We start from the raw sequence: 72,089 nt of genomic DNA on the forward strand, positions 1-72,089 counted from the left end.
TTGCCCAATAAACTGCATTATGCTCCTAGAACCGCCCAAAAAATCGCCCAACCAGGTGCCCTGACTACGGCCAATCCTAATAGTCCGCTCAAAAATAGCCTAATAGTCCGCTCAGAAATCCTTCAAAAAACGTACAAACCGCACAATAAATTCCCTAAAGCCTCAAAGATGCTCAATAAACCGCACTGTTGTTGAGAGGAAAAAAACAAGTTTTCAAGCAAGATATGTACGAAAAGGATGACGTGATATCTTTCTATATACCTACGTGAAGACCACGCACCCAAAAGGGAGCAGCATGGTGCAGCTCTAAGGAACAATATTGTGCAAAATATTCGGCGGCCAGAAGAAGAATAGTGTGAAAATGGGTCATGTTTTAAGCAATAAGTACATTTGAAGGTGACTATGCCCAAAAGAATACATGTCCACTATATTGGGAAGTTTATTACGCTACCAACACAAAAAAAATATATATATATATATTGTTTTTTTTATATATTTGCAAAACAGAAACAAGTGCTCACAAAAGACGGGCGGCGATATGAAAAACACTATGAGCTGCAGCGACACTATAGGCAACACATTAAACGGCAAGCTTGGAAATGTATAAGTACCTCGACGACGAGCAACAACCGAAGAAGAGAGCAAGTTCGGTAATCCTTTGGGCGGTCTGTTGTGCGGCCTGTTGTGTGGCTTTCTGTTGCAAACAAAAAAAAGGTATATGCATTAACGAAAACAAAAGGCTAAAAAAAAATCACTCATCGAAGATAAGAGAAGAATACAACAACAAATATTGCGGCGATTTTGGTAGATGAAGGAAGTAAAGTGGACAAATGGAAGTCAAAGTAAAAATGCAAAGAGATGGAGGTGGGTGGTGGCTACCAAAGAGAAAAAGAGAGGGAACACAACATACTTCAAAGCTAGGAAACCCTAACTTTGATGTGGGGGCTTAATGTTGGAGGAATTAAAGAACGGGACTTGGCAGCCCCTGAACTGGTAAAGGAGTTTGGCCCAAAAGGGCCCAACTCATTGAAGAAGAAACTAGCGCACTTTATGCGCTGGTTGCACAATGCTTGGCAGCGGCACCTCCCTCCCAGCCGCACAATAAAAGGTTGGGAGGGGGAAGTTGGGTGGGCCCGCCGCCTTATGGTGGTGGGCCCCGATGTTGTGTGGTCCATTGGGTCGCACCACCCTTTTCAACCACTTTCTTTGACCACCGCCAATGAAACTGTCACCATAGTGCAGATATTGGATGCAAGGGACCCACCGACGCTTTTGTGCATCTATTGGTCTCATTATAGAGCGACAATTGACTTTTCCAACGTTTGTTCACACTGTCACCAAAACCTATAAATAGATGGGAGGTATGTGATTCTCTCTCAAGCAATTCACTCAAGATTTGCTCATTTCCTCTCTTCCCCGCATAAAACTCATCAATTGGCTTAAGCATCGGAGTGTGGTCGACCGACACCACATCGGTGTTTATTCTCTTATTTTCTTACTTATTGCAGATCCAAGCTTCTCCAAGTTTCCAAATCAAATCTTTATCCAAAAATTCGACAGTTGATTCCCCGGGTTAATTGGTTTGCTTGACCCAACCCGAGTTCCCAAAATCTGCATCAACAGAAAAGTAAGAAGGGTCAATGTGTAATCTCGCACAAAAATGACATATACCAACGCTTAGAAAACTTATGTTTTAAAAAAGGTGAGTAGAAAATAATATTGCATTTTTAAAATGCCTATTTAGTCCAAAAACCCAAGAAGAGATAATGACTTAGATTTTTTTTTAATTTTTTATTAAAGTTAATTTTAGGATTTAATTTTTTCATTTACGGAAGTTTGAAGGTTAAAGTTTCACAATTGAAAGTTAAAAGGTTGAATTGTAACAACTACGATACTAGAGGGAGTTTTTGCAATTTACCCAACAAATTATAAACAAAAATAAAAAATGATTATGAAGTGAGAACTAGATCTTTTTTTTAGTACACGTGGGGTGGAGGATCGAACTCATAATTTCTTGGTTTGAGATATATGCCAATTACCAATTTATGCTCGCTTTGAAAGTGAGAACTAGTTCCTTACTCAATGTTTGAGCACTCTATAAATAAGCTAATCAAACTTAATTGAACGTTCAAGCATGCATTACTAAGACTCCATTTGATAACAAATTTATTTGTGAATATCATGTTTATTTGCACACAATTTCTTTAGTATGTTTAAATAGAAACACATTTTAACCCTTATCAAAATTTCAAAAATCAAAATACTTAGAAAACTTTATTTATTTATTTATTTTTTTTGGTTTGGAAGTTAGCTTAGATTTTGAAAATGTTATTAAAAAGTAGAGGTAAAATAAAGAAATATATAGGTGAAAGTAGTGTTTACTAGCTTAATTTTTTAAAAATAGAATATAAAAAAACAAAGGGATTTTGTAATGGGCAGCTAAATTTTCTTGTCATATTTAACCTGTTCGAATTTCCAAATATGAAAAATTATTTGAATTCTTATTTTCTTATTTTTTATTATTTCAGTTTTACCTCCCTCGGTTATAACTATAAATCTTGTTGTACCCTCACTAATTTGTCTTATATAAAAGCATATCACTTGTAGAAAGTAAATGAGTTATAGTTTAATGATATATTTAGTTATAGTTCAAGATATAACATTTATAACTGAATTACCATATACGAAGTATTATGTCATACAAGTTTTTCATAAACTAATTTTAATATTTCCGTGGTTAGGAACTAAATTAAAAATGTTAAAATATAAAGAATTAAATGGATTTTTCTAAAACAATACAGACTAAATTGAATATCCAAATATTAGAGACTAAAAAATATTTAGCCGTTTTAGACTCTTTTTTTTTCATCTCTATAGACACTTTCAAAAGAATTATTCATTTAAAGGGTGTCTATAGTGTGTTTGGAATGACTTTGTAAAAGAGTGTTTTTTAAATAAAATCATTTTTCTACAAGCACAGTCGAAAAAATTACTAAGGTAGAGTGTTTAGTATAATTTCATAAGTATTTTTAAACAATGTTTTAAATGTTTATGTCGATGGAAATGTCGAGATTTTAATTTTATGGAAAATTCTATGTTGATGGATGTTTTCAGAGAAATTATAAAAATAAAAAATTCATAAAAAATATTTAAATTAACAAAATAAGCATTTTAGTGCTTCCAAAAAATTGTTAATATTAATACTACGATATTTTGTTGATATTTTTTATATTTGTCAATTTTTTTGTTTAATATTTTATTGATATTAAACTAAAGGGATTACTACATTATAGGTTACTTAGAGACTATAATTACATTTTTGTCATGAAAACCAAATTTAGGATGGTATCCATCACCCAATTTACTAATATATCTTTTTTTATCTCACCTCAATATTAATTAATTTATTTTAAATTAGACTTTCCAAAAGTAAAAAATATATCAAATCTCCAAAATCCTCAATTATTGAAAAAATTCGATAACCTCATTCGTCCGACTTTTCTTCTTCTTCTATCGTTATGTTTCCGTCCATTCCTTCGTCTCCGGCCGCCGTTTGCGTTCCTTCGTCTCCGACCGTCATCTTCGTTCTTCTTTGTCGCCGGAACAATCCGTCTAGCTTCTCCTTCGTCTCCGGTCGCCCGTCCATTGTTTCCGTTCGTTTATCCCGAGGTTTCTTTTTTGTTGTCGGCCGTCCGTCGATCATTCCAGCCCTCTGTTTATCCCGACCATTGTCTAGTCGCCGATCGGAAAGTTTGTAGGTTATTTGCTTTGTTTGTTAATTGTAGAGAGATATAGTCGTATATACTTTATAGCCAGATATAGGTTATATCTCCATATAAGTGTATGTTATAATGACTATAGTTTATATCACCATTGTTAAGTGTATGTTGCTTAAGCTTATAGTCGGATATAGTTTATATTTCCATATAACTGAAAAGGTAGTCAGATTAGTTTATATCTCTACACAAATATATATATATATATATATATATTTCTATATAAGTGTATATTATAACAGCTACATTATTGAAATTTGGCAAAAAATTGTAATAAAATGAAAAAATATTTGTAATAAATTTCAATATTTAGTAGAATATATTAAGGAATAAATTTGGGGATTATGATAATAATTGAATATTTTGTAATAAATTTCATTGTTTAGTAGAATATATTAAGGAATAAATTATGGAATTACGAGAATGATTGATTTAGGTCCCACAACCGTCTAATGTTTACAAAATCAAATTTGAAATATTAATCTTTTGCATTTAAATAAAAGACGAATTATAATAAATATAAATGTCATAAATAAGGACAAATTTGGTATTTGAAAAAAGTTTTAAATCCATAAATTTAAGACTTGGACATTTGTAAAAATAAGTTTGCAAAATAGCTTGTCCAAAGACATTATGTCTAAACTAAACGACCATTATTTTGTTTTTAACAAATAGATAATGTAGGTTTTAAGTATGTGTTTTAACCTCTTTCTTTTAAGTCATAAATTAAGTCACGTGAGCCTTGAGTGAATACTAGAATTTAGGCAGCAAAACAATAATGACCAATATGATGGTTACTTTTTTTTTTAAATCAAAACTAAAATAAACACTTTTATTTATATATATAAATAAAGTAACATGTTAAAAATTTAGAGAATTTTCTAAAAAAGAATCCAAATATTAAAAAATAACAATGTTGATGTTTAGACGAAAATGAGCACTTATATAGATAAAGTAACATGTTAAAAATTTAGACACCGGAATAGTTATTTTCTAAAAAAAATCCAAATATTAAAAATAACAAATGTTGATGTTTGGTAGGTTGAATTTTTGAAGAAACATGTCTATAATCACTAGTGGATTCGTTGAATTGAAAATAAATAAATAATTATAGCAATCTTATGATTATAAATTCTTGTGTCGTTTACTGAGTTCCTCTTATTATTGTGGTTGGATTGTATTTTCACTGAAGAATTGTGTAAGGAGAAAAATCTCTTGGTAAGTAATTTTCGCAATAGTAGGCTTTTCTTAAGAATTAAAGGGTCTACCACCTTGACCTTTCTACTTCATTGGCAAGGCACGACAATGTGACAAGCGAGAAGGCGGCCATGTTGATAAGGTGGGGCGACAAGTACCTGCAAAAAAATGAGATTAATATAAAATTAATAAAGGTTAGTATAATATAATCTTTCTGTTAGTCAATCGATGATCAAATAAGATCAAAGACCACTTATAATTATTTTTTTCATAATTAACTATATTTTTTAGGTTCTAAATGTAAAAGAGATTCTTCACACTAGATTTTCCGAGAAATTTGATTAGTGAACTAAATATATTTTGTATTGATATTTGAGTTCCGTATAAGCTCTAATATTTATCATTTGATTTTTTTCTTTTGATTTTTTGGATGATCACATCGCCCTCTGACTTGTTGATGTTGGTCGGCTTTTTGGCTGCTTTTTTTATCTTGAATCAGCCCTCTAAACTTGTGGATCTGATCAACCCTCTAGCTTGTCAATCTTGATAAGTCTTTTGGACGTTGATTGGCCATTTAATTATAATTATTAATGATTAAAATTTAAAAATTTTAGAATTTTAATAGTTGTATAACCTCCCTCAACTTCTAATACTATATTAAAATCCGTCTCATAGATTTAAAAGAATAAAATTACAATGTGCAAGACACCTGTTAAGATACTAGTTGGTTCAAAACTTTAAATGCGCATTTGAACTTTTAATTTAAAATAATTGAATTACTAAAAATGAAAAATAAAAATTCATAGAAGTTAATATTTTAAACAACTAACCTATATAAGTTTATTTAATTTAAAATTAAATGTTTAATGAATGAGAAGAAAGACTTATTTGAGTGAGTTATTATGAGCTGCTACTCAATCCATGTATTAATAAGAAAGTTAAATAGTTAACATGAGCTTAGCTCAGCAGTAATTGATCAATAAGGTCATGAGTTCGAATTCCTCACTCCACTTGTTGTACTAAAATAACAAATAAAAAAGATGATTTATAAAGGGAGAAGAGCGTGACAGTGGGTGTAAGATGATTTTAGGTAAAAAAATAATAATTTAATAACAACAATTTAAACAATATTTTTAGAACTAAGAACAACACAGTCCAAAAAATAGTTGATTCCACAATTGTAAATTTTATATCTATCATAGATATAGATACTTGTTTTTCCCATTTGATTAACGAATCATATTCCACCATCATATCTAGTCAAATAAATCTCATCTTGTTGGGCGCTCCAAATACAGACCGAGACGTCGCTTGACTCGTTGTCTGGGTCGTCACCACAATAGTTGAGCACGAAGCTAGTATCATCATAAAAACGCATCAAAATCTATAAACCCTCTTTCCCACTCCAATTTACGATGGAAATCTGTTGTTCCATCCCAATTTCCTTTGAACGACCAATTTTGTTGCTCGTCCAGGAACAACACGTGCAACCCTAAATTGTCATCTTTCGAGTAGCATTTGCTATCCAACAAATACATATGCAACTCATTGTGAATCTCCACACGAAACTTTTTGAAGGCGACAAGGGGTTTGCCTGGTCCGGTATATGAGCCTTCGCTGATTTTTTCCTTGTCTTGCTTTCAACCATTGATATGTCGGAGAAGGCAACGAGTAAGAGCGCTGGCAATAATATACGCTGATTCATCCCCATTGTTATAATATATCATCCAGTGTAATATGGAAGTACTTATGGATGAACAAGTCGATTTTATGCCTACAAAGGGTTCATGTTTGATTATTTATATTGTATGTTTGTTTTTATTTCGTTAGGTGTTTTGAAATAGCTGGGGTTTTGGATTAGTATTAACTGTTTGAGAAATATGAGATTGTTGGAGAAATCCCAAAAATGGTAGTGTTTGGATTTATCAAAGTTTTCGGTGTTTTTTGTAGGTAGGATATTGCACGTTGTTTTCAGAGAGAATCATGAATTAATTTTTTATGATAGGTTTTGGTACCCATTGTTGGTCATATATCATAATGTGTTGATTTGTAACTAACTAGTACTAAAAATTTTCACATGTTTTGAAGGCTTTCTTTTTATATAGACTACTGGTCGACCATTATTAAATCATTGTTCTTTTAGAATATTATTTATTTGGTTATTTTAGTCTTAATGTATTCACTTAAAAAATATAAATTAAAAAAATTGTGTGTTTGCGTATCTATTTAGTCCGCTATACTTTTAAAAAGTTCCAAATAGGTTTTTGTTGAAAATGTAATAAAAGTCTCTTATTGACTAGGTAAGGGGATCAAAAGATCATATCAAGATTCTTGTTTAACCTTTATCAAGGGGAGCAAATAAAATAACCCACTTTTAACAAGTTAATTAGGGAGAAAATACTTTTTGTTTTAAAAAAGAAAAAACATCAAAAAACCATGAAATTTTTGTAGTTTATGATATAAATTTATGTATGGATGCACCTATTACCATATCTTAAAGTTATTATTATTTTTAAACGAAAATAATAGCTGGATTTTCAAATATTCGCGCTCTTTTTTATTGCGCTGGATCATGTAATATTGAATTCAATTTGTTGTTTGTTTTTGTTATAGCTAAAAGTATATTATTCTTGCTGGAAGATGAAGAAAGATATCTAAAAATAGATGTTTCAATTGATAATGGACAACAAAAATTATTCATACAAAATATGATGAAGGAAGATATCTCATAGAAAATGTGAATAACAATGAGACATGTATACATAGACTCGCTCAATTCAAAAAAGACGAGAAAATACCTATGAGTTTATATGGATGAGGAAGAAAATTGTGTTTTCCACCACTGTCTGGGCGACAAGTGAGTGAAAAACGAATGAAGCATGGCAAGAGAGCGAGTTCGACTCGCGACTAACTAGAGAAACAATACCTAGCGTTGGGACTTGGGATTATGAATCATATGAAAATTACTAATTCCTAAAGTAGATGACTATCATGGATTTGAATTCATTCTCTTAATTAACCCTAGTTCCTTTAGACCAATGGATGAGCCACCTGGTTTGGAGAACATCTAATTGATATTTTTTTTTCTTTTGATGAATTAATTTTTTTTTCTTTTGTTGAATTTCTTTGACTTCTCTTTCTGTTTTTGATTTATAGTTTAGTTGAGTTGTTATTTTATCGGTTAGAGATTGAGATGTTGGTTAAAATATTGTGCAAAAATTGAAAAGCAGTTTATTATTAATTAATTATTGGTCCTTCATAAATTTACAATTAAACAAGACAATTTAGAATTCGGTAAAATAATTCTTAGCTAACTAATTAGTCAAGGGACTTGAACCACACAATTTAGAATTTATAAAGTCCTACCAATAACTTATTAGATTTTCAATCTTTGCACAACATTTAACAAACACCTCAATCTATTAATTGAAAAATAACAACTTAACTAAACTATATATATTTTTATATGTATGTATATAAATAAAATAATATGTTAAAAATTAAGGGACCAAAATTAGTTATTTTTGTAAAAAATATCCAAATATTAAAAATATCAATGTTGATGTTGGATAGGTTGAATTTTTTAAGAAACATGTCTACCATCAATAGTGGATTCATTGAATTGAAAATAAATAAATAATTTGAAAAAGTGGTCTACGTGTTCCAATATATTAATAAAATAATTTAATTATCCGTCGAGTTTTTTTTTTGTTAATAAATTTTAATAAATTTTTTTGTGAAGGATCTAGTTATGGATAATTTTGAAAGATTAAATATAAAATTGAAAATTGGTGTAGAAGTTGAAACAAAGGAAGATTCACTTTGATTTTGGGTTTTGAGTGTGCTGGGGCGACCGAGTGGACAGTCACAGAGTAAGAAGTAGAAGCCAACTTACTTTTTCACTTTAATTCTCTACCATCGCTATTTGGTAATCAAAGTTCCCCTTTAATGGCTGCCTTTTTCCCTTCCTAAAGAAGACGAAGAACACATGTAATGGGAGAATCTCTCTTCTCTTGGACTACCACCTCCAAACAAAAACCCATTTCCTGCCACTTCTACTGATACCCGTAAGTCTCTCTCTCTCTCTCTCTCTCTCTCTCTCATTTTCTGTTCTGTGATATGGAAGCATAATCTCGTAGATGGTTGCTTTTTAGAGCTTTCTCTCCCATTTAGGCAGATGGGTTTTGGATTTCAATCTGTGTAGTTATCGAATTCGCGTGCTGTTGATTTGGGGTTTTTGGGAAATTGGTTCGATTGTCGGTGATGGGCAAGAAATGGAAATGGGTTTTCGATTGGCATGCTCTGTTTGTGTTGTTCTTGTTGATTCTCTGCTTAAACCCTTCCCAATCAGTGGAGCTTCACCCGGAAGACAGAGCCTCTCTTTTGATGTTTAAATCATGGCTCCAAGACCCTAATCAGAATTTGTCAAGCTGGGTGGGTTCTAACTGTTCAGATTGGGCTGGAATTTCTTGTGAAAACAAGACTGGGAGAGTGGTTTCCATTCAACTGGTTGATATGAACTTGTCTGGTCAAATTAGCCCTGGATTCTGTAACCTCTCATTTCTTGAGCACCTGGTTTTGTCCCAGAATAACTTTTCTTGCTCGATTCCGCTGTGTTTGGGCAGTTTGATCCGCCTTCGGACCGTGGATTTGAGTCGGAATCGGTTCCAGGGCGCCGTGCCTGAGACATTGATGAAGCTTGAGATCTTGGAGGAGCTTGTTTTGGTTGGGAACCTAGACTTGGGGGGTCCTGTTCCTTCTTGGATTGGGAACTTCTCAACAAAGCTGCAGAAACTTGATCTGGGTTTCAACTCATTTAGTGGTGAACTGCCTGAGAGTTTGTTGAACTCGACATCGCTGAGGTTTTTGGATCTTCGAAACAACTACTTGAGGGGCAGTGTGTTTGATTTCCATCAGCCTTTGGTTTCGCTCAATCTCATGTCGAATCGGTTTTCTGGGACTTTGCCTTGTTTTTCAGCTTCTGCTCAGTCTCTCACTGTTCTGAATCTGGCTAACAATTCTATTTTTGGAGGAGTACCGACGTGCATTGCGTCGCTTCGTGCTTTGGTTCAGTTGAATCTATCGTCCAATCATTTAACTTACAAGATGTCGCCTCGACTCCTCTTTTCGGAGCAGCTACTTGTGCTGGACTTGAGTAACAATGATCTATCTGGCCCTCTACCGAACAAGATTGTGGAGACGATAGAGAAATCGGGGCTTGTTCTTCTTGACTTGTCTCACAATCGATTTTCAGGTGGAATTCCATCAAAGATCACAGAACTGAGGAGTTTGCAGGCTTTGTTTCTGTCACACAATGTCCTTGTGGGGGAAATTCCTGCAAGGATTGGGAATCTTACTTATCTCCAAGTCATTGATCTCTCACATAACTACTTATCGGGCTCGATTCCGTTGAACATTGTCGGATGCTTTCAACTACTTGCTTTGATACTTAACAACAATAATCTTTCTGGAGAGATTCAACCCGAGCTCGATGCATTGGATAGTCTGAAGATCTTGGACATCAGCAACAACATGATTTCTGGTGAAGTCCCATTGACTCTGGCAGGATGTAAATCATTGGAGATTGTCGATTTAAGCTCCAACAATCTCTCGGGAAATTTGAACGATGCAGTAACGAAATGGTCGAACCTGAGATATCTCTCCCTCGCTCGCAACAAATTCATTGGAAACCTACCTAGTTGGCTGTTTGCATTTGAAGTCATTCAGCTGATGGACTTCTCAAACAACAAATTCTCCGGCTCCATACCGGACGTCAACTTCAACATTAGCTCAAATTTTAACAGTGGCAACATCAGTAGACCGTCGAAAGAAGCGTTTGCGGGAAAGAAGGTTGTGGACTTCAAAGTTTCTACAGTTGTGGATGTTGGGAGCGAGTTACGATTCAACTATGATCTGTTATCAGCTGTTGGAATCGACTTGTCGAATAATGTACTACGCGGGTCGATCCCAGACGGTCTATTTTCACTAGAGGGTGTGCAATACTTGAACTTATCACACAATTCTCTTGAAGGTGAGCTTGGTGGGGTAGAGAAAATGCAGAGAGTGAGAGCCTTAGATTTGTCCCACAATTATCTGTCTGGTGAGATCCCAGGAAACATATCCAGCCTTGAGGATTTAACTCTCCTCGATCTGTCGTATAACTGCTTCTCGGGTTTGGTTTCGGAGAAACAGGGATTCGAGCGGTTTCCAGGAGCATTTGCTGGGAATCCAGACTTGTGTGTGGAGTCTTCGGGCGAAGGGTGTCGCTCGACCGGTATTCCAACTGTTCCGGGGAAGATATTAGATAACGAAATGGAGGGACCGATATCGGTTTGGGTTTTCTGTTTGAGTGCCTTTGTAAGTTTCTACTTTGGTACTGCTTCCCTTTTGTGTTCTGCTAGAGCAAGAAACTACTTCCTCCACACCAAACCTTAATCACATCTGTGGAACCAACTCATTATCAAATATCTGTATATTCCTTTTACATCTTTAGTCTATTCTATTACTTGAGGCCTTTTTTTCCTTTTAATACTTTCCTTTTGTAATAGAATGAAGGGAAATCTTCCAATGACACAACTACTCTAGACCTTTGTGCCTTTTTTCTTTAATATATTTTCAAAGCTAGTGTTGATAGAGACTAAGGTGTTAAATTTCCGTCCACGTGTTTGATATTTCCATATGTTCATGGTTCAACATTGACATGAGGGGTGAATCGACATTTTTGTACTATTGTAAAGAAATCAACAAAATAAAAAAGAAACCGATGAAATATCATTGGTATGAACATAATATTAATGTTAATAATTTTTAGCTTATTTTAAAAAGGGTAAAATTTAAATATTTATTTTGAATTTTTTAATATTTATAATTTTTTTTAGAAGTATCCATTGACATCGAACATGAACATATGTCAATTGGTTAAGACATTGTTTTGGACCAAAAGTCATGCGGTACTAATCTAGTTTAATATTTATTTTGTTTTATTAAATAACTCTAACAAACATGGAAAGTATAAATATGATTAAAATAGGGGGAAAATTATTTTTTACTCTTAAGCTCGATAAGTTGTATCGATTTTCAATTTTTTTATATCCGTGAGTGTTCGGACCAACTTACGCGCATTTTAGCTAATCTCATGGGACAACCGCCTAACCTTACTACATTTGGTTGCCAAGATAACTCGTTGGATATTAAATCCAGGTAGGTGACCGCTATGGTTTGAACCCATTCCCACGTCAATTTTCATCCTAAACTTTTAATTTTATCAAATTGAACTTGAACCCTAGACAAGTGGTGCAATTTTAATCATATTAAATTTTTGCTAATTCACTCGATAATTAAACAAAAAAAAAAGAAGTAAAACAACTCTCAAAATTCACTAATTTAATGAAAATAAAACTCGACACGAAATTAAGCTTTATTACTGTACAAAATCGACCACTAAAAAACTACATCAAACTTACAAATTTTCAACCAAAAAAAAACAAATTCTAATCTCATTTTTGTTTGAATCATATCTTTTCATATTAAGGGTGTGTTTTATAATTCATTTTACTGAGAATAATTTTTCAAATGAAAACCTAGAGGTTAAAATTGCAACAACCGTTAAAGTTTCAAGTGAAAGCTAATTTAAAAAAACTGAAAGTTTGAAAGTTTAACGTAAAATACTATTATTTAACTACAAAAAAAGTATTTGTTTTTCATAATTCAAGACCCAAGAGGATGAGGATGTTTGGCTCATGGGTTGAAACCAAATTTGTGTTTGATTTTTTGTTTCTTTTTTCACTTTTTGGAGTAAATTAAGCTGTGTTTGAATTGTATAAAGAAATAAGTCATACAAACCTCAATTTGCATAACCTATGTAAAGTTAGTATATAACATTAAATAATTTATATAAGATGAATATATACAACTAGTTAGATGTCACTCCGACCATATGACTTTGTGAAGGGACGAATTACCATCTCAAATGTCAATGGTTCGATTCCCATCATTGTGATTGTTGAACTAAAAAAAAGATTACATTCATAAACTTACAATATGGAATAAATCAATCTACCTACGAAATATAAATTGTATTTTTTTTTTTGAAAAAAGCAAAAAAAAAAACATAAATTATCTTTTTAAATTCACGTTACATAAACAAGTCGAACAACTTCTAAAAAAAACATAAATTGTCTTTTTGTAATTTTATGGTTAAATTACAAGCATGGTCCCGAATCTTTATGGTTATGTAATAAGCCTCTAAACTTCCAATATTGTGTCTAATACTAATATGTTTAAATTTTAAAAAGTGTATAGTAAGTATTTGAATATTTAATTGTATGTATAATAGATCATCTAATAGCCTCTTGATTTATTAGATACAAAATTAAAAAGTTAAGAACCTATTAGACACTAAAATTAGTTTTGTAGCTAATAAATTTCTGAATTTAAAAAAATGTCTTAACCTATTAGACACAAAATTAAACGTTCAATGATCTATTACATTAGAAGTAGACTTATCTAGTAGACGTTTTTTAAATTTCAGAGACCATATTTCATCGATCTCATATCCAAAACTTTCAATTTTTGATGTTCATAGCATGTCAATGCCTTTCAATTTATTGTGCACAAAGAACGTTAAGTTTTCAAATCAAAATGTTATAGCATTTGGGTAACATTTGGTATGCCATGATAAAGGGAAGAGAATGGATATTTTATAGCACATTGTTCTAGAAAATTGTCACTTCACAAATCTCATTCCAACATATTACCAAGTACAACCATTCTACTTTCAAACATCACATTTCTTGACTTCACATTTTTATTCCCATATGCTTCAAAGTGAACAAAAAAAGGAACAAAAATACTTTGAAATAATGTTAACTCCCCATTACTTTATCAAAGTCTAGTACTTATGGTGCAAGTGCAAGTAATACTCTTCAAGTGGAAGCAATCATAAGGGGATCGAATTTGAGGTAAGCCTTCGTAAATGAGTAAATATAGCTGTCTGTTTGTTACTAAGCAAATGGGAAAGTAAATGCAACTGGTACGAATCTCTTTCTGTATTCAAATCTGTTTCCAGTTGTTCGAACTCATGTTGTAGCGTGAGCCTTGACAATTGTGATTTGGAATTGATTTTTATCAATACCCCACCCTTTCTTTGAACCCTGTAAATGATTGAAAAAGATATTGTACTTCACATTTTGTATAAAATTAGAACAAAAATAATCAGTTTAGGCAGATCAGGATTTGATGAAACCTCATCCTGAAATGATCTTTTTGTTTGGCAGAAATACTAAAATGATCCTCACATATTCCATGATTTTGTACTTTTAACATCTACCTATTACTAAACAAAAACATTCTAACAGGAGTATGCAGACATTGGACAAAGCTACGTGAATAAAGGAGACATATAAGCTTTAAAAGGAAAAAAAAAAGAATTTACAGACATGAGCTTCTCTGGGTCTACTCTGCTGCCTCCAAAGAATTAGGAATGGTGCTGTGTCTAATCTAAAAGTACATGATCATTAGTGTTACTGCTGCTAGTACTTAATTGGACCGTCCAAGTTTCCCGATGCAAACTGAAAATAAGAAGAAAATATGTATTAGAATTTATAATAGACTAAAATATTTATATAGATAGATCCAAGCTATGTTACTCTCACAAGCAGTGATGAGGCTTAGAAACAGAAATAGTATTATTTCTAAATATCACGATTTGAAAAGAAACTTGTTCTCGTACAAAACTCAAGAATGTACCAGAGAAGAAAATTGTTTTCCCTTACATCCCTTTATATGTCATTCGAAAAATACAAAATAGTTATGAGTACATGCATGGATATAATCCACCAAACTTCATGTACCTTGAAATGGCTATGTATCTAAAAACACACAAAGTGGTTACTCATATGTATTCAGCTAATATTTCAAACATCTCCTTGAGCCATACTTTCAATCTTTCAAGCTTCCCTTTCATCCTCATGAAAAAGTTACTTTTCAGTGCTTTTGTGAATGTCAGTCTCCCATTTTCAAAGTTTGTGGAATAAAAGAAACAATCTTTAGAGGAGTTGGGAGGAGGTGTGGGCCCTTACTGGGTTTCACGTTTTCCTTTGGATATCATTGTCCAAAGTTTTTTGTACTAACTCCCTTAAGTTTGGTCTTGCTAAACTAGAGCCCGTTCTTTTAGTTTGGCTCCTTTTGTTGGGCTGTTTTTTTTGTCCTTTTGTATTCTTTCATTCTTGTCAAATAAAGCCCAGCTTTTCTCCCGAAAAAAATTGCACTAGAACTAATGTTAAACACATATCCAAAAGTGCCTTTATAATAGTCATTATTTTCTCCCTAATCACTGCCACGGTACCCAACCAAAACATTGTCCTTGTTTTTCATATACGATTCACATAATCAATAGTTCTACAAACATAGCAAATACCAAGGTACTGCCATGGTTCCTAAGAAGCACGGACACGGATACGGGACACGGACACGAACACGTTAGGACACAACGATACGTCAATTCCTAAAAAATTAGGACACGGACACGTTGGGTATACGTTTTTTTTTTAATATTTTTTACGATATATGTAAATCTAACACAAAAAATGCTAAATACAATAAAATGCATAAATATGAAGTCAATTACATCTTTCAACAAAAGCTACAAACAAAGTTCCAAAGGACCAATATAGTGACAAAACAAAGAAGGAAGAGACGTAAAAGAGGATTGTTTTTATTAGAGTCTACCTAAGAAAAAAGAAAAACAGAGGCAGGGGAGTTTACCTAAGAAAAAAAAGAAAAACAGAGGCAGGGGCTCGGTGGCGGCAGCAAGGGCGGGCGGCGGCGCCGTCAGCTTCGTGGGAGAGGGGTGGTGTGTTTTTGTTATCGTGGGTGGATATTAGGTTTTTATCATTTATTTATTTTTTTTAAAAATTACTCATGGGCATTGGGCCTTTCTATTTGGGCCTAGAAAATCTCCCAAGCCGTGTCCAGGCCGTGTCCCAACAGTGTCCCAGCCGTGTCCGATTTAGAAAAAAAAAAAAAATCAGACACGCCAAAATGCGTGTCTGACACATGTCTGGCATGTGTCCGGGCGTATCCGTGTCGGACACGTGTCCGACACAGATACTTCATCCAAAGATAAGTGTCCGTGTTTCCTAGCATGGTTCCCACCGGAGCTTATCCCCTCCAGTGCATCTCTCCAGCTAATAATTTGGGTACAATTGGGGTGGCTAACGGATAAAACAAGGAAAACTTCAGTAGGTGGGGAGCTTGGTTTTTGGGTTTGAAGAAGAAAATTTGGAAAGTGGGAAGTTGGCAATTATTTCGGTGGATGAAACTTTTTGTTAAGAGTATATATTAGTATATTTTACATTCTTGTAAATAATATGTATTCATTTGTTCTTTACCTTCTCCTCCTAGGATTAGGTCAACCTTGTATATTTGTCTATATATATAGACTTTAGTAATAAGAATAAGATCTATCTGGTTCTCTCAAACCTTAGTTTCTACATAGTATCAGAGCTCTAGGTTTATTTCCCATTAGGGTTTTGTTCCCATTAGGGTTTTGTTCATTGCTATACAACTCAACTCACTACCACTGCTCCCGCCCACCGCCGCCGTGCCGTCGTTTGCTGATTCGCCAACGCTGCTGTTTTCTAATTCCTGTTCGTGGGTTTCGTCTCGCCATCCTTCGCACCTCCGTCACCGCCAGTCGCCGTGCGCTTCCATCACCGCCAGTGGCCTACGCCCCTCTGGTTGTCGTGGGGTAGCACTTAGGGTTTTTGGTTTCAGAAAACACTTGGTCCGGTTCAAGCAGTCTGGTTCAAGCGGTCCAGTTCACCGGTTTGGTTTCAAGCAGTGTGGTTCATCCGGTTCAGGTACGGTTCGGTCTAGTTCGTCACATTCCAGTTCGGTTTGGTCAGATTTATACCGGTTCTGGTTTGGTTCGTTTGTTTCGGTTCAATTGGTTTGGTTCACTTGGCTCTGTTCAATTGGTTTGGTTCGATTCCCTTTCCTCCTTCAGATTTGGTTTGGTCTGTTTCAGTGCAATTTTTGTTTGTGTCCATATTGTTGAAGTTATGATCAAGAAGAAATTAATGGTAACGATTTCTGCCGAAGAGTTTGCTAAATTCCAACAGTATCAAGAGTCATTGATGGCATCATCCTCTAATCCAATTAATGTCATTGCTGATTCAGGTAATATCAATAAATGTCTTATTTCCTCCACGTCAAAATGGGTCGTCATGTACTGTGGTGCTACGAATCATATGTCAGGTAACCCCAATTTATTTGCTACATTTTCACCATCTACATCTTTACCTGATGTTACAATAGCGGGTGGCACCACTTCTCCTGTTCTTGGCTCTGGTACAGTTCATCTCTCCAAAACTCTTTCATTGACCTCTGTTTTAAATTTGTCACAATTTTTTTTTTAATTTGATCTCTGTCAGTAAACTTACTCGTGATCCCACAATTATTCTTTCCTAGTTATTGCTTATTTTAGGATCTTACAAAGAAGAAGACCATTGGTAAAGGGCGTGAATCTGATGGCCTTTATATGTTGATACACAAATACCTACAGCCACCGTTTGCACTCGAGTGCCAACTCCTTTCGAAGAACATTGTCGTTTGGGTCATCCATCTCTCTCCGTGTTAAAGAGTCTCCATCCTCAATTTCATAGTTTGCATTCTTTAGATTGTGAGTCATGTTAATTTGCTAAGTTTCATCGTCTCAGTTCCTATTCTAGAGTCAATACACGAGCTAATGCTCTTTTTGAATTAGTCTATTCTGATGTTTGGAGTCCTTGTCCTATTGAGTCCAAAAATGGATTTCGGTATTTTGTTACTTTTATCGATGATTTCTCTCAAGTAATTTGGTTATATTTGATGAAACATCGTTCTGAGTTACTTTCTCATTTTCGTAACTTTCATGCTGAAATTCGAACTCAATTTGGTGGCTCTCTTAAAGTTCTACGAAGTTATAATGCTAAGGAATATTTTTCTGGTGCTCTTGGCTCCTATTTAAGTGAACATGGTATTATTCATCAATCCTCGTGTGTTGATACTCCGTCTCAAAATGGAGTTACAGAAAGGAAAAATAGACATCTTCTCGAAACAGCTAGGGCCTTCATGTTTCAAATGCATGTTCCAAAATACTTTTGGGCTGATGCTGTTCCGACGACTTGCTTTTTGATTAATCGCATGCCTTCATCAGTTCTTAAGGGTGACATACCTTATCGTACTCTGTGTCCAACCTTTATTTCCTATTAAACCTAAAATATTTGGTTGCACTTGTTTCATTCGGGATGTTCGCCCCCAACTTACCAAATTAGACCTTAAGTCATTGAAATGCATTTTCCTTGGTTACTCTCGTGTTCAAAAAGGATATCGATGTTATTGTCTTGATCTCGATAGATATCTTGTCTCTCCTGATGTTACGTTCTTTGAAGATACTCCTTTTTCATCGTCCTTGAGTACTAGTCAGGGAGAGCAGTCACACGAAGATGATACCTTTCTTGTTTATTCTATTGTCTTTACTTCTACTGAAGAGCTTCCTAACAATACATCTCCCTCTGCGCATAATCCTTCTCTCCCCACTATTACTCAAGTTTATTCTCGTCGGCAACCTCCTACGGACTCATGCCCTATACCGGCAGCTTCTTTGCCTGTGGATCCAGGAACGAGTGATGACCTTCCTATTACCCTTCAAAAAAGGTAAGCGTAAGTGTACATATCCTGTTTCTTATTTTGTTTCATATAACATTTATCATCATCTACTTGTTCATTTATTGCATCCCTTGAATCTGTATCTCTTCCTAAAACTGTTCATGAAGTTTTGTCTCATCTTAGTTGGCGGGCTGCTATGTTGGAGAAGATGACCGTCTTAGATGACAATGGTAATTGGGATTTAATGTCTCTTCCTATAGGAAAGAAACCTATCGGTTGTAAATGAGTGTTTGCTGTTAAAGTTCATCCGGATGGATCAATTGCCCGTTTGAAAGCTCGCCTTGTTGCTAAAGAATATGTGCAGACTTACGGAATTGATTATTCTGATACTTTTTCTCCGGTTGCTAATTGGCTTCTGTCAGGTTATTCATTTCCTTGGCATCTATTCACCACTGGCCCTTGCATCAGCTTGATATTAAAAATGCATTCCTCCATGGTGATCTTCAAGAAGAAGTGTATATAGAGCAACCACCAAGTTTTGTTGCTTAGGGAGAGAATGGAAAGGTACGTCGCCTTCGTAAATCCTTATATGGGTTGAAACAAAGTCCGCGAGCATGGTTTGGAAAATTCAATCAGGTGATTGAAAATTTTGGAATGAAGAAGAGTAAGTCAGATCATTCTATTTTTATAAAAGATCCGAGTCTGGTGTTATCTTACTAGTTGTATATGTTGATGATATTGTGATTACTGGTAATGATTCATCAAGCATCCTATAACTCAAGTCTTTTCTTCATAGTCAATTTCATACTAAAGATTTGGGAATGTTGAAATACTTCTTAGGAATTGAGGTAATAAGGAGCAAGAAGGGGATCCTTCTGTCACAAAGAAAGTATGTACTTGGCTTGTTAACTGAAATGGGAAAATTAGCTGCTAAGCCACGTAGTACTCCAATAATGCCTAATTTACAACTTACAAAAGAAGGGGAGTTGTTGAAAGATCCTGAGAAGTATAGGAGGTTAGTAGGGAAGCTGAATTACCTTACCGTTACTAGGCCAGACATAGCTTATTCAGTCAGTATTATGAGCCAGTTTACGAGTTCTCCTACGACTGACCATTGAGCCGCATTGGAACATATTCTATGTTATTTGAAAAGTGCTCCTGGATGTGGTTTGTTATATAAAAATCATGGTCATCTTAATATTGAATGTTTTTCAGATGTTGATTGGGCAGATTCTAAGGAAGATAGGAGATCAACTTCAGGATATTGTGTATTTGTTGGAGGTAATTTAGTTTCTTGAAAAAGTAAGAAACAAAATGTGGTGTCACGTTCAAGTGCTGAATCAGAATATCGAGCCATGGCACAGTCAGTGTGTGAATTAGTATAGATATATCAGCTTCTTACTGAATTGAGATTTGGCATCACCACTCCAATAGAACTTTGGTGTGATAATCAAGCAGCTCTCCATATTGCATGACCATATTAAGATGGTAGCTACAGGATATGTACGTGAAGTTGATTGTCATTATGTACGTGAGAAAATACAGCAAGGATTGGTAGCTACAGGATATGTGAAGACTGGAGAGCAGTTAGGAGATATCTTCACTAAAGCATTGACTGGAGCATGGATAGATTCTCTCTCTAACAAGTTGGGCATGATTAACATATATGCACCAACTTGAGGGGGAGTGTTAGAGTATATATTAGTATATTTTACATTCTTGTAAATAATATTTATTCATTTGTTCTTTACCTTCCCCTTCTAAGATTAGGTCAACCTTGTATATTTGTCTATATATATAGACTTCAATAATGAGAATAAATCTATCTGGTTCTCTCAAACCTTAGTTTCTACACTTTTAACTCAAGATCTTGTTTTGAAACTGAAAATCTGGCTTAAACTTTGGCAGGTGAGGCCACTGCTCCTATCCCTTTCAATGGGGCAGTTTCTTAAACAATCATATAACAACACTGGCATTAAGGTAAATTCAAAGAATTTAAGTTTCCAAAATGATCATGTTCATTCTCTTCGTAGTTTATTATCAAACCAATGAAATTATCACCAAACATTGACATCTTATAATTTTAGAAATATTGTATATGAAAAACTATTTGAAGGTAGTGGACCTTGGTTAACAAATTTTTATGTAAAAAGTTTTTCTAAATTGCCCCTGTTGACTTGACCCCAAATCCCCAAGTCACTTGTCTAAAAGCAGGAAACTTTACCAGTATGGTCAATTACAATAATATTTTCAGATAATTTCTGATTTTAGTTAAAGAACCCGTAGAAGAAAATGAAAGAATACATCATACATGACTTTAAAAAAGTATCTAGATATAAGAAAATACATAAACATAGTTCAGAGGTTGCTATTTCTATGTAATTTTTCCATTTCATCCATGAAAAAATATATCTCCTCTTTAACTAAAGAAGTACTAGAATAACATAGTTCCGAGCTTAACATGAAGTCCCCAATCACTTTGTAAAATTTTTAAACAAAATAAAAAGATGAAAATAAAAATAAGACGGAACAAAAGAATCAAAGATGTTGCAAGCAACCACCTGACCGGACCTAATCCAACATTGTCAACATTGGTTCCGGGCAGATTTTAGACGGTAGAGTTGATGCTTTGGATCAGATTTTGAGACACTCGACCTTTTTGATGGGGCTTTAGTGTTGTATTCTTTTGTAGAGGAGCAGTAGGGGACCTCGTCATCTTTATTGGAGCTGCCTTTTTGTCTCATTGGTTTGGGACTGTTCTTTTTTCTTTTCAAACTTTTGGAGTTTGTTTGGCTCACCCTAGTGGGTGTTTGGACATGATGGAGGAGACTCTTCATCCCCTTCTTTGTGGGGGCAGGTTTTTTAACTGTTTTGTGGGGGCTGAGGATTGAGAGGAAAAACAGGACTTTTAGAGGAGTTGAAAGTTCTGGGGAGGTGGTTTGAGATCTTGTTAGATATCATCTCTCTTTGGGTTAATGCATCCAAAGTGTTTTTTGTAACTACTCCATTTTCACTTTAATAAGGAATGATATGGAACCCCTCAATATATATGGCACGCTTTATGCTTGATTAGAGACCGTTTTTTTAGTTTGGCTATTTTTGTTGGGCTTTTTTTATGTGCCCTCCTATTTTTCTTTCATTTGAAAACCCAGGTTTTCATTTAAAAAAAAAAACAATTTCGATCCCCTGTTGTTACAGTTTAACAAATCAAAGGAATGAAATCAGAGTATGGTGTCTAGCATAACTTAAAAAACTGAGAACCATACTCCAAAAAATGGAGATGGATTGGGAAATCTCATCCCTTCAAAGTAACTTTTCAATCCAATCTTTATCCCTATTCTATGGAACTCACAAATCTATCTTCTAATTATTGTAGACTTTCACCCTTTCTCTTCTACTCTACTCACTATTATTAAATAACATAACAATAAAATTGGTTAGAGTATGGAAGGGGTACTATGGTAATTATGATATGTCTATTCCTATTCCTATTCCTAAGGTAAATAAACAGCACGGATAGAAATTTTGATTTTGATTTCAGAAAATTTCAATAAACAATGGGATTTCATTATGATGTCATACAAAATCCTCAACTATCTTACCTAAACAGACATAAAGCGCTCATAATACTTCTTAGGCCTTAATAACTATGCAGAAAGTCACTTTCTTACCAAAATTCCCATTATTGTGGCACAGAATGGAGCAGTTAAAAGGAATGTGGCACCCATGGTTGATATAAACATCATATTAATATCCTTACCTTCAAGATTTAAACGTCTAAAGACCTCTGTGACAACAAAAATCTTATTTCTTTACCTGTTGAACAATCGGATTTGTTGATGTAGTAAATTCATGAGTCATTCCTTGCCAGACAACTTTCCCCTCGTATAAAAACAATAACCTACAAATTTATCAAGTTTTTTTCAGTTAAAGGACTTGCTAGTGATATCATTCATAAATACGCAGTAGGAACTCATAACGGGAGTTAAAATTGTAACCTGTCAACAGCTCTCCTAATGGTACTATGTTGGTGGGTGACTACAATATAGGACGCAATATTTCCGGGCTTCCCGCTAGCATCTTCGCCCTTAATATGTACAGAACGGATAAGATCTTCAACGACAGTTGATGCAATTGGATCGAGTCCAGCAGTTGGTTCATCATACAAGAGTACCTGGTTAAAATGAGTAATCACAGTCAGTGTGACACAGTGCACAAGGCCTAAAAAAGATGTCATTACTGTATTAAAGTAAATCTAGTAATCTACGAGCCAATGCTATCCCATACAAGCAAAACCGTCAGCTACTACGCAAGATTATTGTTGTAACCTCAGGAGCATCACACATGTTATGGCAAGAAGTTATTTGAGCGGTTTATCAAACAGTTCAATGAACAAAAAGACCCTTTTTTGAACAAGAAACGAGACCTTCAATTGATATAATGAGAGAAAAAATGTTCAAAAGTAGCAAATAAGGAAAAAAAAAAAGAGAAAAGAACAAAGTAACTGAGGCTATGAAAGCAAGTCGATTAATACAAATATCCAGAAAGGAGTAACCAACAAATAATTTAGAAAGAAACCAATATTGTAAAGTCTTGAATTTGGAAATATCAAACTGCTGTAACCAACACTGCTGCTTATTTCTCAAAAACCCTTAGATTAAGCTCGAACCAAATCTCAAATGGGAGATGAAGAAGACTGCTAAATATAACAAAAGATCAAATTAATACATAGTGACTAAGACCCTTCAAATATTCCTATAACCCAGTGATGTAGGACAAAAGAAAATAAAATGGATGCAATAGATAGAAGTACAGAGAAGTAGACAGGAGAATAGAGGAGAGAGGAATTAGAGGGAGAATTCAATAATACCATAACAATCTCAAAATCCAAGTTTGACTATTTTATAGACCACCAAGTCCATTGGAAACCAAAATAAGATGAATTCATATAAAATCAGAACTAAACATAGAATCAACTATCAAGTCTAACATCACCAGAAAAAGTAATTTAAAATGTCCACAAGATGTTCGTTTTCATATGAAACACTGCTGTTTAAAATTGTACCTGGACCTATGAAGCAGAACAGTGAATACATAAAAATAACATGATAATTAACAATCTAACATAAATTGATTGATGGGCTGAAGAAACACGTCATGGTTTTAACTTTTACCTGGTAGTAGCATAAATAATAAGAAAAAATACTGAAGGAAAAGAAATAAAGGAGACACCTCTGGCTCAATTTCTTTCCTTGTGTTATCAAAGATTATAGACCTAGCTAAAGCAACTCGTTTCTTCATTCCACCTGATAATTCAGAAGGTAACCGATCCTCAACTCCCTAAAAAATTAAAAGGTTAAAAATGGAAATATCAGAAAATTTTGAAGCACTGCCTACAAAGAAACATAGTAGAGATTTGAGGATGTGTAAGCAAGAAATCTCAGCTGGTTACATTGATAGATAGAGATAGTTGTGAAGCTATAGTAGGAAGAGTTTGATAGCAAGAGAACTTGGAAACTACAAGATGACTATCATTTGCTAAGCATGCATCATCATATAAATAAATGCTAGGCAAACCTTCAGCCCAACAGCAGCTAAATTCTCAGTTACCAGAGCTGAGATTTGATCTCCAGACAAGCTTGAATTTTCATACCTAACATAGTAAACAAGAATAGGAATGAGATGGACACCTTATTCTAACTACCCACCCTTTGGCAGATAATACTAAAAGAAAAAACAATCGTGGTGAGAATTTTTGAAGAAAATGAAGTCTCTTACAAAAGGAAACCAACATTTTCTCGAACAGTTAATGAGTCAAAAAGGGCTGCACTTTGAAAAACCTACAAACACAGAAAAAGGAACTGAGGAAAATTTAAAAGATAAACAAAAGAAACTTAATGGCTCATGTGATTTATGATCCAAAAAAAAAAAGTTTCTAGAGTCATGAAAAATAAGACAAATAGGGTTATATATGAAACTTCTGAAAATCGATAGTGCTAGGATCTTGAATAGTATTCTTATAATATACTAGTGTCAAAATAGTTCTTCAAAAACAATTTTAGATATTTAAACATGAAGGTTTACTAGTTGGCCTAACTCAAATATTATATTTTCAATTAATTGATATTACTTTTACATTTTTAATTAGATTTTTTTTATATTTATGTTTAAAAAGTTAAAATTATTTATAATTTTGAAATTCAGTTAATTTTATCACATCTGCTTAATACAAGAATTTAAAAAAAAAAAAAAATTGAAGAAAGAAAATGAAATCTGAAAACACAAAAAAGGAACAACCTCTTAATGCTCTCTAAAATTCCTCAATTCTTTAAATTTATAACATTTTCACAATTTTCAGATTCAAAAAGGCGTGTTCCCTATTCTCATTGTATTACACATTTCTATAAAAAAGTCATTCTTCATATAACTTCTAGAATTACATTCAAATTAAGGAGAATTCTACCAATCCAATTCGAAGACCAGATATCTCCTCATCATCGATCAAACCAACTCGCTTTCTACCTCGAATATATACCTCACCCTGTTCACAATACCAGAAAATCCAATTAGGAGAACCATATTTTATCGTTTGCCTTGAAAATGTATAATTCAACTAAACATCAGCTAAATGCAATGTGAAATCAAAGACAGTTATTCACCTTGTCTGGAGCAAGAAGACCGGCAATGATCTTCAGTATTGTAGACTTCCCAGTACCAGAAGGCCCAATTACTCCCACGGCTTCTCCATGTCTAATCTATACAAATAAAAATGAGAGAGGAAGTCTAAATATTTTTTTAAAGATAATGAAAATTACTACACAAAAAAGCAGGGATGGAGCTGATAGAAGAGCTGTGAGAATTTTGATGCAGGGTAACTAGTTTTCTTCTAGATTGTCGCAATTTCGCAAATGAAGCTGAAGAAGAAATGAAACCAAGCTAGGAAACAGTACAACACTACATAATTATATGAGATTCAATTAATAATTAAGACAGAAGGGCGACAACACTGGAAATGCAAATCAATCTCAAAACTTCCTTCCGTCTTTGGAAGCAGTGCATTTACATAAAGGATAATATGCATGATACTGGCATACTTCTCCACTAACAAGATGACCATTTATCCCTTCCATGATTGTTTTATCTCTTTTCAAGTTGAAAAACCGTCCAAAGGTAGCTGATGATGGATTTTTTTTTTTTTTTTAAACTTTTCCATTTAAAGTAGGAAACAATTTTCGGAGAACGAAAAGAATAAAAGCCTTGAAATAGAGGCAATGGGACCACATGACAAATTTCCCATTTATAACTAGAGAAAAAAATGGATTGAAATAGAATACACCAAAAGGAGGCAAAGTAAATGATTAAATCCCAAACATCCTCCAGCTGCCTCTTAGCCTCATGAACAGTCTTCTATGCATGATTCTGTATTTCTCTGGATGGCCACTAAGAAGTTAAAAACATCAAACAGATTCCACCATACATAGAAGAGGGGCAGGAAGGGGATACGTAATCAGAATCTTCCTATTTTCTGCACAGAATACAGAAATTGGCAAGAGGACTCTAGCCAAATTTCTCTGATGGGCCTCACCATTAGTAATAATACCACCAAAGGCCAACAGAACATTAGAAAAATTTGAACTTACTAGGAACCTTCGTCCTCCAAATAATCATACAAAGGTCAATATTTATGCCTCTGTCCCCCAACACCAGAAAATCAACAGAGATCTGACAGAAAATTAACCCAGGCTATCCAACTACTATACTCTTGAGCCTAGTAGATCAATAGAGATTTGGATATCACAAATCTTGCACACCCATTCCTCACACTCTATGTCATATAACAAACTATTATGATTATTAAACATTCAGCCATCTCTCGAAGCATTTCAAACGTCTTTATTTATTTATTTTGATAAGAAACTTCAGAGATCTATTAATCACAAAAACAAAAAAGCCTAAGGGGAAGGGGATGAGAGGGCCCCTCCCCGAAGAGGACTACAACAAGATCCCTCTCCAATTTTGGAGAATCGAAGAAAGGGAGTAGTTACAAAAGAATTTGGTGTAGAAAAGCACCATCTGGAGATAAGCAACTGTACATTACTCCAAAGAGTACTCAAATCTAAGCGAGTTCTCTAAAGATCTTCGGTTCCTCTCCAACCAAATATTCCACAAAAAAGCCACCACCATATATAAACCAAACCGGTCTTTTAGCATTGTTTAAGCTGCCACCCGTTAAACATTGAGAGAGCCAATTATCCACTTTTTCTGTAACACAAAGCTGCAACTTAAAGAAATCAAGGATCTTTGACCAGCCTCGATAAGTGAGGGGTAGTGGAGGAAAAGGTGATCCAAGGATTCAGCTGCTTTGTGACATAGAGAGCAAATAGAGGGGGAAAGAGCCCAACTTTTGCCTCTCTTCTGTATGTGGTCGTGTGTGTTGACTCCTCTTTGAGCGAGGGACCAAAGAAAGACTTTTATCTTATCGGGATATTTTAGCTTCCAAACTGCCAAGAGGAGGGGGGTTTGGACCACATTACAGGGTTTAATCATCTTCAAGAAGGTAGCTAAAGTTGTAAGGACACCCAATGGATCTATACTCCATATTGTCCCATCTTTGGGATCCCCTGGTCTAACTATGTCCAGTTTCTCAATCAAGCCCATCCAACTACTAAGCTCTCTGTCGAAGAGATCCCTTCGGAAGCCTAAGTCTCAATCCTGTTGCTCCTTTTCCAACACTGTTCTATGGAGTCCTCCTTTCTATTGGAAAAGGAGAAGAGATCTGGAAAAGCTAGCTATAGTGGCTCGTTACCAATCCAAGTATCTCTCCAAAATCTAATTTTAGAGCCATTATTCACTTTGAAAGACAGGAACTTCATAAAAAGATGGGTGTTCTTAACAATATCACACCCAGGACGCCCTTTTGCCACTCCTTCAGAGATGTTAGTTTTCCAGCCGAGAGGTTGGGTGTCGTAGATACTATCTATTATGCGGCGTCAAAGTGCATCTTCTTCATGAATAAATCTCCACAGCCATTTCATTAGGAGAGCATTGTTCTGTTGTTTGAAAGAGCCAATGCCTAACCCACCGTGCAGGGGGGAGAGAGGTCCATTCCCATTTAACTAGGTGACTACAAAGGTGAAACCCCTCCGTTCCAGAAAAAATCCCTTACCACCTTCTCCATCCTTTTGATGACGCCCTCTGGAGCTTTAAGGAGAAGAAGTAAAGGGGCAGGCTGTTTAGAACCGATTAGACCAAAGTCAGACGGCCTCCTTTAGAAAGGGGCAAATTCTTCCACTTGGTGAGCCTTCACTTAAACTTCTCCACCATAGGATCCCACGAGCTAATATTCCGAGCATTTCTTCCCAAAGGGAAGCCCAGGTACTGAAAAGGCAAAGCTTCATCCTATGAAATCAGCATTTGAGAACCACTCAGTCTCCTCCTCCACGTTTATGCCATTCAGCGAAGTCCAAGTTGATGAACAGTCCCACAGAAAACAAGAACGGGGATATGACCTCCCACCAGGCCTTGAGATATTCTGACTTAGCTTGAGAGAAAATGATGGTGTCATCTGCGTGCTGCAGATGAGTTAGAGCCACCTGCTTCGAAGTGAACTAAGCAGCTAAAGGCATCTCCTATCGAAGTGAAGAGGAAGGGCAAGAGCGGGCACTCCTGCCTAGGCCCTCGGTGAGCTAACATTTTCCCTCTAGGCTGACCATTTATAAAAACTGAGAAGTTAGTCGTCTCTACACAGCCTTTAATCCAATGACACCATCTAAGACTAAAGCCTTTTTTACCCAACACATCAAGTAAAAAGTTCCGATCTAACATGTCGTAAGCCTTCCCATAGTCTAGAGCTCAAGAATGTACCCCTTCTTTTTTTTTTTGCCTTGCAGTCCCCTATAGCTTCTGATAGGTACAGAATAGCATATAAAATATTAGGGTAAAATTGTAAATAAATATGATGCATTTCAAGCATCTTTATTACTGCTTTTTTAACTATCACTCACATTAGACAACCTAATGAAAGCAGAACAAAAAGAAATGTTACCCAACCACTGTCCTAAAATCTGGCAATCGGACTATCCCCAAGAGCCAGAGTCAGACTTCATGATGATAATGATTGGAAATTGTAGAAAAGATGACCGAACAACTAGAGCATTTCCAAAGCGGTTTTCATTGACATGAACAGATATTAAGGATCCCTTAGTTTTAAATCTAGAGAAGACTAAAGCAACAAGGAAGAGAAACGTCCATGAAGGATCAAAAGTACACTAATAGCAGAAATACATTTGGAACTACAATAATCAACCATTCAATGATTACCTAAATTTCATATTATGGGATGTCTCATACAAACTATCTACTCATTATTTCTCTGCATTGCCAGCATGATTTCATAATTGAACAGCCATTCTAATTTTAAACATAGATCTTGGGCTGCAAAAATTGCATACTTCAGTAATGTAAATATTGGCGCTATCTTCATTTCCGCTACATTTTTTTTTTTCCAAAAATGAAACAAAGTTTTTTATTAATGGGGATAAATTACAAAAGTAAGAGAATCTAAGCCTACAAAGAGTAGACTTCAGAAAGAACACAACAATAATAAAACGAACTAACAAAAGAAAGACCAGAACGGAATCTGAAAACCAGAACAGCAAAATCTATAAAGCTACAAGAGAGCTACCCAATTATCACAAATAGCTTGAACAGAGTATCCCGGAAATAATTTGGACAGGGAGCACCAGGGAGAAGCTTTAATCTTGATAAACTCAAACCAATCCAACCATGAAGAAGATTAATTTTAAAAATTCTCTGATTTCTTCCAAAGCAAAGATCCAAAAGAATAACTTTGGAAGCGTTGATCCATAATAATCTGGCCTTGATGGGGTGATACAGAGAACAGAGTAGGTGATACACATTTGAACGAACATCCTTACCAAAAACCCAACTCATTTTGAAGATAGTGAATAACCAGCAGAAACTTGATAAAGAACAAAATAAAGGTGCTTTTTCAAGGAGCAAATAGATGGATGGAGATGAAGCCATTTTGAAGGAAACTGCTTATGCAAAATTTCTGATGAAATAACACTACCGAATAATAAAATCCAGATAAAAACATTAACCCTCCATGGGATTTGATTTTCAAAAAGCTGTAAAGAGAAATGATGTCATAGAAGATTGACCAACAGAGTTGAGATAAAAGGAATTCACCGAGAAAGATCCGGAAGAGACAAGCAGCCATATTTTGAAATCTGAGAGATTATTAGGATGACAATTGTAGAGACTAAGGTTGGAGAGAATCCAATGTGATTTATTCTCATTATTAAAGTCTATATATATAGACAAATATACAAGGTTGATCTAATCCTATAAGGAGAAGGTAAAGGAAAAATTAATACAAGAATATAAAATATACTAATATCTATACTCTAACACTCCCCCTCAAGTTGGTGCATATATATTAATCATGCCCAACTTGTTAGACAAACAATCTATTCGTGCTTCATTCAATGCTTTACTAAAGATATCTCCTAGCTGCTCTCCAGTTTTTACATATCCTGTAGCCACCAATCCTTGCTGTATTTTCTCACGTACATAATGACAATCAACTTCAATATGTTTGGTTCGTTCATGAAATACTGGATTAGATGCAATATGAAGAGCTGCTTGATTATCACACCAAAGATTCATTGGAGTGGTGATGCCAAATCCCAATTCAGTCAGAAGCTGATGTATCCATACTAATTCACACATCAAATGTGTCATAGCTCTATATTCTGATTCAGCACTCGAACGCGACACCACGTTTTGTTTCTTACTTTTCCAAGAAACTAAATTACCTCCGACAAATATACAATATCCTGAGGTTGATCTTCTATCTTCCTCAGAACCTGCCCAATCAGCATCTGAAAAACGTTCAATATTAAGATGACCATGATCTTTATATAACAAACCACGTCCAGGAGTACCTTTCAAATAACATAGAATATGTTCCAATGTGATCCAATGGTCAGTCGTAGGAGAACTCATAAACTGACTCATAATACTGACTGGATAAGCTATGTCTGGCCTCATAATCGTAAGATAATTCAGCTTCCCTACTAATCTCCTATACTTCTCAGGATCTTTCAACAACTCCCCTTCCTTTGTAAGTTGTAAATTAGGTATCATTGGGGTACTACGTGGTAGCAGCTAACTTTCCTGTTTCAGTTAACAGGTCAAGTACATATTTCCTCTGTGATAAGAGAATCCCCTTCTTGCTCCTTATTACCTCAATTCCTAAGAAGTATTTCAGCACTCCCAAATCCTTCATATGAAATTGACTATGAAGGAAAGTTTTGAGTGATAGGATGCCTGATGAATCATTACCAGTAATCACAATATCATCAACATATACAACCAGTAAAACAACACCAAACTCAGTTTGTTTATAGAAGACAGAATGGTCCGACTTACTCTTCTTCATTCCAAAGTTCTCAACACCTAACTGAATTTTTCAAACCATGCTCGTGGACTTTGTTTCAACCCATATAAGGATTTACGAAGACGACATACCTTTCCATTCTCCCCCTGAGCAACAAAACCTGGTGGTTGCTCTATATACACTTCTTCTTGAAGATCACCATGCAGGAAGACATTTTTAATATCAAGCTGATGTAACGGCCAATGGTGAATAGATGCCAAGGAAATTAATAACCTGACATATGATTTGTCGCACCAGAGTCAATGACTCATTTTGAAGCGGAGAAAATAAGACATTTACTGGTGTTACCTGACTCAGCGATGACGGTAATCGGATTAGAGGACGATGTCGTCAATGACTCTCGATACTGTTGGAACTTAGCAAACTCTTCCGTAGGAATTGTAACTAACTTGCCAGCATTATCAGGAGTAGATGCAACATGTTTTCTGACCTTTATTCAATAGCTTTCTAAATACTCGTTTTGTATGACCAGGCTTATGACAATAATTGCAAATAATAATATCTCCTTAATTTGATTTTGGAGCACTAGAATTCCAACGTTGAGCGTTCGAAGTCGTGGAACTCCCTTGGTAGGTATTACCTCTGTTTGCATTTGTACTACGTCCAACCAAAACTGAGATGACAAGACGGGTTGTGACTTCTCAACTCGAAGTACTCGAGTGTGTGCCTCCTCTAAAGCTGAAATTTCTGAACCAGAGAGTAATTGGTCTTTGGCAACATCAAATCTAGGTGGAAGACCAAGAAGAAAACTGATAACTGCTAGTTATTCGCGTTGGGAAAGCCGAACTTTTGCATCATTACTATCTGGGAGTAATGCATTAAACTCTGCATAAATTCGTTTGTGTTCCATAAAGTAATTTGTAAGCGATTGGTCACCAAACTCAGGTTGGTAGAAGCGCTTGCAGATTTCAAATATTCGACTAACATTTCCTTTTCCAGAATAAAAGAATTCTAAATATTTAAGCAACTCTTTAACATACTCACTCATTAACCAAGCCAATAATGTCACCCTCGATCGAATTCTTGATCTGCAGAACCAGTCAAGCATCATCCCACAACCAAGCTTTCTTGCTCTCATCCTCAGGCGGATCCTCAGTTATGTGATCGTCCATATCAATACTTCGCAAAAAAAGACGAACATTGATTTTCCATGAAGAATAGTTTGATCCATTCAACTTGTGTTCTGTGATTTTTGATATCATTGGGATCACCTCAGAAGTTACGATTGATTTCTTCTCAGCCATCACAAACAAACAAACTTATTTGAACAAAACAACAAAACCAGACCAAACCACCCGAACCAGACAAAACAGATGAATCAAACTGCTTGAACCAAACCAGATGAACCAAACCGCTTGAAACCAAACCGGTTGAACTGGACCGCTTGAACCGGACCAGGTGTTTTCTGAAACCAGAAACGCTAAGTGCTACCCCACAACAACCAGAGGGGCGAAGGAGACGGGTGGCGACTGGCGGTGACGGAAGCGCACGGCGATAGCGATAGTAGTGAGTTGAGATGGATAGCAATGAACAAAACCCTAATGGAGAAAACCCTAATGGACACAAAACCCTAATGGACACAAAACCCTAATGGGCATCAAAACCTAAGTTCAAAAAAAATTTTAGAATAAACCTAGAGCTCTGATACCATGTAGAGACTAAGGTTGGAGAGAATCCAATGTGATTTATTCTCATTATTAAAGTCTATATATATAGATAAATATACAAGGTTGACCTAATCCTATAAGGAGAAGGTAAAGGAGAAATTAATACAAGAATATAAAATATACTAACACCTATACTCTAACAACAATCATTGAGAAGAAATAAAAGCTCACTGAATTTGAGCTATTTCTTCATCCTTTAAATTACTTTGCAGCACAATATTCCAAGAATTATTTGAAGAATCCTAGCAATCTGAAATTGATCAATTTTGGTTAATAACCAATCTGAAAATAGCAGCAAATCTGGAGGAAGAGGCTGATTGGCAATCCAACTATCTTTCCAAAAAAGAATTCCATTTCCAGAACCCAGTTTGAAAGAAGATTGGGAGTCCACTTGATTTCGGAGCTACTAAATATTCATTCAATAGCTTTTATAACTCCCTGAACTCTTTTAAGTTTAAGACCAACCAAAATTCCGAACACCATAGATATCTTTGGAGCTCCAAATCAATTTAACCAAGCTGCAATCTATAGACTACAATTTTGTTTCCTGAAGAAGTACAGCCTCAGGACTCTGATTAAGAATAGTGCCTTCAACTTAAGACTCTTATTTGGATCTCCAAGGCCCTTGACATTCCATGGAAGAATTTCCATTGCTGATTGAAAAAATGCCCTTGCTTCTACTTCAGGTAATGTATTGAGAGGACCAGGTTCCCGCTCTCTCTCTGTAATATTTTTGGGACACACGAATCGAACTTAGGCTTGATAGGAATTAATGAAATTTCTGATTTATCAAAAAAATCAGCAACACCATTCTTACAAGATATGGAATTAAAACCGGTTGCTCTTGCAATGCATTCGGATTTCTGTCATTAATAGTTCTTGGGGAGGAAGATTCTGAGAAAAGGTTTCTAATATCTTCTTAAATATTCTCAATAACATGAAAAATTGGAGCGGCAGGAATATTAATAATAAAATCCTCATTTTCAATCCTCATCAAAGTAAAATACTGAAGCCCTACACTATTCATCAACAAAAAACTGAAACCACAAGTTGAATTAGCATGCTAAAATATACTGCAGCGCAGATATTGAACATGACAGAAAAGCCTACATGGTTTCATTTGATTACCATATCCATGGGAGAGAGAAGATAAGAATTCTTTTACAGTTTTTTCTATGGCACGAAACATCTATTAATAACAACAATTTATTTGATAATCTGGCAAATAAAGAACCATTCAGTACAACGGTACAGGGTTTTCATTCCCATGACAGTGTGACTCAATAACCACTAATGAGATTAAGCAAAGCTTACTAAATTAGAATTAAAAGTGGTGCATTCGGACAAATATGTAAGCATGAAAGCACAGAGAAAGGTAATGGAAGTGTACATAGAGCACTTGTAGTGTTCATGGCCTTGGCTAAGATATCCCCTCTACAAAGAACTGAATGTTCGACCATTACCTTGTTTTCTGGGCCAAAAAGAAATTGCTAATATCTATATGTCATCAAAAGCAAGCAATTGCATAACACTGAAAAAATAAAGGACCTAAATATGCAGAAATATGAATCACCTTGAAGCTCACACCTCTCAGTATATGCTTTTCCCCAAAGGATTTGTAGACATCTCTACACTCGATGAGAACATCAGACTCATCCTCATGCTCATTATCTGGGATTAAATTTTCTGATCTAAACGAGTCCTGATAATGTCTAATATTAATCAGAATATACAAATGATAAATATATCAAAAATTAAAATTAAATTCATAATGTAAGGAGAGACTTATTTTTGGCATCAGACATGAGGACAGGACAGAAATATTAAACGAATAACGAATGAGACTAAAATCATAAAATAAAATAAACTCACTGAAGGCAAATCCATAGTCAAAGTAAACAATGCCAGAAAGTATTTAAGTCTAAACGCTAATTATGGATGCTTAAATTGATAGCTAAGATGCCAATAAAATGATAAAACACTATGAACAATGAGATTTTGTCACATGTCGGACGGCTCAAGGTGAAAAGGACTGGAATACTGAACTTGAAATAAACTGCGAGCAACAATAACAATTAAACAGGAAGAAAGAGTGAAAAGTTAGGAAAATCAGAGTTCAAAGACAAACTAAAACATCAATCACAAGAATAACAGCATCCAAAATTCAATTGTGAGTATCATCTAACACAATCGTAGCAATTCAGATTAGGGGAAGCGACCAATTTAAAGAACGATCAAATGCAAGAAAGTAATGTATCAAATCCAATAAATAGGACACCAAAAACTGGAAAACAGAAAAAAAAATAAAAATGAAAAAGTGAATGATGTACATTGGAATTTACGGCAGATGACTCATCACTCTTGAAGTACGGCGGTGGCGCAATGCAATTACAAACAATCCTCCTCTGCTCCTTTTTCTTAAAACAAAACGAATTGGACGCATCAAGAACAGCTACTTTACGCGATCCAGAGGAACAATTGGGTGCAGTTAATGGGAACAACACCGAACCCGATATAGAAACCATGTTTCCGGAGTCAACCCGTTAGAGGGTAAACGAACTTCGTGATTTTGAAGCTGACCCGCGATAGTAACCAGCTCAAAAACAGTTTCGTACTAATTTAGTTTCAATGCAATCGAAACTTCATAAATTCGAAGAACCCAGATAGGATTTTGAACAAAACCCCCTCAAAAGCCGATTAAATCCTGCATCTCAAGCTAAACCGAGGATGGTTTAACGAATTGTGCTTCAGAATGAACGCTAAATGCTACAGAGGTCGCCCAGAAAAAGATTTGGAAACGTGAAAGAACAGAGATGGGAGCAGAGCATTGTTAAGAATTCTCAAACTTGATGTGCTTGCTGATTGATTCTCCGTCGCATTCTTGCCGCGGTGACGTGATGAGGTGGGCTTGCAATGAGACGTTAGCCCTGTTCCTCTTTCCAATATAATTCTCTTATACTATGATAAATACACGACCTATAAATCTTAATCTTAATCAGCTGAGAAGAATTTTAATATTCCAAAATATTGGATTCTTTTAAAAAAAATAATAGGAAAAAGTAGGGTTCTAATGATAAATAATTCGACACTGAAGTATGTTAAACCAATAAATTCCTATTTTTATCGACTCGAATATGTTAAATACATTCCTATTTTTTTTATCTCTTTTGTCCCTCAATTTTATAATTATGATATGATAATTAGATTAATTTTCTATTATCTCACTCTCCTTCATTCTCTTTACATTTTTCAATCAACAAAATTGATTTTTTTAAATAAAACATTTAGTCATATGATAGAAAAAAATGCAGCAAAATAAAATAAAATGATGAAAATAGTTACTTTTCAAAGTATAAAGATAGAGATAGACGTTTCAAAAGTACAAACACGAAAATACAAATATCAAAAAATACAATCACTAAAATAAACTACAATTGAAAATACTTAGACAAAATATTTTGTATTACCATTACCAAGTGTACACAATTTTCTTTTGACAAAAGTAAAGTATATTGCAAGAAAAATGAATCTCACCGCCTAAGATGAAGGCCTAAGTAAAACAAAATTCTATAAAAAATTGGGAAAATAAAATACTAAATATAAAACAAAACTAAATATAATTGAACCTATCAGATCAAAAATTGGGAAAATAAAATACAAATCGTAAGTTCAACTTTGTCTAGTTTGGACTGCTGGCTTGGTTCAATTTTGCACATCAAAATTGGAGATATTGTTAATAGTTATTACAAAATGAGGAAATACATATGTTAAGTAATAGTAGGTGCATTTCAGAAAGAATACGTTATAGCTTTGATCTGATCCAAGACTATTCCATCAATGGTTTGTTTCACACGTTCTTAAACCACTCGTGTTCTCCAAGAGAAGGATGGACTTCCCCAACTTTGCCCGCGAGTCTGGTCGTTCTGTTCATCTCACTTTACTGATTCTCCCAGCATGCAACCTCAATGCCCTTTCGAGCCTAGTAACGAAGCTGCAGACGATGAATTATAACAGAGTTATATGTTTATCTTTAACAATGCTTCTACGATACCAGAGGAAGGTAAGTGCCTACTAAAAACAGGTCATGAACAAAAATGCATGTAGTTCAAACAAGGATCAATAAGATGTTTAGAAAACTTATGGTCCACTTTTGTCAAAGTTTGATTTCATTTCTCATGAATAATTCTATGTAAACTTTGGGAGGTGGGATTGTCAACTACGTGGAGGAGCTGAGGTTGTGTCCTCGTAGTTGTATTAAACGAGAGAGACAACCACCAGACCAAAAGCTCGGTTTCTCATTAAAAAAATAATAATAAAGAAGAAAGACCCAAGTATATGAAATAAAAATGAACTAAAATTCAATCTTATTTGAATTATCTAGCTGAGCTTCCAAAGCGCTCATTCCGAGAAAGATCAAGAAAGACATTGCTAGAAATGAGAACTTTTATAAAACACTTGGAGTTTTCATTTGATCCTCTATTGATGAACGCTGTCATTTCAAGCATGTTGTTCATTTCTTGATCTTCCTTGGGAAAAGCGGCTTGGAACCTTGACCGGGCAATTCATGTCACCTTCCCAATTCCATACATGGGGACCATCAAGAAGGAAAAGATATTTTTAATGAAGACTGCACCTCTTTTGTTAAATGATCGTTCCAATAGCTGAGGCCGATTGATAGAAATCGAAGTCACAGCTCTTCCTCTTTCCTCAATTTTAACTCTACTTCACCTAAATCTTACATCAAGAAAATCTTAAAGTTCTTAGATTCCAGTTTGATCTACCCCACAATGCCATCCACTTCCACCCCCACCTCCCACTCTCCCTTCTCTCTCTCACTCATTTTCTCTTCAGCTAAATCCTCCCCCAATTTCATCCCCAAAAAAAAATTCTTACTTTTTCAAGATTCTGGATCATAGACAAAGTATCTAAATCAGAATACCACTAAACTTCAATTTGTATATTGGTGTATCACTATACACAACACATCATTGCCAATCAGTACCTCCGGAGGCAGAAATAAAAACAGAACAGCACGATTCATCTCAATAATTTGAAGATGAGTGGATGATAACCCCCTTTCATTTTGAATATTGCTCTCAGAATTCTCCACAACAAAACCTTGATATTGAACAACCTTTTACAGAGGAAGAGATTTGGCGAGCTGTCAAGGACTTAGGGACGAACAAGTCCCCTAGCTTGGATGGATTCACAGCCGAGTTCTATAAAAAATTTTGGAACATCCTCAAGGCTGACATCATGAGAGTGTTCCAAGATTTTTTTAAAACCGGAATTATCAACGCAAGCCTCAATGAAACATATGTTTGCCTCATCCCATAGAAGCTTGATGCCCAGAAGGTTGGAGACTTTCGCCCAATCAGCCTCATCTCTTGTTTATACAAGATTATTACCAAAGTTTTATCAGAACGATTAAAAGGCTTGCTGCCTCACACTATCACTAAGGAGCAACCAGCATTTGTTGTCAAGAGACAAATTCTTGATGCATCGCTCATTGCTATTGAACTTATAGAAGACTGGGACAGAACCAACAGAAAGGGAGAGGTTATCAAACTTGACATTGAAAAAGCTTTCGATAAGGTGGATTGGGATTTCCTTAATGCTGTCCTTAAAGCAAAAGGATTTGGATCCACTTGGAGAAGATGGATTAGGGGATGCATCTCCTCTGCAAACTATTCCATCATCATCAATGGTAGATCGAGAGGTAAGATCATCGCTTCTAGAGGCCTCCAGCAAGGTGACCTTTTATCCCCTTTTCTCTTTATCATGGTGGCTGACGTGTTTAGTAGATTGATGAATCAAGCAGCTGGCACAAACCTCATCAAAGGTTTTGACCTAGAAAATAACTCTTTGTAAGTCCACCTACAATTTGCAGATGACACCATTCTTTTCTCCCCTTTTGATGATCTCTCCCTCACAAACATGTTCGCCACTATTAGGCTTTTTGAGGAAGCTTCCGGTCTCAATATCAACCACCAAAAATGGGAGATTCAGGGGGTTAATTTGGACGCAAGCGAGCTAGATTCCATAGCTATAAATTTTGATTGCAAAAAGGGTTCATGGCCTAATACCTATCTCGGGCTTCCACTTCATGGCAATTATAGATCTCTATCATTTTGGGACCCGGTGGTAGAGAAAGTGAAGAAAAGATTACTCTCTTGGAGGAACTCGTTCATCTCAAAAGGGGGACGGCTTACCCTCATCCAAGCTACTCTCTCCAACCTACCCACTTATTATCTATCCCTTTTCCCTATTCCATCAGCCATTGCCCAATCTATTGAAAGTTTTATCAGGAATTTTCTTTGGCAGGGCAATCTCCAACCTACCCACTTATTATCTATCCCTTTTCCCTATTCTATCTGCCATTGCCCAATCTATTGAAAGTTTTATCAAGAATTTTCTTTGGCAGGGCAATCTCCACCTACCCACTTATTATCTATCCCTTTTCCCTATTCCATCTGCCATTGCCCAATCTATTGAAAGTTTTATCAGGAATTTTCTTTGGCAGGGCAATCGTGAACACAAAGGCACAAATCTTGTCAGGTGGGAGATTGCTCAACAACCGATTGAAGGACGAGGATTGGGTCTCAACAATATGAAGCTAATAAACAGGGTGCTCCTTGCTAAATGGATGTGGAGGTATTTAAAAGAAAGATCATCCCTTTGGAGGGAGGTTATTGAAGCAAAATATGGAATATCCACCTGGAATCAAAAACCGGTATCCTGCACTATACCGATCTCTAAAAGTCCTTGGAGAGCTATCATCAAATTACAAGATTTGATCTATGAACGGGTGACTAATGCTGTTGGTAATGGTTATGGTACTTCTTTTTGGAAATCCCCCTGGATTTTGGATGAACCTCTTGCAAACATATACCCCTCTTATATGCTCTTTCATCAAACAAAGGACTTTTGGTCGACTGAAACAGAAGCTTGGAATCTGGGATTAAGGAGAAATCTTAAAGAAGAAGAAATTGTTGAATGGGCAGCTCTCTCAAACATGCTTTCTCCAGTTTTTTTGACAGAGGAAGATGACACAGTCCTTTGGAGGATTGAACCAAACGGCAGCTTTTCAACTAGCTCTCTCACCAAAGATCTAACACACCAATCCCCAGCCTCTTCTACAAAACTATACAAAAGCATTTGAGAAGGCTTTTACCCTAAAAAAGTAAAATTCTTTCTTTGGGAGTGCAGCCACAGAGCCATCAATACCTCCAATAAGCTCCAAAGAAGAATGCCTTGTATGTCCATCTCACCTCACTGGTGCCCACTCTCCAGATCAGCCTTCAAATCAATACACCATTTATTTGTTTCGTGTACATTTGCATCAGCCTTTTGGAACTTCCTCCTCCTCTCGTTTGGATGGTACACTGCACTTCGCAGTGTACACTTTATCAGAGCATTTTTCTGGATAACATGGAGGGAGCGAAACAATTGAACATTCACCACGAAAGATCTTCCCTATGACAGGACTTTTGAGTCCATAGTTTCTTTTGTTATATCTTGGAGCAAATGTTCTCCCCTCTTTCACCACTATAGTTTTACCTCCCTATTTATCAATTGGAAGTCCTTCATGTAACCCTTTTTGGGTATTTTGTAATTTCATACCATCAATGAAATTGTTTCTTTCAACAAAAATTTTGCTCTCAGAATTCCTCTAAAAACTGGCAGGGAAATGTTGTCACTTCAAGGATTCCCCCTCCCCCTCTGGTGATGACATATAACCGTTTGTGCTACTTCTAATCAGAAATTAAGAGCCCAACAAGCAAGAGGTTATTAAATGTCTGCGGACTCTGCGTAAAAATAAAAACATGGATTTTTGCACTAGTAGTAAAAAATTTAGATCCCAATGAACAAGACATTATTTGATGTCTAGCCAAACATTGAACAAAATGCAAATGCAACGACAACGATGAAATGAGAACAAAAACCACAAATTAAAATACATAATGAAAACAAAGACCAGTAATTTAAGGGGAAAATTGCATTATAATACAATATGCAGCACATAATTCAACAGGAAAGCCATCTGTAATTTAATTTTAAGTGGTAGGCATACAAAAAAGCAATTTACGGCCGTTTCCAAGCCTGACAAAGAAGCTTAAATCAAAGAATAAAAGTAAGATAGCAAAAAAGTTGAGACATACCTCTATTTTCATTTTCTTCACCAGTAATCACGGCAGGAGCATAATCCATCTTTAAAATGGTGAAATCTCTTAGCATCACGCATGATGAGTTCTCGACCCACAATTTTTGAAATGATCTTAAGCGCATTATGGCAATCACCACAAACACGAAGGTTCTTAATTACTCTTATGGGTGCACGGGCGGAGCTACTGATTAGACCATATGCAACAGCAAGTCTCTCACTATGAGCAAGTAAAGCATCATTCTTGCCTTCTTGATCAATATCATGGAGTACAAATCGAGTCTCTGGAATATAACCAGCCTCTTTCATCTGTTCCCTCAAACCCCTAAGTAAGGTATAGATCTTATCATTCTCAGGATGAGAAGTATCTCCAGCTCGATATTCATGTACTCGGCTCCTAACTTCTAAAAGATTCTGGTTAGCTAACTTTTTTTTCTCTCTCTCTTTTGCAAGGTCTGAAGCTCTTACAGGTAGGAGGCCAGCTTTTGACTCCTCATTTAAGCGAGAGGGATCAAGTTGCTCAACAAGCTCAAAGCAACGATCCCCAAGCTCCATAAATCCATGAGCTCTAGAGATATTCATCATCATTTCCCAAATTTCTACACCTGGCTCCAATGGCATCTTCTCAATGAACTCCAAAGCTTCATCTACATATCCTACACTTCCAAGCATATCTACTATACTAACGTAATGATGCATTGATGGAATAATGCCATAATTTTTTGTCATTGATTCTAAGTGCAGCATTCCCTCGTCAATATCTCCCAAGACACTACATGCAGAGAAAAGTCCAATAAACATTTTTCCATCAGGTTTCAACCCAGCTTTTTTGAACTCATAAAACAGGTCGATGGCATCTTCCCCTAGGCCGTTCTTAGCAAGCCATGTAATCATAGTATCCCAAGATGTTAGGTTGCGGTTAGGCATGTTGTTGAATATCGTATAGGCATCACCCATGGAACCACATTTAGAGTACATCTCAAGAATTTTGTTATAAGTGCTAACTTTTAGAGGGGAGTGAGATCTACTTATGTAATCACAAACAACTTTGGCTTCTTCTAGGGACCTTGCTTCTGCACATGCATTCATCAACTGTAAATACCGGGGTAAATCAACAAGAATATGTTGTTTCTCTAACGCTTCCAGAACTTGCACAGCCTCCTTCAATTTCCCTTCCTTGCAGAATTCATCAAGCTCCTCAATGGTATCACCATTTTGGTGATCCTTGGTCACTCCAGTTTCCTTGTCAGCATTTATGTTGTTTACTAGCTGAGTATCCATCATGCTACTCTGAATAGTATTCGGGCTAGGCTGATATTGTTCAACAGTGGCACCTTGTTGACATTGTTGCTGCAGATATTGCTGAGAAATAGAGTTTTGCTCACAATGCCCTGAAATGGGAATCTGATTATTTGGTCCAGACGTAGGATTATGGTAATTCAGGCCAGTAACATGTTTATATTGTCTGGATTCCATCGATGTGCCCCATGAGCTCTGTCCATAAACCCCATTACCATTCTCCCGTGGTACTCCATTGTTAAACCCACTATAAGCAGTTAAATTTTCTCTATGCTCAAGTAGAACATTCTGAGACAATGACCTATCATCTCCACGAACCTCATTATAACTTATCTGACTATCTGCATTGTAACTTTTAAGATCTTGAGCCATCATTCCTTTATTAAGGCCATGATGAATAAAATTACCATTATGAGCCACTAGGTTGGCATTATGAGTATTTTCATAGGTTTCTCTAAATGCCTCATAATGGTTCTGGTTAAAGCCATAAGAAGTGGTAGGCAGACAAGATCTACTAGCATTTTCATGCATAGGAGAAGTATTTGTAAAACCACTCCCAGGCGCTTGCCCATAAACTGAGCTAGTAGATGGTCTGTGCTGACCTCGCGTCAAGTCCTCTGTATAAAACCCATCTAAATTTTCTTGATAGGGCCTAGAAGAACTTTTCAAACTAGCGCTTTGGGCATGATGCTGATAGTATCCAGGATTTTGGTTGTCACAGTTAAACCCACCATGGCTTTGGTAACTCTGCGAAGAATTATCTGCATGATATCCATTATCATTCTGATATTCTTCCCTTTCAGAAGAAATGCTTAAATTTCTTAATAGATTGAGGGGTTTGTTTGAGACATAGGAGCTACATGAAGATCGTGCATTGCATAGTGCTATTACGGAGCGTCTGGCAAGAATTGCAGCTCTCTTTTTGGACATTAATTTTTCAAATGCTAAGAGAACCAAGAATAACGTATGAGAGACTGTGGACGAGGAAATCCAAAAAGAGAATATAGCTGCAAAGACAACCTGGATGATCTCAAAAAAAAAAAACCATAAAGCACTTGATAGGAACGGTAACAAAATTTCAACATAAACCCTCGGAACAAGAATATCACTTTGTGAACTGAGAACAACAAACACATAGGCAATAACACAAATCTTTGAAACTATAAGTCCAGAACTCAGAAGATTTTTTTAAGATAAGCATTCAGCTTAGTGAGAACGGTTTAATGTAGTAAAAATTAAATCTTATTATTGGAGTTCTCTCCCTCCGTTATTCACAAATTACACTTATAATGATATTTGCACGAATTGGGGGCATTTTTTTTACCCTTATAACTATTTTCCTCCCATGGGATTTCCTACCCTTGAACAATTTTAAACAAAAATTATGCATTCTTCAATCGCCTATCCTGAAAGCTAGAATGGATCGTAATCGAGCTTAAGTAAGAACAGAGTGACAACAAGAAGTATCACCCACATGTCAACAAAATCCACTTTCCTCTTCCCAATAAAATGTAGGAAGAATAGCACCCATTTCAACTGCAGTGCGGAGGGCATAAACGATTTCAAAAGAAACGAGAGGGAACCGAGACGGAACACAAAAAAAAATAATAATAATAATAATAAAAACAGAGAAGAGAGAGAGACTTGCCGAACCTTCTTTTTGGCTAAAAAAATTGTCCGCCCAAATAGGTCGGATTTGGCAGGAATTTTACCCTGATCGGACTCGCCAAAAGGGGTGGCCGGACTCGTGACGCGGTGGTTCACAACAAACGGCGGCGCGGCTGGACTTCAAGAATGAGGGGTGGCGCAGCGGGACTGACGGTTGAGAAGTGGCTGAGTGAATAGCCGGCGGCCGGTGGAAGAAAAGCAGAGATGAGGGAGGGGGAGAGTAGAGTTCAGGGTTTAGGTTATTTTTTAATATGTAATAAATATTTAATATATGGAAAAGGAGGGTTTATGTTTTTTTTTTTCTTTATTTGAGATATTTGTATATATATATATATATTTTTTTTTTTTGAGGAAAAAAATAAGAAAACAATCTGACACAAACTTAACCAACAAAGAGTTCCGAACTAAACAGGTTCAACAACCATGAAGGAAGACCGCCCCTTTCTCCACACTTCCATTGAAAGCTCTCGTCTTCATTTCTGGCTCTGTTCACTAGTTCATGAGCCACTTGTTAGGTTTAGTGCCCTTAACTCGTGTTTGTAATTAATAAACAATTTATTTATTCAATAAAAAGTTATTTATTTGCATTACTCGTATTCCAATAAACTAAGATCCAAGGTTATTTGATGTAATTAGAATTGTATATAACTAATATATGGTATATATTTAATATACAATGTATATATTTAATATACAGTGTATATATTTGTTCACACTGTGAGTTCTATGCTCGATCTCGTGTCGCTCTGGGCGCAGCTTCCCTACGGAAGGTGTTTGCATGGTTCAATACCAAGGTGAATGGAGAAAGTATTTATAATAAGTGGGAGAAAAACGTGTGACAACACATCCTACGGTCTCCTCCATTGATTTGCAACGTGAGGTTTCATACACTGCCTGCATGTCGTCCTGGAGCGACCACCCCTACGGAGGGTCTGTTGTATGGAATCAAAATCAGAGCGAACTCCATAAATGGATAAGGTTTCTTAAGTTTTGCATTAATATTTGTCCTTCCCTACGGTAGGCTTATTGGGGCGGACCTCTGAGGTTTGGAAATGGCGGGTCACACCTACGGGAAGTTGTTAAGTTAGTTAATAACTTCTTGACCAAACAAACAGTGACTAACTATTATAGGAATAAGAGTTATTTTCACGTAATATTTAGTTGAGAATGTCTCAATTCAGTGAAGGAGTAGCTGACTGCCCCACGGTAGCTGTTGCTTTAAATCACTAAAGCATCATCGCAAAAATACTCTTGATTGATACGGTGAATTATTACTTTGTGCTAAAATTCATTGGGTTTTAATGGGTAGTGCAAGTGTCTAATATAGAATTGTTTCTATTTCAGCATGTTTACTTTCGTGATTGCCCTGCTTGCCGCTGAAAAACTTAACAGCAAAAATTACACACAATGGAAAATGAACCTTAACACGATATTTGTGGTAAATGATCTTAGGTTCGTCTTTAACTGAGGAGTATCCTCAGGCCCCCACGCCTAATGCAGCCCGAGCCAGTCGGGGTGCCTATAACAAATGGATCAAGGCTAATGACAAGGCCAAGGTCTACATCTTGGCAAGCATATCTGCTGTGTTGGCCAAGAAGCATGAGAACATGGTCACTGCAAGGGAGATTATGGACTCATTGTGGGACATGTTTGGACAGTTGTCCATTCAAGCCTGACACGATGCGGTCAAGTTCTTTTACAATTCCTGCATGAAAGAGGGAACATATGTGCGAGAACATGTTCTCAATCTGATGGTCCACTTTAATGTGGCTGAATTGAACAGCGTTGTCATAGACGAGGGGAGCCAGGTCAGCTTTATCTTGGAATCTCTTTCGAAGAGTTTCCTACCTATGATGAACAAGATAGAGTACAACCTTACCACGTTCTTAAATAAGCTACAAATTTTTTAGTCGCTTATGAAAAATAAGGGACAGGAAGGAGATGCAAACGTTGTCACCTCAAAACGATTCCATCGAGGTTCGACCTTAGGAACCAAATCTGTACTTTCTTCTTCTAGAAGTAAGCCTTTCAAGAAGAAGAAGAACAGTGGTAAAGGGGTGAAAGCTGACCCTACTGCTACTGCTGCTACCAAGAAGGGCAAGGCCAAAGTTGCAGACAAAAGGAAAATGTTTCCACTGCAACCTGGATGAGCACTGGAAAAGAAACTGCCCGAAATACTTGGCCAAAAATAAGAAAGCCAAATAAGGTAAATATGATTTACTTGTTCTTGAAACTTGCTTAGTAGAGAATGATGATTATGCCTAGATACTGGATTCAGGGGTCACTAGTCATATTTGTTCTTCTTTTCAAGGAATTAGTTCTTGGAAGTAGTTTAATGCTGGGGAGATGACTCTCAAAGTCTGAACGAGAGATGTTGTCTCAACAGTCGCAGTGGGAGACCTAAAGTTGTTTTTAGACAAAAATACATATATATTATTAGATAATGTGCATGTAGTTCCCAAAATAAAGAGGAACTTAATTTCAATTTCTTGTCTAGTTAATTTCACGAAATGGTGTTAATATTTGTTCTGCAAAACTCGAAAACAACTTATATGTGTTAAGACCAACCATAACTACATCAATTTTAAATACATAGTTGTTTAAAAATTCTAAAACTCAACACAAAAGACAAAGAACTTCTCCAAAAGAAAATACCTATCTTTGACACTTAAGATTAGGTCACATAAATCTCAATAGGATTGGGAGATTGGTTAAGAGTGGACTTCTAAGCGAGTTAGAATATGACTCCTTAACTCCATGTGAATCTTGTCTTGAAGGCAAGATGACTAAAAGACCTTTTACTGGAAAAGGTTACAGAGCCAAAGAACCATTGGGTCTGGTACATTCAGACTTTTGTGTTCCGATGAATGTTAAAGTCAGGGGATAGTATGAGTATTTCATCTCTTTCATAGATGATTATTCAAGGTATGGATATCTCTATCTAATGCAACATAAGTCTGAAGCCCTTGAAAAGTTTGAGGAGTACAAGACTAAAGTTGAGAACCAATTAGGTAAGACGATAAAGACAAATTTTCAATCTAATCTGGGTGGATAGTATATAGACTTAAGATTCAAGGACTATATGATAGAACATGGAATTACATTCCAACTCTCAGCAACTGGTACACCTCAACAGAATGATGTATCAGAAAGGAGAAATAGAACCCTGTGGAACATGGTTCAATCTATGATGAGCTATGCTCAATTGCCTGCCTCGTTTTGGGGTTATGCAACAGAGACTGCAGTATACGTTTTGAACACTGTTCCATCAAAAAGTGTTTCTGAAACACCTTTTGAACTATGGAGAGGATGAAAATCTAGTTTACATCACTTCAAATTTTGGGGATGTCCAGCATATGTGTTAGTGACAAACCCGAAAAAACTGGAATCTCGTTCAAAAGTGTGTCTATTCGTAAGTTACCAATGAGAGGTGAACTCTTCTTCGATCCACAAGAAAATAGAGTATTTGTATGGACAAATGCTACATTTTTGGAAGAAAACCACATGAGAGATCATAAACCACGAAGCAAGGTTGTGTTAAGTGATATTTCTGATGAAGCTACAAATACATCAACAAGAGTTGTTGATAAAACTATCACTTCAATAAGAGTTGTTGATGGTGCTAGTACATCACGTCAGTCACATCCATCACAAGAGTTGAGAGTGCCTCGACGTTGTGGGAGGATTGTGACACAACCTGATCGTTACGTGGATTTAACAGAAACCCAGGTCGTCATACCTGATGATGGCATTGAGGATCTATTGTCCTACAAAAAGGCAATGGAAGATGTTGCTAAGGACAAATGGGTCAAAGCTATGAACCTTGAAATGAAGTCTATGTACTTCAATCCCGTCTGAGACTTGTAGATCAACCTGATGGGGTCAAACCTATAGGTTGTAAGTGGATCTACAAGAGAAAACGAGATGCCAAAGGAAATGTATAGACCTTTAAGGCTAGACTCGTGGCAAAGGGTTACACCCAAAGGGAAAGGGTGGACTATGAGGAAACCTTCTCCCCGGTTGCCATGCTAAAGTCTATAAGAATACTCTTGTCCATTGCCACGTTTTATGACTATGAAATTTGGCAAATGGATGTCAAGACTGCTTTTCTGAATGACAATCTTGAAGAGAGTATTTATATGTCTCAACCAGAAGGGTTTATCAAGCAAGGTCAAGAGCAAAATGTTTGCAAACTTAAATGATCCATTTATAGATTAAAACAAGCATCTCGATCTTGAAATATAAGACTTGATACTGCAATCAAGTCTTATGGTTTTGACCAGAATGTTGATGAGCCTTGTGTATACAAGTAGATCATCAACAACACTGTAGCTTTCTTGGTGTTGTATGTGGATGATATCCTACTCATTGGGAATGATGTAGGTTTCCTAACTGACATTAAGAAATGGCTATCAACTGAATCCCAAATGAAAAATTTCGCTCAGTTTGTTCTGGGTATTTAAATCATAAGGAATCGAAAAAACAAAATGCTAGCCCTGTCTCAAGCAACTTATATCGACAAAATGCTCACCGGATATTCGATGCAGAATTCCAAGAAAGGTTTACTACCTTTCAGGCACGGAATCTCTCTGTCGAAGGAACAATGTCCTAAGACGCCTCAAGAAGTTGAAAATATGAGACACATTCCCTATGCTTCAGTAGTGGGCAGCATGATGTATGCCATGTTGTGTACTACGTTTGACATTTGCTATGCAGTATGGATTGTCAGTAGGTATCAATTCAATCCAGGATATGATCACTGGACTGCTGTTAAGGGAATCCTCAAGTATCTTAGGAGAATGAGGAACTATATGCTTGTGTATGGCGCTGAGGATTTGATCCATACAGGATACACTAACTCTGATTTTCAAAGTGATAAGGATTCGAGGAAATCCACTTCGGGATCAGTGTTCACTCCTAATGGATGAGCTGTAGTATGGAGGAGTATCAAACAAGGATGCATTGCAGACTCCACAATGGAGGCCGAATATGTTGCCGCTTGTGAAGTAGCAAAAGAGACGGTGTGGCTTAGAAAGTTTTTAGCTGATTTGGGAGTTATTCCAAACTTGACTTTGCCCATCACACTTTATTGTGATAACAGTGGTGCTTTGGTAAATTCTAACGAACCCCGAAGTCATAAAAGAGGCAAGCACATCAAGCGGAAGTATCATTTGGTACGAGAAATAGTGTAACGAGGGGACGTGATCGTCACGAAGGTTGCTTCGGAGCATAACATTGTTGATCCGTTTACAGAGGCTCTTACAGGTAAAGTGTTTGAGGGTCATCTAGATAGTCTAAGCCTACGAGATATGTACAATATAGTCTAGGGTAAGTGGGAGACTTGTAAATGGTATAGTGTATGCCCTAGTTTATTGTATTTGTACTTTTTTGTACAACCTACTGTTGCTTTTAGCTTTTGTACACCCCACTAGAGTTTAGTTCAAGTGGGAGTTTGTTTGGTTTTATACCCTGAACTCGTGGTTTGTAAACATAAAACAAATATTCATTCAATAAAGTTGTTATTGATGTTTCTCTTAGAATTGCATTAACCCAAATCCAATAAACTAACATCCGAGGTTATGTCATGTAACTGGAACAGTATATAATAGATATACAGTGTGTATTCGATATAGAACTGGATAATGTTCCAGTAGTAACCTTAAGGGTCTATAATATATGGATAAGATTAGGTACCGTATCCTGGTAACATTCACCCTCATTATCGGGCTTAAAGCCCAAAGGTCGATCCAAGCCCAGCCCAGGTCTGATCCAAGCCCGACCCAAGATCAACGTTTGATCTGTTCGGCCCAGCCCAACCCATCCATAAATTGGATTGGATATGGATCTTTGTTTTTCAAATTAGGCTGGCCCATGGGTCGATCCGTTTGGGCCATATTTAGATTGACCTATTGGGTCGGCCCAAAGGTCCCATCAAATATTTATTAATATTTATATTATATAATATTAATATATTATTTTACTATTTATTTATTATAAAAATAAATAACACATAGTATGGTAGGCTGACATGCAACAACTTTGGTTTCCACTCTATTAAATAGGAACATCTCACGAAGAAACTCTCCAACTTCCCAATATCTCATTTAAATCTTTGTTTTGAAAAGTACAAAAGATTTGAAAGGTTCCAACTCCATGATATTTTAAAATTAAAAATTAAAAATTATTTTAAACATATCTAATATTTAGGTTGTAATTTTTTAAATTTTTTAATACAAAACTTTCTTATAAATATCAACTTTTTTTTTCTTCACTCAAATTCTAATTCTCAATCTCAATTTCTTTCTAATTCTCAATCTCGAATTCTCTCAAGTTCCAATTCAAAGTGTTTAAGTTTTCAATTTTTCTTGTATTTAACCTTTGTTTATCTCAATTTTTTTTTTCTGTTTCAAGTTTAAAAAAGAAAAACAAAAAAATGTACCAAAACTTATATAAAAATACATATTATAGGATAGTTTGGAAGTTATTTAAATTTTAAAATATATTAATATATGGGCCGATCCAAGCCCGATCCAACTTTAGCTCATCAACTTAGGCCCATAGATTAGGTTATGAGCCTAGGTTTGAGTGGTTAGGCCGGCCGAAACCCGGCCGAAACAATACTTGATGCCCATAGGACTTGGGTCTGGGCCAAGCTTGGGCCATTACTTCTTTGGGCTGGGCCGGCCCTACCCGGCACAATGATGAGGCTGAGGTAACACTATGGAAATGACCGACTTTGTAATAGTTACAAATGACTTGATCCAGGTCATTCGTGTGGAGACATGCGAGTGGGGGTATCCTACACAATGAGTATGTATAAGATCAGATCGCGAAGTAATTAATCTTTAGCTGCAACACCGTTAGCTAATAGATTAATATTTTAATAGGATGACCAAGTAACTCGATCTCAATCCTGAGTGAGTTATGTACTCCTGCCTGTTAGGACTCGTCCTCTGATTTTTATGGGTGAGAGTAGCCCGAGTCGCCGACTTAATATTCCTTCCATTTTGGGGAGGAGACCGAGTAGGGAGATGGGAACATAACTACATAAGATGGAATTCACTCATTCCCAACTTTAGGGTAAGTAAATGAGTGTTCTCTTAAGTGCTAACTCCGTGACTTGAACAAGGGGCCCCACCATCTCACTGGCCCGAGATGGACTTCCGGTTATTGGTTGGACTATAATCAGGTTGTTCATTAGAGAATCAGTGGTACTTAAGATCCAAGATGTAACATAGGGGTAAAAAGGTAATTTGAACCAGCTGTGGTTACGAACACTCGTGAAGGATTGATTACAGTTAATGGTCAAAATCTGTGGACGCAAAATATTCTACAGTAAGAAGAGTGCAGTTCTGGATCTTTAGTGGAGTGACTGACAATTAACGAATGTTGATTAATTTGGTTAATGAATTTAATCAATTAAAAGATTAAGTAGGGTTTTAGGAAAATGTGTCATCTTAAATCACTTATTCATTTATTGCCTCCATCTTAAATCACTTCCTCATTTATTGCCTCCTCTAATATTTTCCCTTTCCCTAGGTTACCTCCTCGTTTCCGTCTCCCATCCCATCACTCTCCTCTCTCTTCATCTTTCTCTCTCCTTCAATTTCACATTTTTCTCTTTCAACCTCAGTCGTTCCCTCTCTTTTTTTCATTTTTCTCACATCTCTATTTCTATTTTACTTTTCAATTTCTCTCAAACTTTCCCCTCTCTTAATCTTTCTTTTCTTTTCTCTCAAATCTCCTCTATCAATCTCCGACGTTCACCGTCAATCCATGCCACAGTCCATCAGCCATCGTCCCATGTCGCGTTGTCCGTCGCACACCACCGCCTATAGCCGTCGGCGTTGGGCGTTGCTCGTAACCGCCAAAGCTCTCATCTCGTCCAAATAGTCACCCTGTCGTCTGGAGAAGCACCCGTCGCTTGTAGCCGCCGGTGTCGTTTGTTGCTGCTGTCTGAAAACACCCTCTCTCAAGAAGATGAAACCCGGGAACCCAACCCAACCTGAAAACCTTTTAAATAATACTTGTTTAAAACTATTAACTTGATATAAAATTAAAATAAATAATTATACAAAATTATAACATCTTTTACAAATGTGATAGTGATAACCAAAAGTAAATAGAATGGTAGAAACAAAATGAACAACTATATAAAATGAAAAAAAAAACAGTTAACTATATAAACAGTTAACTTCTCAAACTTTTATTTTCGAGCCTGCCCTAGAGTTGAGGTCGAAATCTATTCTCAAATGTTGGTTAAATCAAACCTAGTCCTGAAACTTAGGTCGAAGCCTGCGTTTATACAGGGCCATTGTTTTTCGAGCCCTGCCCTAGAGTTGAGGTCGAAGACTATCTTCAATTTGGTTAAATCGAATCCAGTCCTAGAGCTGAGGTCGAAGTCTATTCTTAAACTTTTGTTAAATTGAACCCAGTCTTGAAACTGAGGTTGCAGCTCGAGACCATCGAAGTCTACTGTTCTCAAACCATGCCCTAAAGCTAGATCGTATCAAATCAAGCCATCACCTTCATCAAATAAAAATACAATGCCACCGTCCAAATACTTTATCTAGTCTTTTGTCCACCTTTTAATACTCCAAGGATGTACAAAGGAGGCAAACTGTAGATAGGTAATTTTAATTTTAATTTGATATTTGTTGTTTGTTATTTGTTATTTGTTATTATAAAATACAAAAAAAAATTATAAATATAACAAAAGTAAAATTAACTTGAATTAGGTTTTGTTATTTAAATTAACATATCTTCCAAACCACCTATACTCATATTTCCCTCATTCCTCAATTCTCTCATTCTCTCTCCCCTACTCTCCAACTACGTAACAATTCCTATTTTCTCGTAACTTCTCCCTCACTCTCACATTCTCCCTCCTCCCAACAAATTTTTATTTCTCTCTCCAATCTCCTTCTTCACATTCGTTTGTTAACTGCTCCTCCTCTCCCAACTATCTCATCTTTTCCTCTTTTTCACCGTCACACGTTACTATCTTTCTAAGTTAACTTTCCTACTCACCATTTTTTTCTTCCTCTCCCATCAACGCTCTCTCACATCCTATATTTTTTTCCCTTATAAATGAGCTTCGTATCAATGGTGAATGGGGGAAGATCTCTAACAATTTGGAGAGAATATCAAATTTGAGGCTTGCTGTAATACAGAAGATTTTTATCCACAATCTCTCTCATCATCCATTTCAAGATAATCTCCATTTTTCTCTCTCTTGATACAGAAGACTTTATTCTTTAAAATTCTCTACCAACTTTCTTCTTATAACAGAAGGAGATCTTTACCGTATCTTGAAACGGATACAGGGAGAGAATACGTGGAGATCTTTACCGTATCTTTCCATCCCTCAAAAATTCCTTTTAACGAAATTTCTTTCTTTATTATCTCTCAAATTGGTACATTGTCAAGCCCCCACTCATTTTTTTGGTTCAACTCAACATCCATTGGAAGGGGAGGGGAGACAGAGAAGAGGGATTTGAAGTGACATTGCAGGGTTATTCTTCCTCCAAAATTTCGGTGGAATTTCACTAAAGGTTTGTGGTATTCTTTTATCTTTCAATTTACAAAATGTATGTCATGATATTAGTAGGAGAATTTAATTATGTTTCTTTCATTTTATGGTGGATGGAGTAGGATTGTTCTAACATCTTCTTAACATTTTTTTTCCATTTAAAAGTCTCATTTAGTTTGCTATTAATATTTTCTTCCATGTCTATTCTGCTTGCCTTATTTTGTTCATTTAATTCCATGTCTATTTTGGTTGCTAAATCAATCTCATAAATTTGAAATTGGAATAAAGTTGGAATTTGTTTAACTGATTTGCTAATTCATTTTCCATGATTCTATTTAAAATTTGAATGTATGAGATATGCATTAAATTTTGTAGTTTGCATAATCTGCAGATAATTTGAATTTTGGCTTACTGTATTTTTATGGATTTTAGACCATATAATTATCTATTCTTGGGCCATGTTCATATTTTTTTATATTCTGCTGCAGGCTTTTAAACCCAATTTAACGCAATGAAATCTCGTCTATATAAATTTCAAAATGCTTTCAAAATTTGAAACATTTAATTATCCACCAAATTAGTTTGTTATAAATCTCCAAAAAAATCATTTTGCTTACACAAATTGTCAAAAATTTTAAATGTTTCTAGTTTTTAAATATTAAAATTGTGGAACTAAAATTTTAAATATTAAAATTTTGAGATTGCAAAGATTGGTAAATATTTCTAAATTTTACCTCAAGAGATTCTGTATAGCTTTTTAATTTTATTCAAATCTTCAATATTAAAGCTATAATTGTGAGATTTAGTAAGTGCAATCTTCCAAGCGGTTCAATAGTTCAAAAAAGATTTAAATGTTCCTAGTTTTAAATATTAAAATTTTAAAATTGCAGTAATGTTCTCTGTATAGTTTTGTCCTCTTTCCTCTTAAAATGTCATAAATACACTAATTTATCTCACCAAGTTAATTTTATAAAGTTAAAGGAAAAAAACATTTTTGTTTCCACAAATATAAAAAACCAGATTTGAGAACTAGTATTGTTCGCTTTGTGAATTTTTCTAAAACTAAAAATACATGAAAGTTCTCGAGAATAAAGTAGTGTTCTCTTTATGGTTTTTTTTTTTATAAAAATACATGAAATTCCTCTTTAAAAATGAATTTTAATAGTTCAAAACGTTTTCCATAAAACAATTAAAAATAAAATTTTAAAAACCACTCACGATTAAAAAAAACAAAATAAAGGGAGGTTGAGTAATGTTTTTTTTTTAAATTTGCTAAATTCTTTAAATACATAAAATTTCTCCCAAAAATAAATTTTCATATTTTCAATGGTATTTATGCCACCCATAATTATTAACCCATGTTTTATTTCTAAAATGTGTGTTAAAAAACCTGGGACACTTAAAAATAAAATTAATAAACTTTTGTTGACCTTCAATAATTTAATAAATTGGATAATAAAAGTAAAATGTTGTCAACCGTTTTCACGGGTGTTGTAGGGTTCTAACACTCTCCCTACACACAATTGACTGTCGAACTCAATCTAATTCGAGCAGACCAATTTTCTTTAATTTCTCTTAAGTTGGTGACCAATCACACCATCAACATGATTGGTGGTGACTCCGTAATTCTTTTATTTAAGAGACTCTTAAAAGAGGATGCCGGCCACTCCGCGTCGCGATCACGTTGCAACAAAGCAAAATATATACTGTAACAACTTGAGGAGTGGGGTGGAATAGTATTTACTATAGCAAACCTTGGGTGAAATAGTATTTACTGTAGCAAACTCAGATTTATAAAACTGTGAAACAAACGTGGGTTTGTTCAAACAAACGTGAGTTTGTTCAGACAAACCCTACTCCCCGTTTTGAAAATGGGGATCAAACACCCTAAAGAGTTGGTGCACCAAGGTTAAAGAAGATTTTTGCTTTTCTAATGTTTTACCAAAAACGGATAAGTGTCTTCTCCCCGTAATTATGTATTTTCTAAATTATATAATAATAATAACACCACTAGAACTTTAATTTCTCAATTAAACAAAAATCATTTCAACTAAGATTGATATCACACACCAATAACATTACTAGAAAACAATTGATAGAGAATACAATAAAGTTACTCTACGAATTGGATCTGCTACGCTCCAAGGACCACCATATCATAGACAAGGAGATTGATATAAGAAGGAAAATAACAATTCTCTTAAATTAAAGAAAAAAATATAACCAATTAACAACACTTAGCCCATGCCAATATAGTCCTCGGCTGCCGAATAAAGAAGTGGTGAGTCTCGGAAAATGTAGTCATGATGTGATCTGTGGTTGAACTCTATCAGGTGGTACTCCTAGTTTGGATAAGAGTTGGACGAATGAATGACTAATTAATATGAGGGGACTCGATGGTACTTTGTTGGAGGGAAAAAATTTTAAGAATGCGACCAAAGTCTCACATCTATTATATGAAGGGAAGCACTACAAGAATTTCAAGTTTCAGCGACAAAATTTTTGGCGACGATATTTATTTCGTTGCCAAAAGTGACCTTCAGCGACGAAATTAAATTTGGTCGCTGAAAGTGAACACTTTCGGAGACGAACAATAATTTCGTCTTTGAAAGTTGCACTTTCAATGACGAGAACTGATTTCGTCTCCGAAAGTGTTCACTTTCGGCAACAAAAACTGATTTCGTCGCCGAAAGTCCAAGCTTTCAGTGACTTTAGGCAACGACTTTTATAAATCGTCACTGAAATTTGTATCTTTCAGGGACGACTTTTAGACATTGTCGCTGAAAGGGAAGCATCGGCGACGAATTTTAAATTCGTCTCCAAAGGTTAGGTGGCAAAAAAACCTCTGGCAACGACCCTACAGCGACGACTTTGGCGACGACCGAATTTCGTTGCCGAAGACCTTCGGCGACGAAAATGTTGCTTTCAGCGACGATTTTGTTCGTCGCCAAAACTTGAAATTCTTGATCTTAAGATCGTGGACACATATGTGCTAGACAACATCTCCAATGGTATGAGACATTTTGGGCGATTCCAAAAGCAAAGTCATGTGGGCTTATGCCCAAAGTGAACAATATTATACCATTTTGGATATGTGGTGGCTCTCTTGTCCAATTGCTCTCCTAACATTAAACAAATTCTTAACACGTACGAGAAAGTAATATTTGGATTTACCTTATCAAATATCTCGTAGTAGATGTCAAGTTTTCAATTCAATTAAAGAAAAGAGTATGTCAAGTGTTATAAGGCTAGAATGAGAAACTTTTCTCTATAGGTGCAAAAGATGTTCTGATGAAAGTAATGACACAGGCTTGATAAAGAAGCTCAAACTGTCAATAAGCTAAAGTCATCAGCAACAAGATTGTTCAAGAACCAAAGTTGTTAATGTAGTAGCCTTACAACAGTAGTAAAATACTTTGATTCTTCCACCACACTTTTCCCCATCTCTAATTATCACTCAAAATGGATCTCAATTACAGAAGATTATTGTCTTGATTCCTACCTCAAGTCAATAATCATATCATCCTAGAAATTAGGAGATTTTCCTTACCATTGGAGAAACTGCTTTATTTACGGTTCTTACGATTGGAGCAATTAACTTAATTAACTAGTGATGAAATTTTCTCAATCAATAAATTGGACTTCTCTCTTGGGAGGAAGGATGTGAGGTAGTGGATCTGAAGGGATGTGAATCCTGGAGCGGAAACGAACCATCGTTCACGATTTTTGAGAAAACAAAATCAAAATTACAAAGATGAAAAACAGGGAAAACTTACATTTGAAGAACTTTTCTTCAACGATTTCCCCCCGAAACACCACCACCACTATCCTCTTGGGTCTCGAGATCGTGCTTGTGGCATCAATTCTTTGGAACGAAAGGGAGTATTGAGAGAGAGAGCTTGAGAGAGATTGGGAGTTCTACGAGAAAGCTTGGGCGTTGTTCATCTGTGCATTTGCAAAACGAACTACAAAATAATAGAGAAAAGAAATATGACATGGGTAACTCCCCACGTCATAAGCAACTCCCTACTCCCCTGCATTTTTGTAGCGGAGTGATTTATTATTAATTTAATATTAATTAAGTTAATATTAATTAAATATTAATCAAATTAATATAAATAATAAATAATAAATATATATATAATTAATTAATCTTATTAATTAATATTAATTAATTAATTAATTATTAATCTAATTAACAATTAATTAATCAATTATGTATATATATATATATATATATAAATAATTAACACTTAATTATTTATCACAAAAATAGAATCATATTCTATAGCATCTCTCTCATATAACCTATAGTCGTAATGTACATCTTATGCACATTATTTTTAACTTATAGTTTTAATATGAATCTTATTCATATTAATTTTATTTGAATCTCATTCAAATAATTTCTCTCATAATATATAGTTTTAATTTAGAATTAACTATATATTATAATGTATCAATATACATATTTTCTCTTGAGCAATTTGAACAGTTCAAATTCTTCCAAAACCTAGATCCTCGTTTTACTCGTTATGAGCTAGCAAGTGGACCAAATGGACCAACAGATCAGAAGCTCCAACGATACGTGATTAATCGGTCAAACTCATTGACTGAGTTGATCAACATTCGTTAACTATGGGTCACTCCACTGAAGACCCGTAATTGCACTCTTTTCACTGCAGAATGTTTTCGTGTCCACGGATATACGACCATTAATGACAAATCAATCCTTCACGAGTGCTCATAACTCAAGTTAGGTCAAATTATCATTTTACCCTTGAGTTAGATCTTGCTCCTTAAATACCACTGCTCTTCTAATGAACAACACGGTTATAGTCTGACCAAGAACCGGAAGTCCCTTTCGAGCCAGTGAGAGGGTAGGGCCCCTTGTTCAAGTCCCGGAGTCAGTAATTAAGAGAACACTCATCTACTCCCCTAAAGTCAGGGAGGAGTGAATTCCATCTTGTGAAGTTATGTTTCCAGCTCCCCACTCGGTCTCGTCCCCAAAATGGTAGGAATGTTGAGTCGGCGACTCGGGCCACTCTCACCCATACAGATCAAAGGACGAGCCCTCGCGGGCAGGGGTCCATAACTCACTCAGGATTGAGAATGAGTTGTCTGGTCATCCTATGAAATAGCAATCTGTTAGTCAACGACATTATATCTAAAGATTGACTATTTCGTAGTCCAGTCTTATACAAACTCATTGTAAAGGATACCTCCACTCGCATGTCTCCACATGGACGACCTGGATCGAGTCGTTTGTAACATTTACAAAGTGGGTCGTATCCATAGTGTTGTTAGGATAAGGTACCTAGCCTTACCCATATACTATAGACCGTTTAGGTTATTCACGGGACATTATTCACTCGTATATCAGGGGTATATCAAATATATTCCCAATATATATACTGTCCCGATTACATTAAAATAACCTTGGATGTTTAGTTTATTAGATTTTGGACAATGCAATGCTATGAATTCAAAAACAAAATTTATTGAATAAAAATTTATTGAATATACATTTGTTTTTACACAAAATACAAACTACGAGTTTAGGGCAACACACCCAACAAACTCCCACTTGAACTAAACTCGAGTGGGGTGTACATTATCAGAAAGCAAAGGGAAAATACAATAAACTAGGGCATACACTATACCCATTACTTTTCTTCCACTTGCCCTAGACTAACTGTACAATGCTCGTAGACCTAGACTTTTTAGATGACCCTCAAACACTTTAGCCGTGAGTGCCTTCGTAAAAGGATCAGCAATGTTGTGCTCTGAAGCGATCTTTGTGACAATCACATCTCTTCGTTACACTATCTCCCGTATAAGGTGGGACTTCCTTTCGATGTTTGCCTCTCTTGTGGCTTCGAGGTTCTTTTGAATTTGCCACAGCACCACTGTTATCACAATAAAGTGTGATGGGCAAGTTCATGTTTGGAACGACTTCTATATTTGTCAAGAACTTTCTAAGCCAAACCGCCTCTTTTGCTGCTTCACAGTTGCAACATACTCAGCCTCCATGGTGGAGTCTGCGATGCATCCTTGTTTGATGCTTCGCCAAACTACCGCTCCTCCGCTAAGAGTGGATACTGACCCCGACGTGGATTTCCTTGAATCCTTGTCTGTTTGGAAGTCAGAGTCAGTGTATCCTGTAAGGATCAAATCCTTAGTGCAATATACGAGCTTGTATCCCTCGTTCTCCTAAGATACTTGTGGATTCCCTTAACAACAGTCTAGTGATCATATCCTGGGTTGGATTGGTACCTATTGACCATCCCTACTGCATAGCAAATGTCAGGCCTAGTGGACAACATAGCGTACATTAAGCTGTCCACTGCTGAAGCATAGGGTATACGTCTCATATCCTCAACCTCTTGAGGTGTCTCAAGACATTGTTCCTTAGACAGATGAATTCCATGCCTGAAGGGTAATAAGTCTTTCTTAGAATTCTGCATCGAATATCGAACAAACATCTTGTCTATATAAGTTGCTTGAGACAGGGCTAACGTTTTGTTCTTGCGATCCCTTAGAATTTGGATGACAAGAGCATACTCAGCTTCTCCCAAATCTTTCATTTGGAACTCAGTCGCTAGCCACTTATTTATGTCAGTGAGGTATCCTACATCATTCCCAATGAGTAGGATATCACCACGTACAACACTAAGAAGGCTACAGTGTTGTTGACGACCTTCTTGTATACACAAGGCTTATCAACGTTTTGGTCAAAACCATAAGATTTGATCGCACTATCGAACCTTATGTTCCAAGATCGAGATGCTTGTTTCAGTCCATATATGGACCGTTTAAGCTTGCAAACCTTTTGCTCTTGACCTTGAGCTATGAACCCTTCGGGTTGAGACATATAAATACTTTCTTCAAGATTGCCATTCAGAAAAGCATTATTGACGTCCATTTGCCATATCTCATAGTCATAATATGTGGCAATGGATAAAAGTATTCTAATGGACTTAAGCATAGCTACAGAGGAAAAGGTTTCTTCATAGTCCACCTCTTCCCTTTGTGTGTAGCTTTTTGCCACAAGTCTCGCCTTATAGGTCTGTACCATTCCTTCGGCGTCTCGTTTTCGCTTATAGATCCATTTGCATGGGTTTTACCCCGTCAGGTTGATCTACAAGTTTCCAGACGGAATTGAAGTACATCGACTCCATTTCCAGGTCCATTGCTTTGACCCATTTGTCCTTTTCAGTATCTGTTGGGATTTTCTCTACCTTTAAAAAGATTAGAGACTCGTGCAAGCGCACACGGTTACAAGTAATACTCGAAAGTAATCCAAGGTCGAATCCTCAAGGACTTGTTGCTTTTCAAAACAATTTTTAAGAAGTGAACGGTTCAAATATGCAATTGTGATGTAAGAAGAAAAATGTGATGAAATGTTGTTGTTTGGGGTTTTAACTAACAAGAAATTTAATAAAACTCAACCTCCTTGACTCCTACCTTAGGTTTGATGCAAAACATGGAAAACACACTATGTTGGGAAAATGTACCAAGTGCAATTCCTGGCTTTTCTTGGGATTTGAGTTCTACTCCTTTACTACCGCTTTTGGTTGCTGCAGAGGCTAGGGTAACCTACAATCATATTCCAACTCATTTGCATTATGGGTCAGAGGGTCTATGCCTAGGACCATGTTTTATGCGCTTATTCCTAAGTCACATCCCATATTGGTTTCCTATTATTTTACCTAACTCACCTTTCCCAAAAGGTTGGGCTTTGGTGTATAAATCAAGTTCCCACTTGGCCAAATGGAAAAAAGACGTAAAGATAAGTTTTTAGAAACCAACCCAAAAAAGTCTCATGCGCAATCTGGCCAAAATCCCGAGCTTGTTGAAAATCAAATCATTTGACTAAGGCATTCCACAAAGAGGTTGATAACTAATTTAGAACATAATTAAATGAAAGTAAATGCACGAAACAATAAGAAAGTATTTTTCATTGAATTTAAATGAATAAATAAGCCGTACAAGGAGTTCTAGCTTTACCCTCTTCTCTCTCGAGTGTGAGGGGAGTTGAAACTCGCTAAAGAACTTTAGAATAACAGAATGAACAAAGAACGGAAGTAAGAACTCAAATTAAAAGCACTACGAAAGGTAAAAGCGTGAAAAACGAAGAAATGAACAACTAGAACATGGACATAAACTTTAAAAACGTGTTCTACAACTAGAAAGCATTTAAAAGAAGATGAAATGAAGCTTGGAAGGAATGATTTGCTGAGGGATGGATGACTTCCTTTTATAGCACTATAGGTTGGTTGAAACTCCCCTCAATTTTAGGTGGAAAAGGGTTGAGATTCACCTAACCACCTCACTTGGACTTGGACTCACGGTTTTGAACATGTGGGAAATGTCCTCCTTGCCTTTCATTAATCAAAACATGTGTTTTGACAAATTGCCCTCAAAAAATGCGCCGGGCACAATTCTGCAAAAAACAGAATTCTGTTATTTTCTTCCAACTTTGACCTCATTTATCTCATATTTTTCCTAAAATACCATAGTTTGACTTTTATGCAGAAATAATCTATGCATGTTCTACTTTAAGAATATGTGGTTCTTTTTGGCAAATAATAATGGGAAATGGGTAAAAAATGTGGTCGAACAGGGCTACCGACACATGTTTCTGCAGTAAAAAGACAACCCTAACACACCCCCAAACTTAGCCATTTGCTTGTCCTCAAGCAAAAACAACGACAACAAATCTAAAACAATCAACATGCTAGAAATATGAATGATCAACAATCCAAATGTTCTAAGTTAATGAACCATATAAGTCTTAGGAAAGGCTCCACAAGCTAAACGTCCTAACTTTACTCTCAAGCCAACAAACCATAAACCATCTTTTGTTTTGAAAGTAAAAATGATTCTAAATCTTTTTCTTTTCTAAAACACAAAACTCTTTTACAAAACCATGGAATATACACACTTCCATTTTGATTCAAAAATTTTAACATCAAGTGGACCGACTACTAGCCCTTGAGGTTTTCAACACACTAACATCGGTTTCAAACCACAGCCACTCATAGAAACTTGTTAGGTAGCAACCCGGCATAAAATGGTTTTCATGAAGATACCTTAATATGTAGGCTACCACCCTTCAAGATGCTAATGCCACTCATTTAAAGAAAATTAATGTCTATAGTGGGACTCGTGAAAATAAGTGCGTTTTCTTTCCTCTCATGTTTCTTACCACTCTTTTCTTACTCTCACTTTTATTTTTCTTTCCTCCACTCTTATTTTCTCTCAAGACTCTTTTTTTTTTTACTTGCTTATCTTCTTTTGGACTCTTTTTCATACTCTTTCTTTCGAAAATTTTTTCTTGCATATATGACTCTTTTTATTGCTTTGCATTTTCTTTCTTGACTCTTTTTCAAAAACATAAAATGCATTTTCTTTCTTAAAACAAAAAGACACACATCGTCCCCCCCAAACTTAAGGGAAACAGTGTGCTCACTGGGGAAAGAAATTTTGAGAGATGCAAAATTTTGGCACAAAAAGGACAAGGACTTTCAAAGCAATGAAAAAGTTAAGGTTTCAAAACAAAAAGAAGCAGAACACAGTTTTATGACCAAAACAAAAAGAATGGAAAATGACTGATGGCTTGATCATAAAACTAGGAAATCTAACCTATTCATGCCCTTAAGAATCCTCATCGACATGATACAAAAACAAAGAACAAAGGAAAGCATTTCATTGAAAAGATGAACATGTTGAGAGTTTAGAAAATATGCATTAAATAAGCTAAAGACAAGCTAGTAGCTAGAACAAGAAAGCATGCAAGCTTGAACTTTAAAGATATGCAAAAACACAACATATATATCTTCCTAACAGCACAACATCCCAACAACTAACCTAAAACTAAAACTAAGCTAAAAAACCTATCATGCAAACTAAAAGAACAAAACAACAACAACTAAACAACCTAACATACAAAATCAAGATCCATATATCAAAATAAAAAGAGGGAGATACTCCCCTATTCATCATCGGAAGATTCATGGTTGGTGTAATCGGTAGGGAAACGGGAAGAAGATGGTAAATTGGCCGCAAGCTCATCGGGGAATGAAGGTGCTTCATCACCGTATATCTTCTTGAGGAAAGCACATGTGGCACGTTGAGTAACCAAAAGAAGCTCGTACTTGTGCCTAAGCTCATCATACTGCTCCCTAGTCACCACCCATCTAGTCTCGGGATCCACAGCAGTAATGGGAGAATCTTCCTCTCGAACAATGGAATACCCCCGAACTCTTGTTAGAGATGTGAACGGCTTATTGGGCATCACAACATTGGCATCATCGGCCTCCACTCCCGCCTGCAAGCATAACTCAGTTATTAGTCCAGGACAAACAAGATGACCTACCATTTTCTCGGAGCAACTCCGTATCTCATTTCTTATGAGTTCCCCAAAGTTGAACTCAACGCTCTTCATGAGAATGTACACCATCATCGCCTTATTGCGCTTAATGGAGGAATCGTGAGAAGTGGGTATCAACCGGTTCTTCACCACATACATCCAAACCGTCGCTTGCTCATTGATGTCAAGGGGCTTTAAGGAAAGCTTCCCCGTGGTTGAGACGATCCATTTCTTATGTGGTCTACAAATAAGTCTACGCGCCTCCTCCACTTGCCCGTCCGATGGATGCACCAAAATTTCATTACCTATGACGTTAAAAACATCCAATAAACCATAGTGAGTATTAATAATGGAAGGCGAGAATTTTACCACTTTACCCCGTACTCTCACTACATCCCCTCGGTTTGGGTTGATGGCAGTGTAAAAACTCTTTCACCAAGGCCTCGGATACACGCGTAGTTGGGGCAAACAACGACTCCCAACCATTATCCACAAGCCTTCTTCTAACATATTCCGGCACCAGCTCTTGGGCCACATCAAAACCTCTCTCAAAGAGGATATCACGTGTTGTGAAGGTGGGCCTCCTCACCTCTAATCTCACCCTTTTTACTCTTGATGGTGTTTGCTCGGTAGAATCGGGCTCCTCTTTATTGGCCTCCTCAAGTGCCTCTTCTGCCCCTCTTTGCACCCTAGTCCTCTTGGCTTTTTTAGATGGACCAGCCTTGGCTTCTCTTTGGGCAGCCAAACGTGCTACAGTAGCTCGGGTCCTAGGCCCAGGCGCAATTTCTACCACTTTTTTCGTCTTTTGTGTTTTCTTTACCACTTTGGTCAAACTCACCTCCTCATCTGAAGTCTCTGCAGTAGCAACAAAGTTTGGGTCAGAAACATTCAAACTTGACAAAGAAGAGGTCTTACTTTGTGAAGAAGAGGAAGATGATTCCTCCATGGCCTCACTAGGGACATCCACAGGACTGGATGTTCCTTCTTGCTCTTTTGCAGGGGCTCCTCATTAACTTGCTGAGATTCGTGCACCGGAGTTCGTACTCTCACTTCATATTGAGAGATATCGTCATTTTCTTCTTCGTCCTCAAACTCATCTCCATGCACTTCTTGGGGTAATTCTCCAAGATCTTCATCCTCTCCATCAACATTCAATTGTCCTTGTGCTGCTCCACTGTTTCCATCATCCTCTAATGGATCCTCTCCCCTTGCTTCATTCAACGCCACCAAAATTTCGGCAATTTTCGATGTTATCCTTTTCTGTTCTAAATCATCAAAAACTAGGGGCGTTTTAGTCAACATAGGATCTGGAAAAGATGGAGACAAAAGACCTTGTAAAGTGGCCAGTGGAGTCTCATCCATAATTGCGCCAGGTGCAATTTGGCATTGAATCCCCACTAACATGTTTTGACCTTCAACATGCACAGCAACAGTAGTGGAAAGAGGGGGAGGGATAGAAAGTTCTAAAAACTCGGAAACGGGGTTATCTTAAGAAAGATTTATCCTACAACGTATACTCAGATTCATCCTACAACGTATACTCATGCTATTTAACTCAAGTTGAATCTCCTCACTCACTTTCTTTGAGTTTTCCATGAATTCTTGCCATTTTATGATTAATTCCTCAATTTTTGCATAAACCATCTCATTATCTTTATCCCTAATTTCGTTATTTTTACTGAACATCTTCGCTTTCTCTTGAAATCTAGCTATTTCTTCATCTAAAACAGTACCTTTTTCCTCTAAAGATTGATTTTTTCGAAGATAGACTTTACTAACACCTCTTATTTTCTTCTCACTAAAACTTTCCTTATTAACCCTAGCATCATGAGATTCCATATTGATTTTTTCAAAATTTGTACCACCTATGAATAGATTTCTCCTAAGGTTCATTCTTATAGCTTCCTCATATTTTCTTCTTTATTCCCTAGGATCAAAAACTAACTTTTCATGAGAAATCCTAGGAGGTTCAAGAGGAATCATACCCGATTTGGTTGGTGGAGGCAACAACACTCTCTTCTTCTCCTTCTCTTTGTTGTGCGGCTTGGAGGAAGATGAACCTTCCATGGTTCTTGAGTTTGGTTCACGATCGACAACGAAAATCCCTCCAATAAACCCTAAAGGTGCCGAAAAAGAGAGAGATGAGAGCGACTTTGAGATTCTTTGAGATTTCTTGAGAGAAGATTTGAAAACAAGTGAGAAAAGTTTGGTAAAAATCGTGAATGGGGTGTTTTGAAATCCTAGGGCTTTTTGTTTTATGTTTTAAAACCTATTAAAGACATAATTAGGTTTAAAATTGGGCCTCCTTTTGATTGAAAAACAACCCAAAGCCCATTTAAACATAACCCACATAAAGCCCACGAAAGCCCTAATCCATAATTCAAAAATCGAATTTTTTCTCTTAAATTGAGACTAGCGCAATTTTGACGAGGGTTGGATCTTGATCCTGCAAAATTCAAATGCAAAAACAAAAATTAGATTTGGAATCTACACAAAAAAGCCTGAAAGAAAATGTAAAAATTTAGCAAAAAGAAGACAAAAAATATTTTACATAAAAACGCCCTCCAAACTGTCTGAGGGACTGTTTCCACTGTTTTCTCATGGGTCTTTCAATATTACAAAGGTTTTACCTCTGTCAATATACTCGCCATAATATTTCTTGACCCGATTCCCATTTACCTTAAAGATATTACCTTTGGAACCCTTTAAATCCACCGTTCCATGTGGATAAACATGTTCAACTACGAATGGGCCCGACCATCTAGACTTAAGCTTACCTAGAAACAACTTTAATCTAGAGTTAAAAAACAAAGCTAAGTTTCCAGGTTCTAAATTCTTGTCCATTATCTTTTTATCATGCCACTTCTTAGTTTGTTCTTTGTACATCTTCGCATTCTCATAAGAAAACTGACGAAATTCATCCAACTCATGTAACTGGAGCAATCTGGCTTCACCTGCAGCAACATAATCAAAATTTAGTTTCCGCGTAGCCCAATATGTTCTATGTTCTAATTCTAATGGAAGATGACATGCTTTACCAAAAACAATGCCATATGGGGACATGCCTAATGGAGTTTTATAAGCAGTTCTATACGCCCACAAAGCATCATCAAGTTTAATAGCCCAGTCCTTCCTATTTACATTCACGGACTTCTCTAAAATTGACTTTATTGCCCTATTTAATACCTCCACTAGTCCATTAGTTTGTGGGTGATATGTAGTAGCAATTTTATGGTGAATGTTATACTTTTTAATCAAATTACTTACTGCTCTATTCAAAAAGTGCGTACCCTCATCACTAATCAAGCATCTAGGTGTACCATATCTAGTGAAAATAAACTTTTGCAAGAAGAGAGAAACTACCTTGGCATCGTTAGTAGGGGTGGCCAAAGCCTCAACCCATTTCGAGACATAATCAACAACTAAGAGAATGTAATTCTTACCGAATGAAGGTGGGAACGGACCCATGAAGTCGATGCCCCAAACATCGAAAAGTTCAACTTCCAATATTGGGTTTAAGGGCATCTCATGTATGCTTCCTTATCAAGTTACCTGATCTTTGACAGCGGTCACATCCTTGAGCGAATATATGAGCATCTTGAAATAGAGATGACCAAAAGAAACCACTTTGGAGGAACTTTGCTGCAGCCTTATGTCCAGCAAAATGCCCACCATATGGTGATTTGTGGCATGCCTCTAGAATTTCCTTCTCTTCATGCTCAGCAACACACCTACGAAGAATATTGTCAGGTCCTAGTTTAAACAAGAAAGGTTAATCCCATCTATAAAACCTAACATCATGAAACAACTTCTTTATCTGGTGCTTACTCAAATCATTAGGAATTATTTTCTCACCAGATAGTTCGCATAGTCTGCATACCAAGGGACTTCAGAGATAGCTAAAAGATACTCATCCACAAAATGCTCTTTAATCTCACAACTATCATGCTGCAAAGAAGACTCTAGCCTAGATAGATGATCCGCTACTTGGTTTTATGTTCCTTTTTCTATCTTTTATCTCTAAGTCAAACTCTTGTAGCAACAAGATCCATCTAATCAACCTATCTTTTTTAGCTTACAAGTATCTAAGTGTAGAATGATCGGTAAACACTATCACTTTAGTCCCAATCAATTATGAACGAAACTTATCAAATGCAAAAACAACGGCCAAAAGTTCTTTCTCAGTCACAGTATAGTTCAATTGATTACTATTCAAAGTTTTACTTGCATAATAAACAGGATGAAGAATTTTACCTTTTCGTTGACCCAACATCACACCTACAGCAAAATCACTTGCATCGCACATTAATTCAAATGACAAGTTTCAATCTGGTTCAATTATGATAGGTGCTGAGCTAAGTGCATTCTTAAGTGTCTCAAAAGCTTTCAAACAATGTTGATAAAAAACAAAGGGTCGATCCACTTCCAACAACTGACACAAGGGCTTAGAAATTTTTGCAAAATCTTTTATAAAACGGCGGTAGAAACCCACGTGTCCTAAGAAACTTCTAACACCTTTTACAGTTGTAGGAAGGGGTAGTTTAGCAATCACATCTATTTTAGCCCTATCGACCTCAATTCCTTTTTCGAAAATTCTGTGACCTAAGACTATACCTTCACGTACCATAAAATGACACTTCCACAATTAAGCACAAGGTTAGTCTCTTCACATCTTTTTAAAACATTCTCTAAGTTCTCTAAACAAACATCAAACGACTCACCAAACACAGAAAAATCATCCATGAAAATCGCTACCGTGCTTTCTATCATGTCTGAAAAAATAGCGGTCATGCATTTCTGGAAGGTAGCGAGAGCATTACAAAGACCGAACGACATCCTCCGGAATGCAAATGTCCTATAGGGACACGTGAACGTGGTCTTTTCTTGGTCCTCCGGAACTATAGTAATCTGGTTGTAACCAGAATACCCATCGAGGAAACAATAGCATTCTTTCCCTACAAGATGATCAAGCATTTGGTCAATAAAGGGTAATGAAAAATGGTCTTTTTGAGTTACCTTGTTTAACCGATGGTACTCCATACACACTCTCCAACCAATCACTGTTCTAGTTGGGATCAACTCGTTGTCATCGTTTGTAATCACCGTTATACCACCCTTCTTGGGAACGCATTGAACCGGGCTAACCCAGCTGCTATCCGAGATGGGGTAGATCACTCTAGCATCTAACTATTTTATGATTTCCTTTTTGACCACCTCTTTCATTTTCGGGTTAAGCCTCCTTTGGCACTCGATAGAATTGGCGGTTCCTTCCTCCAGGATGATTTTGTGCATGCAAAATGTAGGGCTAATTCCTCTTATGTCTGCTATGGTCCATCTAATAGCCCTCTTGTACTTTGATAAAACCTGCAAAAGCAAAGATTCATGTTCATTAGACAAATATGAAGAAATGATAACGGGCAAAGTATCGTTTAAACCCAAATAAGCATATTTTAAATTAGAAGGTAGGGGTTTCTTCTCCAATTCTGGAGGTTCAATGATGGAAGGTTGCAAGGCCTTCAAATCCACTATTGTCGGCTGCAAAAACTCAAAACACTCAAATTGGGGCAAAATTGCGCCAGGCAATTTTGGATTCTTTTTCTGCGTCCTGCAAATCTGCTTCTAAGTCTTCCACCATCATTTGCTGGAGTTCCTCCATGATTGCTCCTATTGTAGAGCACTCATCAACTTCATCCGGCAGACGCATCGTATTGAGGACAATGAAGGTTATCTACTCATCATTGACCTTCATCGTGATCTCTCCTTTCATAACATTGAAAACTGTATCTCCAGTTGCTAAAAATGGCCTCCCAAGAATGATCGGCACCTCAAAATCTGCTTCACAATCCAAAATCTTCTATTTTTCCTTCCGGTTTCTTTATGGATCTATCAGCTAGTTGTAAAGTGACAGTAGTGGGACGAGCTTCTCCTATATTTAACTCCTAAGCCACACAATGCTCTTCCTAGTTTCTTACCTCCTATTGAGCAAGGAATAGTGAAACTACCTGGGTCCTTACATTTAACAGGCAATGGATTCCCTAGAGCATCACTACTACACTTTGTTAAGGCTACCGTTTCATGCTCACCTAACTTCTTACGCCTAGATATGATGTCTTTTAAAAACTTAGTGTAGTTAGGCATTTGTTCTAAAGCATCTATGAGAGGTATATTGATATGCAACTATTTTAGAATCTCAAAGAACTTCTTAAAATGACTATCCTGATTCTTTTTAACTAGCCTTTGGGGGAAAGGTGGAGGAATCTTAATATCACCTACCTATGGAGTAGTGCTGGGCACTACTTGCTTACCTTTATTCGCCTTCTTACATTTTTCTTCTGAACTTACAGGTTCTGCTTTCTCTTCTTATTGTGGATTGGAGGTGGATGCAGGAACAGGTGTAACTGCATTAGTTCCTTCGTCTGGAAGTGAGGTCCATCATAACTTAATCCGCTTCTCGTGATAACCGCCTTATAGTGCTCCTTTCCCTCACGATCTCGCTACGGATTTTCTGTGTGTCCAGGCAATGTACCTTGGGGTCTAGATTTTTGATCATTAGCTATCTACCCAACTTGCATCTCCAAGCTTCTTATCGCAGCATCAGTTCTTGTCATGAACTCTTTAATCATGGCCTCCAAACTTGCGTTGCTACCACTTTGCTGAGTAGTATTTTGACCTCTTTGCTGATTGTATTGTTGAGGCTACGACGCCGGTTGAGTTGGAAAACCAGGAGGAGTGTAGTTTTGCTTGTATTGTTGAGCGGGTGCTTGTGCACTGCTACTAGCTACTCTTTGGTTAGTCCAGGAAAAGTTTGGATGATGCCTCCATCCAAGGTTGTAAGTGTTTGAATACGGGTTGAAATTTCGCTGGGGACCTTGACCTACATAGAAAATAGACGCTGGATTAGCTGGACAGTTCTCATACAAGTGGTTATCACCACAATAGACACAAGATATATCTAAAATTTGTAAAACAGGAGAGGGTTCAGGTATCGCCGAAATTGTGGTTTTGGTTTCCTTCTCCATTGTCAACTACTTTATCATTTGGTTCATAGCTGCCATTTGGGCTTGCATTGAAGCTACTGTGTCTAACTCAAAGACTCCAACTAATACTTTCTTCTTTGGTAATGACCTTCCTATTTCGCTTTGGTCATTAATGTCTGTCATCTTATTCAAGATATCAACGATCTCATTTACCGACTTCTCTAACAACAAGCCATTGGTTGCAGTGTTCAACATCATCCTTGATGAACGATCCAATCCTCTATAGAATTGTTCAATCTGCACACATGCGGGCAATCCATGGCTCATACATCTTCTAAGTAACTCCTTCAAACGCTCCCAAGCTTCTTGAACTGCTTCGTTCTCCTTCTGTCTAAAAGACACAATGTCCTCTCGAAGGTCTGTGTTCCTGGTCAAAGTATGGTACTTTACCAAAAATTTCTCCGTCAGTTCCATCCATGTGTTGATAGAATTGGGTTCTAACGCGTTTAGCCAAGTCCTTGCACCATCCCTAAGAGAAAAAGGAAACATTTTTAATCTTAGTGCATCCTCAGAGACATCAGGAAGTTGAAATGAATTAGCTATTTCAATAAAGGATTTGAGATGGGAGTAAGGATCTTCGTTAGTCAATCCTCCGAATTGGCCCATCGTCTGTAACATCTAGAACATGACTGGCTTGAGCTCGAACTGTGCGGCTTGGGGTAAAGGATTATTTATCCCTGAATTTAGGTTATGGAACGCATGAGTGACATAATTCCGCATGGCTACATCTCGATTATCTGCTAGATGGATCGAATTAGGAATTTCTCCTGCTCGGTTTGCTGCTCCTTCACTTGCCACATCTCCATTCACAGGTGGATTTTGTGGCAGTGGAGGATCTTGTAGATTTCTATTCATCTCGATGGTCTCTTCTTCTTCAACTTCTTTCTCTTTTTTACTTTCTTTCTCTTTTCTCAACCTCTGCTCACGCCTTCTCCTCTTAAGTGGTCTTTCAATATCTGGATCAAAGGTCAACCAACCAGACCCTATGCTCATACACAACTCCCTTAAAGATTAGATATAACAATTAAGTCCACAGAGGTATGCAACAATCACACAATGAAACAATTCACTTGAAAAGAATATGATTTGAAAACTTAAGTCCCCGGCAACGACGCCAAAAACTTGTTGGGACTTTCTCTACCTTTAAAAAGATTAGAGACTCGTGCAAGCGCATACGGTCACAAGTAATACTCGAAAGTAATCCAAGGTCGAAGCCTCAAGGACTTGTTGCTTTTCAAAA

General features: G+C 36.4%; 3 protein-coding genes and 1 pseudogene across 9 annotated transcripts; 1 reads left to right on the forward strand and 3 right to left on the reverse strand.

Moving 5' to 3' along the window:
- The first annotated feature begins 8,791 nt into the window (after window positions 1-8,791).
- CLV2 (Leucine-rich repeat (LRR) family protein) lies at window positions 8,792-11,608 on the forward strand. Its single transcript, XM_088126123.1, has 2 exons — window positions 8,792-9,040; window positions 9,128-11,608. Exon 2 carries the CDS (start codon window positions 9,237-9,239, stop codon window positions 11,406-11,408), a length of 2,172 nt encoding a protein of 723 aa, XP_087982249.1. The 5' UTR covers window positions 8,792-9,040; window positions 9,128-9,236; the 3' UTR covers window positions 11,409-11,608.
- Window positions 11,609-13,650: 2,042 nt separating this feature from the next.
- Window positions 13,651-35,722, reverse strand: ABCI13 (non-intrinsic ABC protein 11). Of its 4 annotated transcripts, none has more exons than XR_002601319.2 (11): window positions 35,105-35,722; window positions 34,348-34,476; window positions 25,283-25,378; window positions 25,087-25,164; window positions 24,402-24,463; window positions 24,234-24,276; window positions 23,856-23,963; window positions 22,622-22,797; window positions 22,440-22,524; window positions 14,411-14,542; window positions 13,651-14,125 (listed from the first exon to the last, which is right to left on the reverse strand). XR_002601319.2 is itself a non-coding variant. In XM_022283399.2 (10 exons), exons 1-10 carry the CDS (start codon window positions 35,297-35,299, stop codon window positions 14,504-14,506), a joined length of 1,044 nt encoding a protein of 347 aa, XP_022139091.1. In that variant the 5' UTR covers window positions 35,300-35,721; the 3' UTR covers window positions 14,133-14,503. The 4 variants fall into 4 exon arrangements, 1 of the variants encoding a protein (XP_022139091.1); XR_002601318.2 differs by having other exon boundaries at window positions 24,201-24,276; window positions 35,105-35,721; XR_002601320.2 differs by lacking the exon at window positions 34,348-34,476 and having other exon boundaries at window positions 24,201-24,276.
- LOC148210706 (uncharacterized) lies at window positions 29,169-34,148 on the reverse strand (annotated as a pseudogene).
- Window positions 35,723-36,374: 652 nt separating the features above from the next.
- LOC111010074 (pentatricopeptide repeat-containing protein At4g32450, mitochondrial) lies at window positions 36,375-44,155 on the reverse strand. 4 transcript variants are annotated; one of them, XM_022283370.2, is made up of 3 exons: window positions 43,891-44,155; window positions 40,937-43,181; window positions 36,375-36,765 (listed from the first exon to the last, which is right to left on the reverse strand). In XM_022283370.2, exon 2 carries the CDS (start codon window positions 43,165-43,167, stop codon window positions 40,954-40,956), a length of 2,214 nt encoding a protein of 737 aa, XP_022139062.1. In that variant the 5' UTR covers window positions 43,168-43,181; window positions 43,891-44,155; the 3' UTR covers window positions 36,375-36,765; window positions 40,937-40,953. The 4 variants fall into 4 exon arrangements, with proteins under 4 accessions (XP_022139062.1, XP_022139061.1, XP_022139059.1 ...); XM_022283369.2 differs by having other exon boundaries at window positions 40,937-43,244; XM_022283367.2 differs by having other exon boundaries at window positions 40,937-43,257.
- Between the last annotated feature and the right edge of the window lie 27,934 nt (window positions 44,156-72,089).

The sequence above is a fragment of the Momordica charantia genome (assembly GCF_013281855.1).
Source record: "Momordica charantia cultivar OHB3-1 chromosome 6 unlocalized genomic scaffold, Mcharantia_2.0 BLBB01000006.1, whole genome shotgun sequence".
In the NCBI taxonomy this organism is placed as follows: Eukaryota; Viridiplantae; Streptophyta; class Magnoliopsida; order Cucurbitales; family Cucurbitaceae; genus Momordica; species Momordica charantia.

Coding starts and splice junctions, on each gene's coding strand:
- CLV2 (XM_088126123.1), top strand. CDS start 9,237: ATGGGCAAGAAATGGAAATGGGTTTTCGATTGGCATGCTCTGTTTGTG.
- ABCI13 (XM_022283399.2), bottom strand. CDS start 35,299: ATGGTTTCTATATCGGGTTCGGTGTTGTTCCCATTAACTGCACCCAAT. Junction 25,165..25,282: donor GTCTTCTTGCTCCAGACAAG/GTGAATAACTGT, acceptor TATTGTGAACAG/GGTGAGGTATATATTCGAGG. Junction 24,277..24,401: donor GAAAATGTTGGTTTCCTTTT/GTAAGAGACTTC, acceptor TTACTATGTTAG/GTATGAAAATTCAAGCTTGT.
- LOC111010074 (XM_022283370.2), bottom strand. CDS start 43,167: ATGTCCAAAAAGAGAGCTGCAATTCTTGCCAGACGCTCCGTAATAGCA.